This window comes from Ochotona curzoniae, unplaced genomic scaffold, assembly GCF_017591425.1.
Source record: "Ochotona curzoniae isolate NIBS_2020 unplaced genomic scaffold, NIBS_Ocur_1.0 contig_2502, whole genome shotgun sequence".
NCBI lineage: Eukaryota > Metazoa > Chordata > Mammalia > Lagomorpha > Ochotonidae > Ochotona > Ochotona curzoniae.
This window is the reverse complement of record NW_024465483.1, coordinates 13,238-85,326: the sequence shown is the minus strand read 5'-3', so window position 1 is coordinate 85,326 and position 72,089 is coordinate 13,238. Positions and strand designations below refer to the sequence as shown.

Below are 72,089 nucleotides of genomic sequence, written 5' to 3'. Positions count from 1 at the left end.
AAATGCAAGTTCTTAACCACATCCTGTGACTACTTCATTAACATTTAAATTTTAGTTTGTATATGTACAACTGGCTTCTATCTACCTTAAACTGAAGATAGGATGCTATTCAGCTGTCTTGTGTCTATTTTCATTTTAGTATTTAGCAGATTATTGTGTTGAAGTATAATTTTTACTGAACTTGGCAGATTTTAGGACAGTCTAAACTGGCTTATAGTTTTAACAAAGCATATGTCACCAGTTGAGGCATAGAACACTGTTGGGAGGGGTGTGCAGAGAAATCCTCCATACCCTAGTTAGGAGTAATTTATTTTCATGTCCTACCTAGTTAGGTATGTGTGAGTCCCCACTGATAATTTCCTGTCTATTTCTAAGCTTTCCTTGTTGTCCTCTGTCTATTCTAATTTTTGGTTGTTATTTGTTTTGCTTTGGTTGGGGGGGCTTTGGGGTGACCCTGATGGTCATTGCAAGAGAGGGTGGGGATCCAGAGTTAAGCTAAGTAAGGACCAGAGAAAGCTCCTCTCCCTAGTCCTGAAGGGAGTTCATTGTTCTTCTTTTTTTTTTTTTTTTTTGAAAAGTAAGAGAGGAGGAGCGACAGAAAGATCATCGGTCCACTGAACCCCAATGGCCAGAGCTAAGCCCATCTGAAGCCAGGAGCCAGAATCTTCTTTTGGATCTCCGTGGATGCAGGGTCCCGAGCCTTTGGGCTGTCTTCAGCTGCCTTTCCAGGCCACAAGCAGGGAGCTGGATGGGAACTGGAACAGCTAGGATTTGAACTGGTGCCCATATGAGATCCCAATGCATTCAAGGTGTGGACTTTAGCCACTAGGCTACTGCACTGCCCCCTTGTCAGATTTTTAATGTCTGTGATTCAGTTTGGTAGGCTCCAGAATTTAACCATTTCTGACAGCTTGTTTGTTTATAATTACTGTTAGCAGTCCCTAGTGATCCATAGCATTTCTTTCAAATCTTGAAAAAAAATTGTTTATTTTTATTGGAAAGGCAGATATACAGAGAGAAGGAGATACAGAAATATATTCCATCCACTGGTTCACTCCCCAATTAGCCACAGTGGCTGGAGCTGAGCTGATCCAAAGCCAGGAGCCAGGATCTTCTTGGTCTTCCATGCAGTTTCAGGGTTCCAAGGCTTTGGGTCATCCTATATGCTTTCTCAGCACACAAGCAGGGAGCTGGAAGAAAAGTGGAGCAGCTGAGATAGAGTCGGCATCTGTATGGGATCCTGGTGTGTGCAAGGAGAGAACTTCAGATACTCGGTTACCACACCAGGCCTAGTGATTGAAAGCTTCAGAGCAATATGATGATAGGCTTGGTTTCTCCTTCTTGGCTAACTCACAGCCTCAATCTTTTTGCACCCTCACATGGTGTTTCCTCTATTCTACAACCTTTTTCAAACAGGGCTTCACAGTTTTCATATTATTTCCAATTTGAGGAATGGCCAGGTCTAGTCCAGGAGCAAGAAATCCCACTGGGGCTCTCATGTAGGTATCAGGGTTCAGTCTCTGACATCAGTCACTGCCATTTCAGGGGTCTCATCAGGAAGTTGATCAGAAAGAGTGGCTGGTAGAAACTGGTGCCCTGTTAACAGGATGACAGCATTATAAGCGGTGGCTCAACCTGTTTTGTCTCTATGACAACCCTGATTAAAAATATTGTAAAGAAATAAAATTCTCACGAAGCTTCTCAAAATGGTGTCAAAGAGAGAGCAAGTAGAGACATATTTGAAGAAAATTCAAGATTCAATAAAGGCAGGGAGACTCATGGTTATTTGAGCTTAGAACTGATTTCTGTGTCTCCAAATATGACCAGGTCAAGGGAAAACTATCATCTCGGCAATTGCAAGTGAGAAACAGGACTCCACCTCCTGCTGACTGCCAGCAGAAGATGACATCACTGCTTTTTCTGTCCTCAGTCCCCTGTGGCCAGAACCACGCTCTGGCTGAGTGGAGTGGAGGTTGGGCCCGGGGCCTGTAAGGGTGATGAGGCTCTATATGAGCGTGAGGACACGTGGATTCCATCTTGTCCATCTGCAGTTCCGCTGTGGATGACTGTATGGAAGCAGCACATTTGCAGTGACTTTGCATGGAAGTATTAAAGGTATTAGGGAGAAGTCCACAGAGGACTGGGCTTGTTATGTTTTGTTTTGTTTGTTTTGTTTTGAATAAACATTCTTTCAAAATTTATTTTTTGTAAGTCAGCATTACAAGAAAAAACACAAAGACAGAGAGGGATCTGCCATCTGCTGGTTCACTCACAAATGTCCTCATTAGCTGAAGGAGGGCTGGCCCTAGTTAGGACTGTGGAGCTTCTCCTGGTCCTCCCACATGGGTAGAGTGGCCTGAGGACTTAGACCATCCTTTACTGCTTTCCCAGGCCGTTAGGGAGCTGGATTGTAAGTGGAGCAGCTGGGACTCGAACCAGCAACCGTATGGGATGCCAGCATTGCAGATGCTTAGCTACTGGCTGCTGATCCTATCTTTTTGTATGTTTTTGTTTTAGAGGCAAGGACAAAGAGCATGGAGAGAGAGTACTCATAAGCTGGTTCACTACCCAAATTCTTCCAACATAATGGACTAAGTTATCCTGGCAGCTAATGAGGCGGGTATGGTAGCACAGCAGGTTGGCAAGTGATTTAGATACCAGTATTTTGTTTAAAGAGTGCCAAAAATAGGATTTTGCTATTTCTAGTTAGCAGTGTTAGACTCTGGGAGAGTCCAACCCCGTGGAGGGGAGCCGCACCGTCATTGGCAAAACAAGTCAAACGCAGAGGCTGCAATAAGCATGAGGATTTTATTGAGCATTCGCGAATGGGCAACAGAGTCTCTGGAGGTACCCAGGACTCTGCGTGCCTCACATGCATTTTGGAATAGTTTTTATAGGGCAAAATTATAAACTCTGCATAACAGTCAGCATTTCTCAATTGTTGACAGTCTGCATTCCTCGTCTTAGGACTAGGTGACCCGGTACTTTCTCAAAGTTCTTATCTCTCTGTAACTGTCTCACTTTCTTATTTTCCACATTCTTGTATTGGCCTTGTTGCATTGGCCTTGCTTCCTTATCTTCTCTATTCTTGCAGCTGCCTTGTTCATGTCTGGGAAACTGAAACTTTTACTTGCTTCATGAAATGACTTCTCTACATTTATTCTAACATGGCTCTACTCTTGCTCAGCAAAAAGCAATATACAGAAGCAAAATCAAGCGGTTATTCCAAACTCTTACAGCAGCTTCCTACTTATATTTCTGGATAGACAGCAAAAACCTACTTGAGTTTATTTTTTTTAAGATTTATTTATTTTTATTGCAAAGTCAGATAAACAGAGAGCAGGAGATACAGAAAGGAAGATCTTCCATCCGATGATTCACTCCCCAAGTGACTGCAATGGCTGGTGCTGTGCCAATCCGAAGCCAGGAGCTAGGAGGTTCCTCCAGGTCTCCAAGGTGGGTGCAGGGTCCCAAGGCTTTGGGCCATCCTCGACTGCTTTCCCAGGCCACAAGCAGGGAGCTGAATGGGAAATGGAGCTGCCAGGATTAGAACAGGCACCCATATGGAATCCTGGCATGTTCAAGGCGAGGATTTTGGCTACTAGACACCTCACCAGGCCCCTACTTGAATTTTTAACTATCTATATGGAAGCAAGCATGGATGCAATTCCTCATTTCTAGCTTTGGCTTAGCTTAGCTTGGCTCTTGTAAGTGTGTGAGGAGCATGAGCCACTGATATAAGTTCCTTTTGCATTGTAAATAAATGAAATAATTGTTAATAGTTGTAAGCTATGTCAATCTAAGAATCCAACATAGCTGAACATGTCTACTTGAACTTCATATTTCAGGGATGTTCCAAGAGGACTTGTGCCATCAATGATTGCTCTGACCCAGCTTGGCATAGCCCCTCACCTGTCTTGTCCTTTTCCTTAGATGCTGTGGCCTAGCATTCCTGCTTCATGCAGACCAGTAGGTGTAAGAGCCTAGCTTGGCATGACCTGTGCTCCATGCTGATTTTTGTTCTTTCTTGTGAGCTAAGGTTTGCTTGGTCCTGCCTAGTCTGCCCCCTTCCATAACCAACCCACACAATAGCCATCTGTTGGAGTTACCTTTACCCAGCTTTCTTGACCCCTAGGCCTGGGCCATGTGATCATCAGTGAGAGCTGTGACCCAGTAGGGGAGTTTCCCAAGTTCCCCCACTTACTCCCAGCAAATCTCATACATGGCAGTGGGTGTTAGGCCAGTGCTCAACATAGTCTGCCCTTCCGTCTTGGTCTTTCATGGACTGGTTAACCTTGCAGCCCAGCCCACCCTACATCCTATTTTAGGATCCACATTTGGGTGCTGCTGCATTGGTCTGCTCAGACCGTTCAATCCTTTACCTATGAGTGATTGCAAGTTCCATGGTCACACCTAGCTCAGTCCATCATCACCCCAACTCTTGAGCTAACCAGTGGGACTTGTATTTCCACAGGGTTTGGCCAGCATATTCCCCACAGAATCTACCCCTGGACCTGGTTCTCTTGTGTGCTGGTTAGTGTCATGGCCCTGCCAAATGTTACCTGTCCCCTGATCCAACATTGTGTCAGATACTGGGATCTAGTCCTGTTAGGCCTCCAGCCTTAGCTTTCACATGGACTGGCATGTGGTGGTCAACATTGTTTGGTGATAGCAAGTTCTATGCAGGACTCACAAGCAGGCTGGTGTATCAGTCTGACCCAATACAGATTGATCTCTTCCCTCTAAACCACCAGGTCTCAGTACCCTTGCTGACTTTCAAGGAAAAGTTACTTTGTCATTGAGAGTACATTGGGAGTGATTCCTCACCCAGATGCACAGTGGCCTTATTCATGGACGTGCCTAGGCAGCAATTCCACACCCTCAAGACCCCAGAGCTCACCACTGTGCAGCCAGCAGTGTGTGTGAAATGGCACACTAGCTGCCCAGGCCTGGCTTACCACATGGTCGAGGTGACTGTAGTCAGGGCCCCAGGGCCCCAAGCATGGAGTCCAACCCAGCGAGGGTACTCCCAGCAGCCAAATTTCCCTCTACCCAGATCCCAAGGTCATACTCAAAATTTCTTTTTTTTTTTCTTTTTTTTTTTTTAATTGGAAAGTCTAATATGCAGAGAGGAGGAGAGACAGAAAGGAAGATCTGTCTGATGATTCAATCCCCAAGTAGCCACAATGGCCAGAACTGAGCTTATCTGAAACCAGGAGCCTGGAGCCTCTCCTGGGTCTCCCACTCAGTTGCAAGTCCCAAAGGCTTTGGGCCATCCTCAACTGCTTTCCCTGGCCACAAGCACGGAGCTGGATGGGAAGTGGGCCATAGGGATTAGAAACGGTGCTCATATGGGATCCTGGCATGTACAAGACAAGGACTTTAGCCACTAGTCTACCTGGACAAGTACTATGGATATCTTAATGATCTTGATCTTGCAGATCAAGGAAAAGATAAATTTCTTCATATTTTAATGTCTTCCTCTATTTCTTCTTTAAATGTTTTGTAATTTTCATTGTAGAGATCTTCCATATCTTTAGTTAGTTTAAGCAATTCCAAGGTATTTAAGGTTCCTCTCCACTATTTCAAAGGGGACTGTACTTACAAGTTCACTCTCAGCCATGGGTTTTGTATATACTAGGGTAATTCATTTATGTTCATTAATATTGTATCCTGTTACCAAGCCAAACTCTCTCATCAGCTTCAATACTCTTTATATAGTCTTATGTGTCTGCTGTGTACAGACTTCTGTCATCTGTGTACACTGATAATTTGACTTTTTCATTTCCTGTTTGAATTCCTTTAATTTGTTTTTCTTGCCTAATAGTTCTGGCAAGGATTTCTAATACTATATGAAGTAGAAGTAATGAAAATGGCCATCCTGGTCTAGATCCGTATCTTAGCAGAAAAGCTTTCAGCCTTTCTCCATGTAGTGTGATGCTGACATTGGGCTTTCATTGATTGTTTTGATTGTGTTATAGAATGCTCTTTCCAGGTAATATCTTGCTTAAGGTTTTAGCATGAAATTGTGCTGGATTTTATTAGATGCCTTCTCTGCATTGATTGAGATGGCAATATGGTCTTCACTCTTCAATTTGTTGATGTGGTGAGTTGTAAATTAGAACACAGAGTTTTCAACCTTTCAAGGAAAAAAAAATGAGTTTGTTATGGAGCAAGGTGACAACTATTTTGCAGGATAGTGCACCAAGGGGAAGGCAAACAGAGTGTTTATAGTCAAAGTGAATATACAAACAGTCATGTTATGTGAACAACACCAGAGTGGTCACTGGTAGCTATCTGTTAATTCTATTGCCATAACATCTCAAGCAAAGAGAAAGTTACGGAAGTCAGCAGGCCCTCAAACAGACAATTACATTTTATAAGCTGTTCCTGGCATGGTAACCTAGTGGCTAAAGCACTTGCCCTATATATACTGGACGCCTTATGTGCTCTAATTATAATCCTGGTGGCTCCACTTCCAATCCAACTTCCTGTTGTGGACTGGGAAAGCATTTGAGGATGGCTCAAAGTCTTGGGACCTTGTCACCCTTGTGGGTGATTTGGAGGAAGCTCCTGGCTCCTGGCTTCTGGCTTCTGGTCAGTTCAGCTCCGGACATTGTGGCCACTAAGGGAGTGAATCAGTGGATGGAAGATCTTTCCTCTATCTCTCTTTCAAACTGTAAATCTGAGTTTCCAATAAAAATAAATAAATCTTTAAAAACAAACAAAATAGGGCCCGGCAGCATGGCCTAGTGGCTAAAATCCTCGCCTTGAATGTGCCAGGATCCCATATGGGTGCCGGTTCTAATCCCAGCAGCTCCACTTCCCATTCAGCTCCCTGCTTGTGAGTTGGAAAAGCAGTCCAGGATGGCCCAAAGCTCTGGGACCCTGCACCCATGTGGGATACCCGGAAGAGGATCCTGGATCCTGGCTTTGGATCAGCACCGCACCAGCCATTGCAGTCACTTGGGTCGGATGGAAGGTCTTCCTCTCTGTATCTCCTGCTCTCTGTTTATCTGACTTTGCAATAAAAGTAAATAAATCTTTAAAAAAATATCAAAATCTATTAAATAAGCCAGAGGTTCTTCCTAGATCCTTACCTGAACTGGCACCTTTGCAGAGTTCATGGTTGGTCCTGTTCTTATCTCTTCTAGCTAATAATTTGAAGGATAGTATGTTGAACCACTCTGTGATGGTGTGCAGTTAACTTTAAATGTGGAGAAACTTCTCCTGACTACATAAAGATAGCAAAAACATACAAAAAAAGTATAAATGTTTAAAGTAATCCTCTTCCTCAATACCTATGGTTATTAAGAGACTAAGAGTTGAAACATCCTTATCTATATCTTTTAATAACTGACTGCCAGATATGAGACTTAATTAGGTTTGAAAAGCTGTCACAATAGTAGATTGAAGCTCCTTTATTTGAGATGACATATTAGCATGATCAGTCAAATGTCTTTTAACCCATTCCCAGTCAAGGCACAGGAGTCATGCATACAGTGGAATAATTCCAGTCCCATCTTAGGGATAGTTGCTGGTTAATGAATTTTATTTGGTCTCCCAGCCTAACAGTTGATTTCAAACTGGCCGTCTTAGCATATAATTGACTATCAGTTTGTCTCTGAGTAAACCCATAAATCTTCTGAATCATTTTGCCATTTTTGCACAACACATACAGTCTGAACTTCCTGATGCAAGGCTACTCCAGCCACAGCTGCAGCCACAGTGACCGCAATGATCCGCAGTATGGCTGCAATTACCATTCCTATAAACCGAGTAGCCTGTTTTTTCAGCTCGTGAATCAAGGTATGAAGAATGAACACAGATGCTGACTCTTCCCATGTTATTTCTAGTCTAACAAGTATCCTCAACCCCACATGAGCCCTGAGAAAGTATACAGTTTCCCAGGGGGAAATTTGCAGTGTTATTTGTAGATATATATGTATATAAAGAACAATTCATGCATGACAGAATTCACAGATTGATTCCAATGTGCAGACCCCACCATCAACACAAAGCTTGAGTTACAATTTTTGTGACACTGACAGGTTTCCAGTTTTATTGGAGACAGTCTCTATCCGTGTCTTCATGAGTTCCAGAGCATTGATTAATTTCTAAATGTGGTCCTGATGGGAGTATCCAGGAATATAAGGGAAAGGAACAGCCATGCCACCTCCATGCCAAACAATAGAATCAGATGAACTAACATGAATCTCAATGGTTTCATTAATCTGATTCAATCACAATAAACTTCCATTGGACTGTGGGCAGAGCCCACAGGGTTTTGATCTATGATATTTTCATAGGAAATATTAATTGTCTTCCTTATTTCTGGTCCCACACAAGATACCCAAAATAGCCACAATGCAATGGAATCATAAACTGGAGTGTGACAGTTATGCCTGATAGCCCTGTGTATTAACTATGGACTCAAGAAAAGCTACACCAGATAACATAAAAACAATTGTTTCCCTATGATCTTGTTGATTTTATTTTTTAGTACAGTAAGTTAAGCCCTGTGCTCTGATTACAGTCAGCGAGAATGTGACCCTGTGCAAATGGGAGTCCCTTCTGACCCCAACACACAGTTATATTTAACTGCATCACTTCTTCCTTTATTAGAAGTCTCTTTTCATCAAAAGGCTCAGGAATCCAAGTAGAATCATTGACATATACCAGAACACTTGAATCCCACCATGTGACAGAGCAATTTTGTGGGGGATGAGGAATGTAGGTCCAGTAAGTGTGATTACTACCCCAGCTGACAGCTGAAGCAGAGGACAGAGTTGTGATGGCAGCCATGCCTAGAAACAATGTCTCTGGAGACAGACGTTTTCCCGTTAGATTGCACTATGTTGGTAGCTTCGTGTGAGAGCTTCTAAAGTTGACCCCATGTCCGCAGTTTGGCAGTTGTTACTGTGATAAATGGCGCCTTGGCTGTCAGCTACATCCTGTGAAATCCCTGTTTTTAAGGAAGATCCATTTTCTTCAGGGACAGGGATGCTTCCATGAGAACCACTGCACTTCTGAAGCCAGATGAGCAACAGAGAAACCTGCAGTTCCTCAGAGGATCAGTCAAAATCGTGTGGACATAAGAGCAGAACCTCTGCCCAGGAATATTAGTGTTCCAGTCAGTTAGCTGTCTTACCAAGGCAGTGATTTATAAGGCCGTATTAGAGAATATTTGTTAACAGGAGTGTTAAAGTCTTCTTGAGTGAAATTTTTAAAACTAAGTGTTAAAAATGCTAGGCATAAAGTATCTCTGGGAAGTATCACCCCTTTTATTTTTCTTTTTAAGATATTTTTTACCAGTTGACTTTTTTTGGGTGTGATGTGATGTGTACATTTAATAACAGTTTGTTTTTAAAAGTTATAAAGCATGCTTGTGATGTATAGGATGGATTACTGTAAGAGTTTGAAATTTTTGCTTAGTATTTGTATGGTTTTATTGTTTGTATTAATAGTTCAGGGAATTTTTACAATAGGAAAATAGATGAAAAGGAAAGATTTAATAGTTAAAGTTACTCAGAACTCATAGGTTGTGTCTAGAGGAATTTACAGATGCTGTGAGGTAATGTCCATGAGGAGATAACTGTTACCTGTTCTTCTATACGTGTTCAGGCATTACTACAGAAAGAATGATCCATTGTTTCTATAGGATATGGAGATCCTGAGAGGCTTTTGTTTAGAGTTTTAAGAGAGCATAGAGGAAAAATGAAGAAAAAGTGCGAGTCACCAGGTTGTTTCTTCTAAGGAACAATATTAAGTAAAAAGTATTAAACAATAGTTTTAGAAAACATTTACCCAAAGATTTGATGTTTGCTATAAATTTAAGAGTACAAGTTAATAATTAAACTGAATTATACATTATGGACACTAATCAGAAAATAATATGAATAACTTGTTAGATTGGCAAACTTGAGCAAGCATAAATGTATTAATGGCTTAAAGTATTTTAAAATCAGTTTTTATTAAATGTTTAAACTATATGAAGCAGAGGTAATTTGTGTTGACTGTGATTTTTATTTAGGGCAGAGCAATAAATTAATTTTAGAATCAGTTTAAGATCTTTAGTAACATGAGTTTATTAGTATTTTAATTTATGTAAGATGGCTTACAAATATAGGTAGAGTCAGATTTTAAACAGCTGTGGCTAGAACCATAACATTAAATGAGACAGCTGTTAGTTCTCCTTAGCTTTGTCCAATTTATACTTAACAGTACCAAGATGACTTAGGAAACATATAACATCTGTTCTTTAAAATATTTTTTTGTTATAGAAAACTCCAAAAATAGGTTCACAATAGGTGAAAGGTATAATATTTTGGAAAGATATAATATTTTTTGGCCAGTAAGCACATACCGTAATGTGTGTCAACAATTTAAAATATTTCTAAAATAACTCTGACTGGAAAAGAGTAGCACAAAAGTAAAATTTATTATGAAACCATTTTTTACTTAATTTCAAAGAGTGTAGAGGCCAAGTAGTGTTACTGTAAAGCAACAACCTTTTTTGTTGTGTAAAATACACAGTAGAGGACCATAAGAATAGAGTTGGATTAGCAGTTGTTATCTCTCCACCACACCTGTAGAATTCAAGTTTTAACAGCAACATAGACATCAAGATACACAAGTGACCACCACGCTCAAACAATTCAGAAACCTGATGGGCCATAACAGCATCTCCTGTGGAGCCTGAGCTGTGAAGCTGTGTGGCATGTAGCCTTCCTGAGTGCAAGTTGAGTCCTCAGAACAAACAGATGATGTGGTGAGATACATGTTTATGGTTAAAGGTCAGTGCAAATCCTGTGAGCCTGGAAGCTGGAATCAGCTGCCAGGGCTGTGGTAATCATCTCAGTGCCCCGCTCCCCCAACTACTAAGCCTGTTTTGGAGCTCAGGATGACCACTACCCTCTGACTAGGGTCTCCAAAATGCTAGGGCGTGTAAGGGAGATCATGTCAGATGAGTATAGGATGGACTAAGAAGTCTTTATTAGCCAAGCTTAGCAATGGCAATAACCACTAGAAATTAGTAAGTGAAAAGACACCATGATAATTCAGTTTGAATTGACTCTGAGATGAAACAATGGTTATTACTGTGAAATATATCCATTCAACATAGGACCTATAGTTTGTTTCTCAGTAATGTAAATTATCCTAAGAGATATGCATTGAACAACCTACATACATTTACGAAACTGTAGACATTCATCTTTTTCTGACTTTTTGGTCTGCATTTTACTAATAGGCTTCATCTGTTCTGAAACTCTTGAAAATACACAGAATTGAATTAGGCTTCTGTAATTTTTTAGACAAAGGGAATGTTTAAAGTAGATGAGAGAGAAAGTATGCAGTATGGGTTTGATTCAAGCTCAGCCACTGAAGGGTGCTGTTACCTATAAGGCCTTGGTTTATCTCTTTGGTTTCAAAATGTTGGTAAAATAAATCTCCAGATTTCCAGCAAGATCCCTGGATCTTTTGTTTTTCCACTACGGGACAGGTGAATTGGGATGCTATAATGTCCTCTCAGAAAATGAAGTGTTTTTTACATTGCTATGTGGTGTACCTTCTCAGTTTCTTTCTTTAAGCTTACAGAGCTTTATGTAAAACAGTTTATAAGGACTGAGGGGTTTATGATGGCTGTTAGAGTATGGATTAAGATCTTTCTTCCTTCCTTCCTTTTTAAAAATATCTGTATATCTGAAATTCAGAGTTAGAGAGTGTTTGATCTTCTATCAACTGGTTTAATTCCCAAATGGCTATAATATTCAGAGCTGGGTCAGGCCATTGCCAGGTAGTAGAAGTTTCTTCTGCTTCTCCCTCTCCCACTCAGGTGCAGACTCCAAGTATTGGGCTGCTTTCTCACATGCAGTAAGAGGGAGCTGGATTAGAACTGGAGAAGCTAAGGACTTCAGGTGGCACCAATGTTGAATCCTGGCATTACAGGCAGAGCTTTTTTCTGCTTATCCACAGCCATAACACAAATCCTGTTTCCTTCCTAACACAATTATTCATGCCAAAGGAAGCAATAAGCTTTATGAAATGGACTTTAAATGGTGACTCACTGCCCAAACTCTCTAGTGCTTCACAGTTGAGGCAAGGCAAACCTGAAGAGGTGAGGACCCTTCCTTGCATTTCCTGAACAACCTTTTTTTCCTTTTCAGATTGATCAGATTAGAGCAGCACTACATCACCTCATCTGTAGGCTCTAATGAATGGATGATATTAGAAATTTTATAAGAATATATGAGTCAAGAAGACATCTAGTATCAATGAGGGCAGAACAAATTATACAGTGCTCCTGGACCAAGATCTGGGAGGATCAAAACTCTAAGGTGGACTATGTGAGATATCAGACCTTGGAAGGATTTCATCAACCTTGGAACAATGAAGAAAAGGATATTGGAGGAAGTTCTTTCATTTCCTTTCTCTGATTCCATGAACCTCCTCACCCTAATTGGTGGTACGCATGGGCATGCACCCCTCTCAAGTATGCAAATATCATCAAAAGTGAAATCAATCTTAAAAATACATATATATGAGTCCATTGAGCATGATAGACAAGGGCCTAGGAAAATAATTGAAAGCTTCTTGATGATGTTATTCTGAGTGAAGGGATTAGCTTTCATATCGGATTATCTGCATCACTCCCTAACACTTTTCGAATGCTTTATGCTACCCTCATTATTTGCAGAAATGGTTCTCATATTTTATATTTGGATATAATGTTAATGCCTCATGTGTCCTGATAGCTCTGTCAAGGCACAGCAGTTATTAAGATTTTTGTACAAAAAAAAATGCAAAGAAGTATATTTTAAGAGATTTTCTATGGACAAATGTTGAGTGGCAAGTAGATATTATTGTGCATGAATAAACCAAAGTGGACAAACACCATACACTGATAATATGTCAAAATCCCTTATTGTTTTGAGATTAGTTTTTACTTGAAAGGGTAAGAGAAAGAGAAGGAGAGTTAGAGAGATCTTCCATCCACTGGTTCATTAACCAGCTGGTCATAAAAGCCAGAGTTGGGCTATCCAAGGCTTGGAATTTTTTCTAGGTTTCTCACTGGATAAAGGGGCCAGAGAATGTGGTCATTTGCTGCTGCTTTCCCCGGCCATTCGCAGGAAGTAGGCAGGAGTAGAGCTGGAATTTATATGAGATTCCTGTGCCTCAGCTGGAGAATTCGCTTGTACACCACACTGCTGACATTTGAAAGTGCTTTTATCTTTTTCAATTTTTTAGATGGTGGATGATTTTATTTAATATGTTTCTTCTAATTTCTGTATTTTCCAAATACTTTCATATATACATATATATGAATTATATATATATATATAATTTTATTTTTTGTAATGATGACATAGTTAATTACATGGGATTTTTTTCCCACATTTTATTATTATTGCTATCATTTTATGATACAGTTCCATATTCCCTTATCCCCTCCCCAATTCCCTCCCCCCCACCTAGTTCCTTTATATCATTAATAACATATAGTCATTCATACTCAATTATATGTCCATCACTGTGGGCATGGACAATGGCAGAGAGTCCAGAATCCTATTGTCAAGATATAGTCAACAGTTTCACTGTAAGTCCATCCTTGTCTGGAAACAGAAATGCATACCACACTGCATCCTCACATCTGAATGTTAGTCTCCATTATATAACTACTGTACATTCCCTTAAATGAAAAGTCATGATACAAAATCAACAATAGAAAGAAAAATAGAAATTTACAATGCCATGGAGTTAAATGACATGTTACTAGATATGACAGGCTCCATTACACAACTACTATACATCCCCTTAAATGAAGAGCCACAAAACAAACTCAACATCCGGGAGAAAACAGAAAAAGAAATTAACAACACCAAGAAGTTAAACCACATGCTATTAAATGTATAACATGTAGCTGAAGAAGTGAAAATCAAGAACCTTCTTGAAGAAAATGATGTGACTGTATGATCTACGAGTCATTGAATGATTTAATCAGAAGAAAGTGTTTTGAAGAGATGAAACCAACAGAAAACAATAAAACCCATGTGATATAGTTTCCGCTGATCTTTGTTGGAGTGTGTCTCCTCCAGACAATAGACAGATGGGTTTTGTTTCTTAATCCAGTCTACTAATCTATGATGTTTGATTAAGCTTAAGCCATTTACATTCAGAATCATTTTAGGAATGGGTTGTTCATTGGTTTAGTCTTCTGTTGTCCTTTTACTGGGATGTTCTTCTCATTTGCCTTTGGTTTTGGTAGGTGTTATTCCTCTTCTCTGTCAAGAGAACATCTTGAAGTATCATTTGTAGGGCAGGTTTGGAAGAGGCAAATTCTTTTAGCTTTTCTTTACTCTGGAAGAATTTTATAAGAATTTTATTTCATTTTCAAAGATGAAAGAAAACTTTGCTGGATATGTTATCCTAGGCCGACAATTTTTTTCTTTCAGAATCTGGAATATGTCACTCCATTCTCTTCTTGCCTGTAGAGTTTCCTGTGAGAGGTCAGCTGTGAGCTTAATTGGCATTCCTTTATATGTCAATTGATTTTTTTCACGTGCACATTTAAGGATCTTTTCCTTATGTTCAATTGAAGAGAGCTTGATGATCATGTGTCTTGGTGAAGATCACTTTTGATCAAGCCTGTTGGGAGTTCTGTGCCCCTCCTGGATCTTGTTTCCCAAGTCTTTATCCAGATTAGGGAAATTTTCCTTGATTATTACATTAAATACATTTGCAAACTCAGCTTCTCTTTCTGCACCTTCTGGGACTCCCAGAACTCTTATATTTGGCCTCTTCATAGTGTCTTTCAATTCTTGAATACTTTTTTTGGCCTGACCAAGCTCTGCTTCCAGCTTTTTCTTTGTTTCCCCCTGGTGACAGGAGATATCTTCCAATTCTGAGATTTTTTCTTCTGCTTGCTTCATTGTATTTTGGAGACTTTCCACTGTACTTGTAATTTGCTCTACTGTGTTCTTAATTTGATATACCAGCCTTGATTTGCTTTACTGCTTCCTTCAATTCTTTGAACTCTTGCATGAGCTTCTCATTTTTGACCAGAATCTTTAAAATGAGTTTTATGGATTCTGTGTTCCCCATTTTCTCGATGTCTTCCTCAGTTAACTCTGAGGTTGGCATAGGGTTTTGCTCCTTTGCAGGGGAGTTTTCAGTAATATTCATTGTGCCTTTGTCTCTTCTTTTGCTCTTGATCATTGTACTTCTGGTTAGCAGAGTGTTCTTCTTGGGGCAGGTTTCTAAGCTGTGTTAACCACAGGTCCACAATGCGATTTTTCTTATTGTAGTTGGTACACAACTTTTTGCTTGCAGCCACTTGTGCCACAACCTCCAGCGAGTTCCAGGTCTGGATTCTTATGTCAGATCCAGGATTAGAGAGACACCAGGTGTCCTATATAATTAGATTGTTGGTGGCGCTGATCATGTCAGAACCTGTTGGACGTTAGGTCTGGGTGCCACATGGACCTATTTTGACCCGTACAATGCCACAGTCGGTATTATTTTTTCCTGCGGGACCTCAGCGAGTTCTCGCGAGCTCAGCACATGCGCAGTTCACTGTTGTCCCCTGCAGTCCCAAAGCTATTGCGCCTGACGTGCTGCCACTACAGTTCTTGATCTGCTGGCCATCAGATCCGAGGGCAACCCAAACCTGCCCCGGGTGGAACTTGTAGAATGCCACGTCGTTGCAGTTCACTGAGTCAGATATGAGCTCACTCCCAGGTCAGAGCATGCTCCATCCTTTCCCTTGCCCTTTCCTCTTTACGCAAAATGGCGCCCAATTCAGCTCTAGAGGGCTGACTGGGCTATGAAATTAACTCTGTTCTCACACTGTCTGAGATTTACTGCTCTGTCTCTGCTCCTGGTCAAATCAAACAGACTAGCAGGACGGACAGTTCCCCATCTGGGTTCACCTCCCAAGCTCCCAGTGAAAGTCCCTTCCCACCTGGTTGCTGGTGGAGTTCTGGCTGCTGGTGAGGTTCAGAACGCCGAGCTGGAGTATCAGTCACTGCAACACCACACTGCTGTGCCCACTGCTTTCCTGTGTGAGTCAGTCTCCAGGTACCCCTCTGCTGTTGTTCTGTCCTTTCCTATTTCCTGAAATGTGTCCTCTCTGCTTTATCCTGATTAAATGTTTCTCCCACCATTTAAACGTGTCCGTACCCTATTCCGCCATCTTGATTCTCCCAATTACATGGGATTTTAATCTAATACTTTTCATCTAATTTCTGTGTTTTCCAAATACACACACACACACACATATATATATATAAATAAAATTTTATTTCTTAATGCTTACATAGTTCATTATATGGGTGGGGTTGACGATTAGGGGAAAGTGGTTGAAACCATTATTTCCACATTTTGTTTTTTCTTCTTCCTGATTCTGAAAGGGAAAGATAAGGGGAGAAGCCTCGCCCAGTCTCCTAACCATCTCAATGCCTGGGGAAGGAAAACAGCCACCTGACATCATCTCAGGGTCTCTGATGTAGAACATGTTCTGAGGGTTCTGTTGAAATTGTTTCAGTAGTTCTGACATGCTGCCAATCCCATATATTCAAAGATGAAGAAATATTTTCAAGGTGCATTGGCTGACATAGTTTCTCTTAGTCTCAAGTCACCTAGAAATTTGCTGTCAAGCTTCAATGGGGTAGTTAACCAATTTGTTCTACCCTTCTTCCTCTGCTATGGCTTGCAGTTGCCATATATTGCCAGATGTCTTTGCAGGCTGCAATGGACTATCAAATCCTCCATATGCAGAGCTGAGGAAACCCAGTTCTGACAAATGCACTTCATTGTCACACCAGAGGTCCTGCCATTCTTCCCGTAGTTGGAGTTATGAGTCCAATGATGAAGTTCGGGGAATCCTCAAAGAAATCTTATCTAAGGCGATCTCAATTGTGTCCTCCAGTACAGGGTCAAGCTCATTCTGTCATCCACAGCAGCCTACACACACACTCACTGATAGTTGCAACTGCTAGATCAGATCTATTTATAGCCTCTTCTCTCATGCAAACCAATGGATGCTGTGGCCCAGCTCAACCCTGCCCACTACACACTTGTCTGTCATGTACATAATGGGAGCTGTGGCTCAGTCATAACAACCTCCAAATGCCCTGACTGGGCTGTCTCCTAACCCTGGTTCCTGTGCCTGCTAATATGTACAGTGGATTGGTCTAGTCTGTGCCACATCTCATTCAGCTCTCATACACATCATGTGGCATTGAAGCCTGACTTAACCCTGCTGACTCTCCTCCATCCTTCACTAATGCCAGCAAGTGCCACCACCTGTCTAGCCAGGTCCACACCCAGTCTTGGTTGTCATGCTCACCAGTGGGGGTTGCACCCTATCAGAGAATTTTCCACAGTTTCCCTACTGGACCCTCTCCTGACCGTGGATCTTGTACGCTCCAGACGGTTCTGCATTATAGCTTGACAGGGCTTGCCTTCAGTCCCAGCACTTGCCAGTTGATGCGGTGGCAAAGCCAAACACACCTATACTTACTATGCACCAATGGATGCAGTTAGCATAGCCTGGCTCTCTAACCCATTTTACATGCAGGCCAACACTAGTTGTAGCCTTGCATGGCCTTGTCTGCCCTCAGTCTCAGGTCTCACAGGAATACTAACCCAGCATAGCTACCCTAGTAGGCTCACACCTGTCCTCCACTCCCATGTATCTCACATGTGCTGTTGGTACTGTAGCCCCTTCTGGCATGGCCCTTCTAACCTTGCATATGCCAGTGGATGCTATAGCCTGGCCTGGTCTTCCCCCAGTTACAGCTCATGGTGGTTCGTGCTACATATGCCCAACCCAGCCCAGCCAGCCCCCAGTCCTTGTCCTAATGTAAAGTGGCTGGTGCTGTGGTCTGAACTGACCTGTGCTGTACTCTATTCTGATTCTCAAATCTGCTAGTGGGTGTTATAAACTGGCCCAGCCTGGCTCGCCCTCAGACCCAATCTACACATATGCTGGCAGGCAGTGTAAAATGGCCTGGTCTAGACTACTAGAAGTAAGCAATTGAAGGCAACATTTTGCCAGAAGGAAATATTTTTTTTTTGTAGAGATTTCTTATTTTCTTTTATAAAGTATAAATTTTAATAAAATGAAATTAAAAAGTTTATGTATTTTATTAAACTGAAAGATGAAAATAGGAAAATAATTGGCAGTAAGAAAAATATCTTCAAACTTATTCTACATGTTATTCAATCTAATGAATATATTTTTGTTTTTTGTAAATTTAGTCTGTTTTTTCCTCTATTTTATTTTTAAGTATTTGTTACAATTCCATAAACAGATCAGTTGGTCTGGCTGCTGCTCTAGATGCATCAAAAGGGTAAAATGTTTCAATTTTGTTTGTGTTTGGACAACAACATGGAAACAAAAGTTGACATATGCTTATGTAGAGATTTTCCATTTGGTTTTTTTAATAAGGTTTGACATCTTTCCCTCCCCCCGCCCCCCAAGAAAATCAGTTAGGATATTTCTCTCTTCTGTGTAGAAGATTATAAGAGCATAGACTCTGTTTTACATGATGATGGGAACTTCTGTTGCAAAGATTTTTTTTTAAGCCACTTACAATTTAATATCCCCTTTAAAAATCAGCAAATTTAACATTTTCATATTTACCGTCCCTTATTGTATCTGTGTATTTGCATTTGGTTTGAGGGATGAGTTTTTCAAAGTAGCATCCTTAATGTAAACACAGCAAACTTCAAAGCAGATTCTTCCCCAAAAGCACCATGCCAAGTGTGTTCCTGCAGCATGGAAGTCTCCACCCCTCCTTCTGGAAGTCTCTCCCCTTGCACAGCTTGTCGCCAAGTGCCCAGTTTTCCATTTTCTCTCTCACTGTCTGATAATTATAGCCAGGCATCATCTCCTTTCACACGTTTCTCACCCTAAAATTCATAGCTCAGTAGGATCTGTTGCTTATACCATTCTCTATAGTAAGGTGTTACAATTCTTCCTTTAATCTATGAACTCAAAATTCTCAGCAAAACTCAAATTTTCTCAAATCTACCATGCTGAAATTATGCAAAAGTTTATTATTGCTGGGCAGGCAGTAAGCTTGATTTCTTCACTTCTGGAGTAGTAGATCTCACTGGGGAGACAAGAGATAAAGCAACAAGGCTGTGGGAGACGGCTCTGAAGCGTGAAGGGTACAAAACATCTGATTGAATCCAGGAGTGAGTGGAGGCTGTCCTGCAGCAGAGCCATTTCAACAGAGACCTGTCGTCTTGCTCTGTGGTGAGCATCTGGGAGTTTGGATGAGGGAATGACGCAGTGTTCCAGGATGACCAAAGAGGCATGTGGATGAGGATCTGGAAGGCAAGGCAGCATGGCCATTAATTTCTGGAGGTGATTGGTTATTTTTAGCACCTAAGCATGAGTGAAGGTGAATCTGAGAAAACATCTGAGAGACAGATTTTCAAGTTGATGTAAGGGGGCAGTCTCCAAAGGCAGTGGGTAGCAGGGCTGTCGACAGTTCTGGGAGTTTTTTTGTTTTTGTTTTAAAATTTTTATTTCCACATAGTTTCCTTCATGTATCTGAGGTAAAGGGGAATTTTAAGGGAGAAGCTCCACCCAGTCTCCCACCCACCCCAGGTTCTTGTATGTACTAGCAAGTACAGGGCCCGATACAGTCCATCACCCTAATCAGCTGGTGGTTGCAATTGCTGGGTTGGTTCTGTTTCCATTGCTGTCTTTTACATGAACCAATGGGTGTTGCAGTCCAGCCTGGTTCTGCCCAGCACACACTCGGTCCTCACATGAACCAGTGGGAGCTGCATCCTAGTTGGAGCAACCCACAATATCCCCCACCAGGTCTGTCCCCTACCCTGGTTTGCCAGTATGTACTGCAGACTAGTCCAGTCTGTCCCATGTCCCATTCAGCTCTCTTACATGTCAATGGACATTGAAGCCTAGTTCCATCTAACCAGCTCCACTATGCAGCCCACACACATTCTGTTGGGTCCTTTTCTGTCTAGCCATCCCAGCCCTTATCCTGGTTTTCATGCCCTCCAGTGGGGGTGGTAACCCCAGAGGGAGGAGCCCACTATTTCCCTTCTAGGCCACTCCCACTCCTGGATCATGCACTCTCTAGGTGATTCTGCAGTTTAACTTGACAGAGTTAGCCCCCTCTGCCAGCATGTGCCAGTTGATACTGCAGAAAAGCCCAGACAACCCTCACCCACTCTGATTTATGCTTGCACCAGCAGGAACAGTCAGCCCAGCCTGGCTTTTCAGTAGTATATGTGCTGCTGAAGTGACCACCTAGCCTGGCTTTTCCCTGATCTAGCTCACATGAGGTCCACAGGTGTTGTATCCCTGCCTAGTCTGGTCTGCCCCATCGTAGCTCTCCAGTGGGAATAGCCATCCAGCAGGGGAGCATCTCATATTTCCCCTGCCAGCTCCACCCCCTTCTGGGTTCTCACGTATGCTGGTTGGGCGCTGAGGTCACATGGATACAGGTAACCTAACATTGGCATTCGTAATGTGCACTGGTTTTTGTCACGACCGAACCTGGTTCGACCAACACTCTGTTCTGGTGCTTGGATTTGCCAGTGGATGTTGTGAACTGATTCAACCTGGTCTGCCCCAACCCTTGCCAAATATATGCCAGTGGGAAACTTTCCATGGCCTGTTCTGGGCTGTTTCCTTCCATGTTTCTTGTGCTTACCTGCAGGGTCTGTGTCCTGCCAGAGGAGTTGCCCAGGCTCCTCCATCAGAACCCCTCCCAATGTCAGATTTTGTGCATACCAGGGGGTCCATGAGCCAGTCCTACTCAGTCCACCTCCTGTCCTAGCAGGAACAGTGGCTTGTCCTGACTGGCATTCAGCCCAATCTGGGTGTTACTGTTGGATATTTCAGCCCAGCCATGGCTCATCCATTCCCACATACAGATCACACATGGCTCAGTAGGGACAGAGACCTAGCCTAGTCTGTGCAACATCCACCCTGGTCCTGCAGAGCACCAGATGGTGTTGGAGTCCAGCCCAGCTTGGTGCATCCAGTCCCAGGCCACAGTTGTGCTGAGACTATAACCGTATCCTGATCAGAATGCAGCCCCCATTCCAGCCCCGTGCTCCCTGGTGGGAACCTCCACCCAGCTATCATGTTCCCTTAGCTCCCCAACCAGGCCTGTTACCAGCCATAGATCACATGCATGCCAGTGGTTGCTCTGACACAGCTTGGCACAGCCCCTCACCTTTCCCGGCCCTTGCCTTACATACTATGGCTTAGTGTCCCTGGCTCATGCAGACCAGTTGGTGCAAGAGCCTAGCTTGGCATGACCTGTGCTCCATCCTGATTTCTAATTTTGCTTCTGGGCTAGGGTTTGCTAAGTCCTGCCCAGTCCACCCCATTCCATTATCAATCCACACATTAGCCAGTAATTAGAGTTACTTTGCCCAGCTTGCATGACCTCCAGGTCTAGACCATTTGTTCACCAGCGGGAGCTATGACCTGCCAGGGGAGTTTCCCAAGTTTCTCCACTTGACCCACTCCAGGACCCAGTTCTCATACATGCCGTGTGTTTTAGGCCAGTGTCCAGCATAGTCTAGTCTTTTGTTTGGCCTTGTATGAGCTAGTGAATGTTGCAGCCCAGCACAGCCCACACCCTATTCAGGATGCACATTCGGGTGCCACTGCCTTGACTATTTCAAACTGTTGTGGGTTCCTTTACCTGTGAGTGATGGCAGGCTCCTTGGTCACAGTGCATTCAAGGCAAGAACTTTAGCTGCTAGCCCACAGCACCAGGCCCAGACCCCTTCAACTCTTGAGGTAACCAGTGTGTCTAGTATTTCCACGGGGTTTGACCCACACATCCCCCACAGAATCTACCCCCGAATTTGGTTCTCTCATGTGCCACTTAATTTCATGGCCCTAACTAATATGACCAATTTCCTGATCCATCAACATGTCAGGTAATAGGATATGATCCTGCTAGATAAGTCTTGGTTTTTTCATGGACAGGTGCTTAGTGATTACAAGTGCCACACAGTATTTAAAGGAGTTTGGTATATCAGTCTTATCCATAAAGATCATTTGGTCCCTCTCCTCCAACCTAATAATCATTAACCTCTCTAATCATCAAAGGAAAAGTTTTTCTGTCATTGGGAGTCTTTAGCATTGATTGACATCCTAGATGTATAGTGGGCTTGACATGCAGATACCTAAGCAGCAATTCAGAGCCCAAACCCCAGAGCAGGCCACCCCTCCGGCCAGCAGGCAGACCCTGGCGTCAAATGACAGGTCACCACGTGGATGTGGTGGCTGGAATGGGACTCTGACCATGGAGATGATCCTGGCTTGGCACCCACCAGCAGCCCTAAGGCTGCTGGAAGTTTAAATTCCCAGGTCCCAAACTCTCCTCCTCTCCAATCCCATCCACCACACCCTGTTGGTGGTGGGTTGGGCCCTGGACCAGCCCAGCCCTCCAAACTTCCCCCTTCTGTGTACTCACCATGAAGGGACCAGTCTCTGGAGTTTGGGCAGGCCCAGGGACAGGTCACCACATGGACATGGTGGCTGGAATCAGGGCTCCAAGCATGGAGACGATCCTGACCTGGCATCCACCACAAAGATTCCTAGCTTTGGCATTATTAATGCTTTAGAGTTGCTAATCTTTCATTGTGCAGTCTCTTCTGTGGATTATAGTATGTTTGGGACATGGTTGGCCTTCACTCACTAGATACCAGTAGCACCTGCCTATTTGTGACAGCTTAAAATGTTAAAATGTCTCTGAATATTTTGAAAGGGTCTCCTTGTAACAAGATGGCCTGTGGTTAACTTAGGGTGACAGCTTACTAGGTCTTTGTTAGTAGGAAGTCTCTGACTCTTTGAGACTGTGCTGTAGTGATAATCAGATCTGGATATGGAATCAGAGAAAAAAAAATCTGTGTTTGAATCCTGGTTCTACTGCTTATGGAATGTAAGACTTTTGGTAAGATGTATAGTTTGTCTGAGAATGAATTCCTAATTTGTTAAGTAGAAATGATAGTGCATAACTTCTAAGATGAGTAAAAACCAGGGAATCCATATGTATAAAGAATATGGTATGTGATAACATACTCTATAATGTGTAACCTCATCATGTTTACTAATATACAAAATAAAGCTGGAATTTTAAACGGGCAGAGAAATGCAAACTGTCTTGTGGTTCCCTGTTAACATGTGCTATGTAGTTCTGGTTTTACAATTCCTCTCTTCACCTATATTTCCATCCCAGTTCTTATATTCTACAAATGAATTATTTATGACTAAAGGGAAGAGACTGGGAAAGTGGAAAGACACGTAGTGAGAGATCTGGAGAGAGGTTTTCTGGAGGGATCATCTATTGGAGTGCTCCAAGTACAGGCGTTGGCAACTAATTTAGATTCTTGATGTGACCATGTGGAAAGACTATAAAGGACCCTGTCAGCCTTCCATCATTCTGAACTCCATTCTGCACTGACAAGGGCCATATCCACGTTTTGTCTTTTGCTTTGGGAGACAGTGACATTGCTTTTACTATTCAGGAATGAGGTTGGCAAAATGTTAAATTTGTTTTTTTTTTTTAGGAAGCAGCTTAGAAAACAGTCAGAATGACTAGCACAATTTTCTGGCCGGCTCTTCAGTCTGAATCTCTTCTGAGCTGAATCTCAATTTAGAAATAAGACCAGGCTCAGCAAGAAACAGTAGAGATCAAACAGTTGGTAAATGCTACAGTCTCTGACAACCCTTTTCATCCACCACATCTGTAATTCAGACTCCCATGTCTACTACATGCTGGCAGTTAAGAACCTCTTGTCCAATAACAAAGCAGTTACACTTGCAATTTTTTTTTTCTGAAATTGTTTTTTCTGAGTATTGGAGTTTCACTCATTTATGCAAGTCTCTTTTCCTTCTGTTTGTCCTCTTCCTAATTTTTGTCAGTTTCATCATGGAACCCAAGATTAGAGATAGATACAAGAGGCTTTCAAATCCATTAATTGATGTGTATCCAAATCATTTGTGATGTGTTAGATTGTCCTGTCACTGAATGATTTAAGGGATGGAGCTCATTGCTACACAATGCAAGATGCTCAACTGATGAACAGTGGGTTCTAATTGTTTGAAGCACAGTTCCTTGCTCTGTTTTGCAATTAGTGCTCCTTCAACAAATGCCTGTTTGAGGATCTTCTGTGTCAAGTTCCAAATATGAAAAGAAATATTTTAGCCCTTTCCAGTATCATTTCATTCAATATAAGATCCTTTCTGTTTGCTGCCACAAGCCAAAACACCAGATGTAGCAAGCCATGCAGGTTTTATTGCAACAGGGAAAATGGCCATGGGGACAAGTGTAGAGGCAGAAAGAGGGAACTAAGACATCTTCTGCCATAGTGGCAGGAATGGGCTCCAGGGGAAGTAGATTAGAGGGAGAGAGCAAGAAGAAGCATGGCAAGCATGTGGGAGTATGCCATCACGGCTGAGGGCAGGTGTCAGGGAGCCTTGAAGGATTGCTAGAAAGGGATGTAAGTGGGCCAGCCACAAGGGGTTGGTGGATAGAACTGTTGGGGCCAGGGGGAATTGGTATTTACTTTGGTGAGCAAGGACTAGAGAGGAGCTGCAGTGGATTGACAGATAGGGCCTTCAGGAATGGGTGCCATGAGGTTACAGTGGATTGGTGGGAATAAGATTATGAAATTGCAATGAATTGGCAGACAACAAAATTTGAACCCAAAGGGCATATGATTCTGAAGGAAGCTGAGATTTAGAGGAAGCAGATATTTAAAATTGTGTTGATTCCAAAATGGCTGGGGTCTTACGGCCAATGTTCACATCACTTTTCAGAAATAAAGTCTTCCTTCAAGGAGTACATTTTTATAATGGTATGCTAAGTGTGTGTACCTGATTAATTTAGGAAATAAATTCTTTTTTAAAGGTTCGTTGGGCCACAGTAGGCCTCAAGCAGGGAGCTGAATGGGAAGTGGAGCATCTGGGATTAGAACCAGCGCCTAAAAGAAATTCTGCTGTTTGGCTACCATGTCGGGCCATTTGCTGATCTTAAGCAATGAAAAGCTCTTGAAAGGCAGAAACCACAAAGATTACTTTTACATAAAAAGCACTTGGATAGGGCCCAGCGTGGTGGCACAGTGGTTAAAGTCCTCACCTTGCACACCCAGGATCCCATATGGGCACCGGTTCTATCCCAGCAGCCCTGCTTCCCTTCCAGCTCCCTGCCTGTGGCCCAGGAAAGCAGTCGAGGATGGCCCAAGGCTTTGGGACCCTGCACCCGCTTTGGAGACCCGGAGGAAGCTCCTGGCTTTGGCATAGCATCGGCCGTTGCGATCACTTTGGGAGTGAATCATCGGATGGAAGATCTTCCTCTCTGTCTCTCCTCTCTGTATATCCGCCTTTCCAATAAAAAAATAATAAAAATAAATCTTTAAAAAAAAGCACTTGCAGATAAGAGGTAGTACATTCACATGTCTCATATTTTGAGACAATGTATCAGAGCTAGAGTTTACAAGAGCTAGGTGGAAAGTTGTGTTATTAATTAGGTAAAAGCCTTTTAACCATTTAAAAGATGTTACAACAACATGTATTTTAAAACTTGCTTTAACAGAGGATCAGATTTCTATCACATGTATCAATGATAAATGTTTAGAAAATGTTGCAAATGGTAGAAAAAAGTATAATCAATTATATCACAAATTTTTTTTTTACAATCTTCCTCATTAACACATTTCCATGTTTGTAATTATTTTGCATCTTAATATATTAACTAACAGAGAACATGGGTTCATCTCATACATTGAAACAATTTAACAATTGATTGTATTTTAATTCTGTACCAGTTTATCCTTGATATAAACATTGCATTTTTTAAAATATATATGTTTTTATTGTATTTTGACGATCTTTACATAGGTAATTAGGGTAAAAAAGGTTCAAGGGCTACAGGGAAGTAGATAAGACCACCATTTCCATACCGCTTCCTTCATATATCTGAGGTAAAGGGGGATATTGAGGGAAAAGCCCCACCCAGTTTCCCACCCAGCCCAATTCCCGGATGTGGGGCTTGTTCTGAAATTATCGTTCAAGTGGTTTTGATAGTTCACCATTCATGGGTCGCTATCAGTCTTGCCACTCCAAGCACGATGAGGTCATTGAAGAATCCACTGATTGACACAGTCCCTCATAGAGTCTCCATTTGCCCAGTATTTTGCTGCCGACAAATAGCTAAGGTTGCCTATTGACTTGTTCTGTCTTTTCTTGGTTAGAGCTCTGCGTCCAGTATCACGACTGGCGAGATCCCCAAAGGAGTTTTGAGGTATCCCCAGTCCAGATTCCTGCGTGTTCTAGCAAGCATAGGTCCTGGCACAGTCCATTGCCCTGATCAGTTGGTGGTTGCAGTTGCTGGGTTGGTTCTGTCTCCATCCATGCCTTCCACTGGAACCAATAGGTGTTGCAGTCCAACCTGGTTCTGGCCTGCACACACTTGGCCCTCACACATACCAGTGGGAGCTGCAGCCCAGTTGGAGCGACCCACAGTAACCTCAACCAGGCCCACCTCCTACCCTGGCTTGCCAGTATGTATGGCAGACTAGTCCAGTCTGTGTCTCACATTCCCTTCTGCTCACATACATGTCAATGAGTATTGTGACCTAATTCCATCTAACCATCTCATCCAACCAGCCTTCACGGATGTTGTCTATCTAGCCACCCCAGCCCCCATCCTAGTTCCTGTGCCCTTCCATGGGTGGGTGGTAACCCAAGAGGGAGGAGCCCACTATTTCCCTCCCAGGTTGCTCCAACTCCCCAATTATGCCCTCTCCAGGTGGCCCTGTGGTTCAACTTGACATGACTAGCCCCCTGTGCCAGCCAATGCTGTGCCCGAGCCCCCAAAACCCTCATCCACTCTAATTGTAGATTGCACCAGTAGGAATAATCAGCCCAGCCTGGTTTTCCCCCAATCTGATCCACATGAGGTGCGCAGGTGCTGTGGCCCTGCCTGGTCTGGTCTACCCCCTACCCAGCTCATGCTCCCCAGTGGGAGTTGCCTTTCAGCTAGGGAACCACCCCTTATTCCACTGCCAGCTCTGCTCCCTCTCTTTCAGATTCTCACATGTTCTGGTTGGGTGCTGCGGACACATCCGGCTCAGGCAACCCCACCTTGGCATTCCGTGTTGTGTACTGCTTTTGTCACGACTGAACCTGGTTCGGCCCGCACTCTGTTCTGGCGTTCGGATTTACCAGTGGATGAGGTGAACAGATTCAGCCTGGTCTGCCCCCGACCCATGCCAAATGTGTGCCAGTGGAACACTTTCCATGACCTCTTGGCTGTTGCACTTCTTGCACTGACCTGCAGGGTCTGTGTCCTGCCAGAGGAGTTGTCCAGGTTCCTCCACCAGAACCCCTCCAAGTACCAGCTTTCATGCATACCATGTGCCAGTTTGCCCCCTGTCCTTGTAGGAACAGTGGCCTTTCTTAACTGGCCTTCAACCCATTCTGGTTCTTGCTGTAGGAAAACATTGTATTTTTTAGAGAATGCTTTCAGTGCTATATTTAATTATGCACAAATACTGTTCATAGTGTACAAGAGGCTAGGTATTAAGTTTATATTCAGAAGATTTTCCTCTCTGTCTCTCCTTCTCTCTGCGTATCTGAGTTTCCAATAAAAATGAATAAATCTGTTCTTTAAAAAAGAAAATATCTTGCTTAAAATTTAAACTCTGTAAAGACCTTTAGTTGAATATCCATTGTTTTTGGAGGTCTCTCTTACAGCAAGTTACTGAACAAATTTGTAAGTAACAGCTTTTTTATTTTCTTAATTATTTTTAGCCCTGCCCCAGTGAGTGCATGATGGGTGGGGAAGAAATAAAAATAAGAGATGGGGAAGGAGAGTGCAGTGAGGGACAGACAAAGGAAGAGGTGAGTGAAATCATAATGGGAAGGTATAGAGGTGGGCATTGGGAGTGTAGGGCCGCAGGCTTGGCAGATGCAGATGTAAGTGGACAATGGGGCTAAGTACCACAGGGCATTGGTGAATAGAGCTGTCAGGTACCATGTCATAAAGTACAGAGGATTGGCATAGAATTCAATTTAAACCTAAAGGGCATGAAGCTCACAGTTATGACACCCTAAGGTGTTCAAGGCCTAGGAGCAGCAGGTATTTAAGGTGAAACATCTGTCTTAGTGGCCACTGTCCCATTCAGTCCTTACAATAAAGTAATGAATAGATAGAAATTTTTCCAAAAGTATAAAATATCTAAAAATACTGCTTATTGAACAGAGTGAATAATGATTCTTTACAAGCATCTGGTTTATGCTGTAGGCACAAGGACAATTGACTTCAATGATGTGGTTTAAAGGAAAGATTTTTAAAATGGGTAAATGCAAGGATGAATATGGGTCCTAGTCATGTGAGGTGTTCAAACTGTAGATTAATTACAGTGCCATGAGCTAGTTCCGAGATACAGAAAAGCAGGCATAGCCAGAGGCACATAGGGCTGGATACAGAAGGAGATAGACAAGACTTGTTAGTACAGGTTTCTGAAACACAAGAAAGAATACAGAGCATGCCAGATAAACTGGCACAGTAGATGGGATCCTGTGTTAATTTATAGTGAGTTCATCTATAGCCTCAAGTGTTTGAATATACTGAAAATCAGCTATTGTGGCAATCCAATAACAGCTACCCAGGAATGAGGCAAGGCCACCCAGTGTCATCCAAAGAGCTATCTCATCTACTTTCTTCCATTCCTCAACCTCCCCACTGTAATTGGTTGTCTTCATGGGCATGCATCCCTCTCAAGTATGTAAATATCATCAAAAATAAGCTTTACTTATCTTTTAATTTATTTTTATTGGAAATTCAGATATACAGAGAGGAGAAAAGACAGAGAGGAAGATCTACCACCCACTGATTACTCGCCAACTGGCTGCAATGGCCAGAATTGAACCAATCTGAAGCCAGGATCCAGGAGCTTCTTGTGGGTCTCCCACACAGGTGTAGGATCACAAGGTCCTGGGCCATCCTGGACCTGCTTTCTCAGGACACAAGCAGGGAGCTGGGTGGGAAGCAGGGCTGCCAGGACATGGGCTAGCACCAATATTGGATCCTGGCATGTGCAAGATGAGGACTTTAGCCACTAGGTTACTGAAACAGGCCCATAAAAGTTACTTATTTCTAAGAAAGAATATGAGTCAGGTTCAAAGAGCCAGACCAGGAGACTTGGCATGCACTGGATCCCATGCCCCAGGGGCTCACATGAGCAGCATCCACCATGCAGGCGGGTCCCAAGAGATGAGTCATGTGATCTGAGCCGCACTGGACCCCCTGCCTCCAAGACCCAAGACCCGGCAGCCAGTGTACAAGCAGATTCAAGGACCTAGAACACAGTCCTGCCCTCCACCTGACCCTGCACACATTTTGCAAGAAGGCCCAAGGACCTAGGCTATGCAACACTGACAGCACTGGAACCCTGTCCCTGGAGCTCACAGACCCGGCACTCACCATGCAGGTGGGTCCAAGGTGATCCAGATCTCACTGGACCTCCCCTCCCCAGTACTCATGAACCCAGCATTTCCCACATGTGGGCTCAAGAAGGATTGGTCTAGACTACCTCGACCTCACTAACCTCCTGTCCCTGAGGCTCAAGGACCCAGCACCCACTGTGCATGCAGGCTCAAGGACCTGACCAGGTTACTTGAACACCACTCAACCAGGTACCCACCATGCAGGTGAGCTCAAGGACACTGATGCTGGTCCCACCTAAACTGCAGGCCCCTAGGGTTTCACAGACCCAGCACCCAACACACAAATGGGTCCAAGGACCCAGGCCAGTTGACCCAGGTCCTGTCAGCCCACCGTTCCCAAGCCTCATAGTCACTGCCTTTCCACCCCAGAATGGCATAACTTGCCTTGCCTCGGCATCAACCAATGGATGCTTCAGCCTGGGACATTCAGCCTGCCCGCAGTTCCAGCTCCTGTTGGTTGGTGCTGCAGCATAGTTGGTTGCAGATAGCCCCGGCTCCTGGTGCAAGTTGGAGGAGCTGCCAGTGGAGTTCTAGTGGGCCTGGTGCTGTAGCCTAGTGGCTAAACCCTTGGATATACCTGAATCACATATGGGTACTGATTAATGTCCCAGATGCTCCACTTCCCATCCAGCTCCCTGCTTGTGAGCTGGGAAAGTAGTAGAGAATGGCCCAAAGCCTTGGGAACGTGCACCTGCGTGAGAGACCAGAAAGAAGCTTCTGGCTTCAGATCAGTTCAGCTCCAGCCATTTCAGCCACTTGGAGAGTGAATCAGCGGAGATCGGGACCTTTGTCTTTGTCTCTTCTCTGCAAATCCTTTTTAAATACTTTGGATTGTGTGAATACAATTAATTTATAATGCTTTTTTTTTTTTTTTTTACTTAGGATGTTATCCATTACTGACAGGTAAAAGTGCCTCAGATTTTAGCATGAATCAGTTTTCAAGTATTTAAAACTTTAATTTTATTGGAAAGCCAGATATAAAGAGAAGAGGAGAGACATAGAGGAAGACTTTCCATGCATTAGTTCACTCCCCAAGTGGCCTCAATGGTAGGAGCTGAGCCCATCCAAAGGTACAGGAGTTTCTTCTGATTCTCCCATGCAGGTACAGGGTCCTGAGGCTTTAGGCCATCCTCGACTACTTTCTGAGGCCACAAGCAGGAAGCTGGATGGGACAAGAACTGGCTGGATGGTACACAAACCAGCTGTGGTATGGGATCCCAGCACATGTAAGGCGAGGACTTTAGCCACACCAGTCCCATTTTCAAGTGTTTAAAAATATAGAAACCATTTTACTACTACTAGTAAAATCCTTATTATGAATAAATCAAACTAGATTACCCAAATACCTGAAAAAACGAGTTATAGAAATGTCTTTGTGAAGTTCTATTTAATGGAACTTGAAATTTAATTCCTTATTCCTCACAAATCAACCTAAAATATGTAGTTTTAGATACAGTATATTTCTTTTTAATCACTTTTATTAATACAATATTTATTTGAAAGGTAGATTGCAGAGAGGAGAGAGATATTCCATCAGATGGTTGAGGGCTATGCAATGCTTATTCCAGCAACAGGAATCATTTAGGTATGCAAATAACCCATTTAGTATGCCACCCACTGTGTTCCAGGCACAATAGCAGGATACTGTGTGGAATAGCCAGTAGACTTAAACAATGCAATTGGGTATCAGATGTGATCTATCCCAAACAGCAGCCCAACCTCCTGTATCATGACATCAATCCTCTGAGTCTGATGGTTTTCTTTGGCTGTTGCTACAATGTAACTATTTAATGAGGTAAAGTAAAAATACATTTCAAACTATGTTGCTGTCATATTTATGAATGTCCTGTGGGATAAGGCAAATAAAATGGCAAAGTCAAGTGTCATTGAAGGTTTAAGAGCTGGGAAATGTCATTGAAGTCTTAGGAAGTTTCAGTTGGAGCACTTACTAGAAAGCTGTATAGAATAAATATGTATTATATCAATTTTTCCTGTATAAGTGCAAATACAATTACTCTAATTAAAAATGTCTGCCTTCCACAGAGTTTTAAGTATTAACAACAATAAATGTTCTAACGGAAGTCCTCATATGGAGTCCTATGCAGCTCATCTGTAGAAATGGACAAATGCTTAATACCCCCAATCATTTTTGAGTAGCATCAATTTTAGTGACAATATTTTTTTTATGGTATGTTGTAATTTGAACAGTAGTTGTTGAAAAAAAAATAACTTAGTGCTTGGCAGTAACATATTTTTTAAAATTTTTAAGTAAATATAGGACATTTGCTTTAACCTAGAAATAACTTGAGTTTAATCACTGCCAATTATTGAACTTGTTTATGCTGTTTCTAGGAAGCCTTCGTGGCAGTTGTCATCTGTAATGCACTATTCATGCCTAGGAAAGTTGATTGTCTTTGTTTTTCTAGCGGTTGTGTCTGGTTCTTGTTTTGACATTACTTACACAACAGGAAGTAATAAGGAAACTTGGGAAAGCAAAACCAATTGGTAACTCCCTCTATCCACCTTTTCTTCCAGGTGTATCCCTGAAACCCACTACATGCTTCCAAGTCTAGAGAACAGAAACACACTTTCAGTAAGTTATATGTTTATGTCTCTGTTTTACATTGTGTTGTAGGAGCTTAATGATGGTTTTCTTAAACTGAAACAAAGGAATAAATATTGGAGAAAGAAGGTAAGATTGGCATAACTATACATTGGAGAGCTAAATCTGATTCAAACTTTCCCTCCAAGTTTTCTGATGATAAAACTAAGACATATTTATTACATGATTCAAATTGAAACTAAGAATTTATTAATTATTGTGGGATGTCAAGTTTGAAATGGTGTTTATTGATCTTACAGATGATATAATGAAAATCAATCAATACCAACCTTAAAATAAGCACTCAACATTTGGGAGTAGTAAGAGTTTCCAAATATAAAAATAGTTATCAAGTTTTCAATTTTGCTTTTTTGGAATTGCTGAATTGGTATGGTGCCTAGTAGCATTTGGAGGTTTTTATTTATTTTAAAAACTGATTTAAGACATGTCTGCTATCTGCTGATTGATTTTCCAAATGTTCATAGTGGTCAGGGCTGGACTGTGTCAAAGAGAAGAACCAGGAGGTCGTACTGTGTCTCTAGATGAATCTAGTGCTTGAGCCATCTTCTGCTGTTTCCACTGCACATTAGCTTAAAGCTAAATTGGAAATGGGGAAGGTGGTAGCTTAACCTGATATGCCACAATGCTGTTTCCTTTTGCAGGGTGTTCTCCTTCCTTCCTTCCTTCCTTCCTTCCTTCCTTCCTTCCTTCCTTCCTTCCTTCCTTCCTTCTTTCTTTCTTTCTTTCTTTCTTTCTTTCTTTCTTTCTTTCTTTCTTTCTTTCTTTCTTTCTTTTCTTTCTTTCTTTCTTTCTTTCTTTCTTTCTTTCTTTCTTTCTTTCTTTCTTTCTTTCTTTCTTTCTTTCTTTCTTTCTTTCTTTCTTTCTTTCTTCCTTCCTTCCTTCCTTCCTTCCTTCCTTCTTTTCTTTTTTCTTTCTTTCTTTCTTTCTTTCTTTCTTTCTTTCTTTCTTTCTTTCTTTCTTTCTTTCTTTCCTTCCTTCCTTCCTTCCTTCCTTCCTTCCTCCCTTCCTTTCTTCCTTCTTCCTTCTTTCTTTTCCTTTTCCTTCTCCTTTTCCTTTCTTTCAGATTTATTAGTTTGAAAAGCAGAGTTACCAAGAAAGAGAGAGAGGTGGAGAGAGATCTCCCATCTGTTTGTTCACTCCTCAAATAAACAGAATGTCCAGACATGAGCAAGTCTTAAATCATGAGCCAGGAATTTTGTCCAGGTCTACAACTTGGTTACAGGAACCCAAGTGTTTGAGCCATCCTCCACTTCCTTTCTAGGCCTGCTATCGGGGAGTTGGGTCAGAAGTGGAGCAACCAGGATATGAACCAATGCCCATGTAGTATGTCAGTTTCTTTATCTGCTAAAGCAAAGGGCTGGCTCCTGCTTCATATGCTTTGGTTTTTATTTAAAATGTAGATTTACGGAGAAAAGATGAAAGAGAGTGAGTGAGCTAGAGATTTCAGTAGGTAGTTCTTAAAAAGTTACCGTTAGGGAAATGTAAATCAAAATCGCAATGAAATATCACCCCAACCATGACCAAATGATTATTATTACTTAGAAGAAAAGGTTACAAATGCTGGTGAATATATGGAAAATGAAAACTTTTATACAATGTTGATGGGTGATAAATTAATTCAGTCACTGTATAAAATTTCTGAAATGGTTATGCTGTATGCCCTAAAAGTATGAACACATTGTATAAAAGAGATATCTGTAGCCATCTTGTTTACTGTAGCAGTGTTCATAATACAGAATATAAGGAATGATCTGAGGTGTCCATCTTTAGATGAAGGAATAAAGAAATTGCATATGTACAATAGACTATTCAGCTATGAAAATAAAATTTTGTGGATTGCATGAAAATGAGTGTAACTAGAGGGTAAGGTGTTAAGTAAAATATGCTAGTTACAGATATATAAATATCCCATATTCTATTATATAGAGTACCTTGAAGAATCAAGCAACAAAAGCAAAAGGAAGAAACACCTGTGTTTATCAATATTGGTGCAAATGCAGTCTTCTCAAACAAATGGTGAAGCATGATATTAAAATAAACAAATAAATGAATAAATAAATAAATTTTAAAAATAAACAAGTAGCTAGAAAACAAAAGAGATAACTGGTTAATTTTAAGGGGCTTCCAAAGCACAGAAGCATATTGATTTATAGCAGCTTGGTGTTTGCCTTGTATGTATATTTTCTGAACAATTGACAGCCTATGACTGGCTGAGACTAACTTACTTGTTACAAGAAGGTAGTTCTGAATAAGGTTGTAATTTGTTTCCCTACTAAGGTTGAAGTTCACTGCATTTAAAATTTTAGCTGAATTTAAATATTTTTTTTCATAAAACGTAAAACAAATAGAAAGCAGAAAAGATTTTAATATAGACATATTCCAAAGTAAAAAAAAAAAATCACATATGTATTTAAATCCAGAGTAAGCTGTAGGAATTATTCACCCATTTGTGCAAATTTAATGTAAAATTTTTTTCCAATATTTCATTTTTCAAGTTAAAATAAGAAAATATCCCATCCAGCAGGACAGTCAACTGGATTGCAGCCAACTTAGGAGAGAATGGGGGACAAGAGACACAAGAAACGGACAGCAAGACAGTATGTCTGATCAAGCTGACCAATTTTATTTTTCACACACAAGCCTTTATACTCTGCAAAACAGGACCTATGGGTGAGGGGAAAGAGGAAGTAGGGTCCAGGGTATGGTTTCACAGCTCTTTCTGGGTCGCTATCTCTAAAAGCCACTTATGCTCGCAAGAGGTGGGCATTGTTTCACAACTCTTTTCTGGGTAGCTATTTTCCAAAGCCCCTTATGCTCATAGGAGGATGCTAGCAGGTAGGGCATAAGCCAACATCCTGTCATGAGCACCAAGAATGGTCAGAGCAGGGTAGGTTGCTAGAAGACTCGTAAACCACAGGGTGTCTTAAGACCTGGTTTCTCTTGCACTTTGTTAGCTGGGGCTTTCCACTGACCTAGATCTATATTCAAAATGGCTTCAGTATGGCTATAATATATAGCTCCCAACAAGAAAATTGAATTTTATTAATGTCACTTTATATTTTTTAAGTATCAGCTTGTTTGAGAAAAATATCATGAATTATTCAAAAATGTTCTCACTATCCTATCCAGTATTAAACATGTGTCTTTCTTATCTCATCTAGTATGTTATTTAGCTCGATGCTCATATTTATATCTACAGATTACACAGTGAACTCATTTTATAATTATTAGAGGAAATAATCGTACAGAATGATAAAGGAATTCCATTGTAACTTCAGAATTTCAAGTACACTGTAGGACAAGATATTTTGTGTTTACTTTATGTTGCCAAATAGACTGTAATTTAATCTGTGTCTTTAGAAGATGCAAATTAAACATGCAAAGAATAGTAATCCTGAGCTGAAGTTTTAGTCATTTCCCTCAGAAGACTGAATGTGAGACATCCATGGATACAGATTCTGTTCTTAATATATGGCTTTCCACAGAGAACGGACTTACTTCCTAAGCCTCTGCCTTAAGTGAATGATCCAGAAAACTTTCCCCTGCTTCGTAGATGAGAAATCAGTAGAGAAGCCCCCAGTATACCATTCTGATAAGACGAAATTCTACAGAAAGAAAATATGGCGGAACATGCCAGTTAGAAAACACTCAGCTTACTATTACAGACACTGAGTTTATATTTTTGCTCAATGTTAAAATGCTTATTTATTTTAATTGAATTGAAAAAGCAGAGTGGCAATAACAGGGACAAACTGAGAGTGATATCTTCTACTTGCAGTTTATTCTAACTATGCATTCAACATTTAATCAAACTCAGAGTCATTAGAGGAAAGAATTTGCTACAGAATAATAAGAAATAGTCTATTGTAGTTTTAGAATTGCAAAATTAATGCAGAATGAGTATTTTCATTTTCCTTTTACCCTATAATGCCATATAGATTATAAATTAAGCTGCATGAATAGAGGCTGCAAATCAAACATACTTAGAAGAATGTACTGTCAGTCTTTCTATTGAGTGATCCAGAACTGAGGAGACATGTGCGTTCCAGGTGTTGGTGTCATTTGAAGATGTGGCTGTGGACATTACCCAGGAGGAATGGCAGAACATGGACAATACTCAGAGGACCCTGTACAGGGATGTAATGATTGAGACATATAGCAATCTGCTGTCTGTGGGTGAGTGAAATTTTGTCATGCCCAACCAGAATAATTTCTTTATACTTGACAAATTAAGAATTTATGAAGTTTAGTACCTAGTAGGACTAGTATTTGAGGCTTTAAGGAATCTTAATATGGGAGAATCAAGATGGTGGAATAGAGTAAGGACATGCTTAAATGAACAGAGAAGCATTTAATCAGGATGAAGTAGAGAGGACATATTTCAGGAAATAGGAAAAGAACAGAACAACAGCAGAGCGGTGCCTGGAGACTGAAAGACACAGGAAAGCAGCGGGCACAGCAGTGTGGTATTGCAGTTACTGATACTCCAGCACAGCAATTGGAACTCCACCAGCAACCAAGTGGGAAGGGACTTGCACTGTGAGCTTGGAAGGTGAATCCAGACAAAGAACTATCCATCCTGCTGATCCGTTTGATTTGACCAGGAGCAGAGACAGAGCAGAAAATCTCAGAGGGGCAGTGCGAGAACAGAGTAGATTTCATAGCCCAGTCAGCCCCCTAGAGCTGAATTGGGTGCCATTTTGCGTAAGGAGGAAAGGGAAACGGAAAGGATGTAGCATACTCTGAGCAGGGAGTGAGCTCATTTCTGACTCCATGAACTGAAACAATCTGGCATTCTACAGGTTACACCTGGGGCAAGTCTGGGTAGCCCTCGGATCTGACAGCCAGCAGATGAAGGACTGCAGTGGTGGTATGAGAGGCGCCATTTGCGCACTGTGGCAATAGCTTTGGGACTGCAGGAGACAACAGTGAACTGTGCATATTCTGGAGTTGCAAGAACTTGCTGAGGTCCGGCAGGAAAATAATACTGACTGTGGCATCTTTTGGGTCAAAATAGTTCTGTGTGGCAACCAGACCTATTCCTACAAGATCAGCACCACCAACAACCTAACTAGATAAGACACCTGGTGTCTCTTTAATCCTGGGACCTGCTCCAACCAGAAGTGGGAGAAAGGTTGCAGAGAGAACAGTGCAGCCTCAGCATAGTATCACAGGAGGTGGAGAGTGGTGAGCCAGGAGCTGGGGCTGTGAAGACCACAGTGGAAATCTGACATAAGAACCCAGACCTGGAACTTGCTGGAGGTTGTGGCATAAGTGGCTGTAAGCAAAAAGTTGTGTACCAACTGCAATAAGTAAAATCGCATTATAGACCCCTGAGTGACACAGCTTAGAAACCTGCCCCAAGAAGAAGACTCTGCTAGCCAAAAGTACAATGATCAAGAGCAAAAGAAGATACAAAGGCACAATGAATATTACCGAAAACTCCCCTGCAAAGGAGCAAAACCCTTTGCCAACCTCAGTGTTAACTGAGGAAGACATCGAGAAAATGGGGACACAGAATCCATGACTCATTTTAAAGATTCTGGTCAAAAATGAGAAGCTCATGCAAGAGTTCAAAGAATTGAAGGAAGCAGTAAAGCAAATCAAGGCTGGTATAACAGAAGCTAAGAACACTGTAGAGCAAATTACAAGTACAGTGGAAAGTCTCCAAAATAGAATGAAGCTAGCATAAGAAAGAATCTCAGAATTGGAAGATATCTCCTGTCACCAGGGGGAAACAAAGAAAAAGCTGGAAGCAGAGCTTGGTCAGGCCAAAAAAAGTATTCAAGAATTGAAAGACACTATGAAGAGGCCAAATATAAGAGTTCTGGGAGTCCCAGAAGGTGCAGAAAGAGAAGCTGAGTTTGCAAATGTATTTAATGTAATAATCAAGAAAAGTTCCCTAATCTGGATAAAGACTTGGGAAACAAGATCCAAGAGGGGCACAGAACTCCCAACAGGTTTGATCAAAAGTGATCTTCACCAAGACATATGATTATCAAGCTCTCTTCAATTGAACATAAGGAAAAGATCCTTAAATGTGCACGTGAAAAAAACCAATTGATACGTAAAGGAATGCCAATTAAGCTCACAGGAGGTCTCTCACAGGAAACTCTACAGGCAAGAAGAGAATGGAGTGACATATTCCAGATTCTGAAAGAAAAAGATTGTCAGCCTAGGAAAACATACCCTGCAAAGCTTTCTTTCATCTTTGAAAAGGAAATAAAATTCTTCCAGAGTAAAGAAAAGCTAAAAGAATTTGCCTCTTTCACACCTGCCCTACAAATGATACTTCAAGATGTTCTTTTGACAGAGAAGAGGAGTTCACCTACCAAAACCAAAGGCAATCGGGAAGAACATTCCAGTAAAATGACAACAGAAGACTGAATCAACGAACAACCCATTCCTAAAAAGACAGGACCAAAGTACCACCCGTATATATTTAACTCTGAATGTAAATGGCTTAAGCTTAATCAAACATCACAGATTAGTAGACTGGATTAAAAACAAAGCCCATCTATTTATTATCTGTAGGAAACACACTTCAACAAAGATTAGCAGAAACTATATTACATGGCTTTTGTTGTTTTGTGTTAGTTTCATCTCTTCAAAGCACTTTCTTCTGATTAAATCATTCAATGAGTCTTAGATCATGCAGTGGCATCATTTTCTTTAAGAAGGTTCTTGATTTTCATTTCTTCAGTTACATGTTACTCATTTCATAGCATGTTGTTTAACTTCTTGGTGTTGTTAATTTCTTTTGTCTCCCTGATGTTGATTTTTTTTTTTTTTTGTGGCTCTTCATTTAAGGGGATGTATAACAGCTTTGTAATGGAGACGGTCATATCTAGTAACATGTCATTTAACTTCATGGCATTGTAAATTTCTATTTTTCTTTCTATTGTTGATGTTATTATGACTTTTCATTTGAGGGGATGTATAGTAGTTATGAAATGGAGACTAACATCCAGATGTGAGGATGCAGTTGATATGCATTTCTGTTTCCAGACAAAGATGGACTTAGAATGAAACTGTTTACTATATCTTGACAATAAGATTCTGACTCTCTACCATTGTCCATGACCGCAATGATGGACATATGACTGAGTATAAAAAACTATATGTTAGGTATGATATAAAGGAACTAGATGGGAGAAAGAGGCTTGGGGAGGGGATAAGGGAATATGGAATTGTATTATAAAATGATAGCAATAATAATAAAATGCAAAACAAAACAAAAAGAATCTCGATATTTACTCTTCAGATAATGATTTGTATTAGCCATTTTGTGACACAGATTCTAGATCCAATCTTTTCTTCTTTAAGCTCCAAGATAGTGATTTCACAAAATGTCTATTATTTCCAATTAACAGGGTATCACATAACAAAACCTGATGTGATCTTCAAATTGGAACAAGAATCAGTACCATGGACTGTGGAAAAATCTATACACCAGCAGGTTCCAGGTAGGGCAATACATACTGGGAAGGGAAGTTGATATGTATCTCAGTAAATATTCACTGGAATTCATGCTGATTTTTTTTAATGTTTCTTTCAAAATCAGTATTTTATGTCATGCATGAGACAAAGGCACTCTACAGTCTCCATACACAGTTCTATTCTAACAATGCCTTTAAATGTTAAAAATTATCGACCTGAAACACAAAATGTAGAAATAAATATTGATCTTTTACATGATCCCTTCAAGACAAGAAAAACTGGAACCGTTATGTGATGTAATACATCACAAGCATTAATTTGAATTTCTGTACCAAATTTTCTGTTCTACCCCATGAACTTAAAATACAAACCCCAAGTAGTTGAAAATGGAAAAAGAAACCCTATTTATTGTATTAATGTATTAACTGAAAAAGTGTAAGACTCATTTATGTGTGTACTTCTTGAATATTAAAATCTGTTATATCTAGAATGGCAAGAAACATCATTATCTTACTTGAGCATTTGAAAAGAAATACTTAGATGTAATTCATGGATATGGTTACTCTTTTTGCTCATTTCAGATCTTTCCAGAAAGAATGAGCTGCTTGGAACTATTCAGGAAAATCAAGAAACCACTTTCAGGCAAGTTGTAATCACAAAAGTTGTGTAACTTCAAAAAGAGTTACATTGCCAAAGATGGTTAATTTAAGCTCTGGCCATAATTGAAACATGCTATGAAAGGAGATTGTATAAAAAAGAAACTAGAAATACACTTTCTTCTTTTTATTTTTTAATTTGCAGAGAAGTTTTATTTGCAGAGTTATTAGGTGAATGTAGAAAGTAGATGGAATGGAAAAGGACCAGCTTGGAATGAGCAGGAAATGGGATACCTGTTGAGTGGAAAGAAGGAGATACATGAACACTTTTCAGAAGGGTCTTGGGTTTTTAAGTGTTCCATGACTCTTCCTTGTCTGAGCAAGAACCTATGGGAAGACATTTCCCATTGGTTGTCTCTCAATCAATAGCTCCTACTGTGTAGTTTCAAATGTACCCCTCCCATTCTATGGCTGATCAGGTCTCTGATGTTGAAAGCCACATGGCTTATAGAATTGAGACAAAACAAAACAAAGGAACTGGTCTTTACTCACTTCATCTCAGGAGTGTAGAGGTGGTCATCAAAAGTCCACATGAGTTATTTCAAATGATCAAAACCAAGCAGAATACTTGTGGGGCTGCCATGAGTCAGCCCTCCTTCATTAAGGATAAACCAACATGAAACATAAGAAAGGAGCTTGGCACTTGGGTACCATGCCAGGTGGTCAGCATTCAGAATCCACCTAGGGAGTTTCCAGTCATGCAAAAAGTAGCCTCTGACAGGGACTGTCACTCCTCCACCAGATTTCTTTCAAACATGCACCAGATCCTTACTCCCAAAGGGGTAATTGAGATGATAGGAAAAGAGCAATTCATCCCCCTTGAAAAAACAACCTATTTGGAGTTTCAAACAGAGCTAGGTGGTGGACGGTGGATAAGATGGAGGGATCCATATTTATGCAGAGCCAAGTGGTATCGAGTCATTTTAAAGGCCCAGTCACACTTAAAGGAAAGCATACCAACATGGTAAATTCTTCTGCCTGCTGAGTGAAGCCACATGACTGGTATAAGAAGCCTTTTTCATGCCCTGTTTCAGGCACCAGAGAAAATGTTACCAGGAGATCTCAGTGGCTCTTTCCTCAGCTTAGTATAGGAACAGAAACTGGAACTCAGTTGCTTAGAGAAGGTTTGCTTCCAAAGTAACCAGGTGAACTTAGAAAGAAGAAGGGAAGTGGAAAGTGTGTCCCAGGAAAGATCTCAAAGATGGGGTACCTTTTGAAAAGAGAAGAAAGGACATCATAATTTATTTCAAAATGTGTTTTTTCCTAGGAAGCCTGATGAAATGTCATTTGGGAAAAAGCAAACCTCTAATGTTCCTGAGAACCAACTCCAATGTGGGGAAAATCTCAGTCAGCATGACAAGATGTACACTTGTAAGCAATCTTTTGAACACAATAGGAAAGAAAAAACTTTCAGCAGGAAGATATTCCTTAAGTGTGAGAAAATTTGTATCAATCACCCATGCAATTGCCCTATGATTGTAGGAGAAACAATTCAAATCGTCAAGAAAATGTTCCATAGCAATCCTTATGTTGGCAAGCATCAACAAACACACTCAGGAAAGAAACTCCATGAACTTTTCAAGAGTGAGAAATGTCCTATTTATAAAAGAGATTGCAAAATTAATCACATAATACAAACAGCGAAAAGTCACTATATATGTGGCTGCTGCAAACAGTCTTTTAGCTGTAATTCTAGATTTACCACCAAACAGAGAAGTGATATAGCAGAAAATTTCCATGTGTGCAATAAATGTCAAAAAAACATTTATGAGAAGTCGGAATGCACTAGAGATAAGATTCTTCCCAATGAGGAGAAACCACATGAATGTAATGACCTTGTAAAAGCCTTTAGTGCTCAATCAGGTCTCCTTACACATCAGAGAATTCACACTGGGAGAAAACCGTATAAGTGTAGTGAGTGTGGAAAAGCCTTTTGCAAACCATCAGTTCTCATTAAACATCGGAGAATCCACACAGGGGAAAAACCTTATAAGTGTAGTGAGTGTGGAAAAGCTTTTGGTCGGAAGTCACACCTAATCAGGCATCAGAGAATTCACACAGGGGAAAAACCTTATAAATGTAGTGAGTGTGGAAAAGCTTTTGGTCGGAAGTCACACCTAATCAGGCATCAGAGAATTCACACAGGGGAAAAACCTTATGAATGTATTGAGTGTGGGAAAGCATTTTGCCAGCAGTCTGATCTCATTAAACATCAGAGAATTCACACAGGGGAAAAACCTTATAAATGTAGTGAGTGTGGAAAAGCTTTTTGCCAGCAGTCTGTTCTCATTAAACATAAGAGAATTCACACAGGGGAAAAACCTTATAAGTGTAGTGAGTGTGGAAAAGCCTTTTGCTGGAATTATGGTCTCATTGTGCATCAGAGAATTCACACATGGGAAAAACCTTATAAATGTAGTGAGTGTGGAAAAGCTTTTTGCCAGCAGTCTGGTCTCATTAAACATAAGAGAATTCACACAGGGGAAAAACCTTATAAATGTAGTGAGTGTGGGAAAGCTTTTTGTCGAAAGTCATCCCAAATTACACATCAGAGAATTCACACAGGGGAAAAACCTTATAAATGTATTGAGTGTGGAAAAACTTTTTGTCAGAAGTCATACCTAATCATTCATCAGAGAATTCACACAGGGGAAAAACCTTATAAGTGTAGTGAGTGTGGAAAAGCCTTTTTCCAGCAGTCTGATCTCATTAAACATAAGAGAATTCACACAGGGGAAAAACCTTATAAATGTAGTCAGTGTGGAAAAGCTTTTTGCCAGCAGACTGGTCTCATTAAACATCAGAGAATTCACACAGGGGAAAAACCTTATAAATGTAGTGAGTGTGGAAAAGCTTTTTGCCAGCAGTCTGGTCTCATTAAACATAAGAGAATTCACACAGGGGAAAAACCTTATAAATGTAGTGAGTGTGGGAAAGCTTTTTGTCGAAAGTCATCCCAAATTACACATCAGAGAATCCACACAGGGGAAAAACTTTATAAATGTATTGAGTGTGGAAAAACTTTTTGTCAGAAGTCACACCTAATCATTCATCAGAGAATTCACACAGGGGAAAAACCTTATAAGTGTAGTGAGTGTGGAAAAGCCTTTTTCCAGCAGTCTGATCTCATTAAACATAAGAGAATTCACACAGGGGAAAAACCTTATAAATGTAGTGAGTGTGGAAAAGCTTTTTGTCGAAAGTCATCCCAAATTACACATCAGAGAATTCACACAGGGGAAAAACCTTATAAATGTATTGAGTGTGGAAAAACTTTTTGTCAGAAGTCTGATCTCATTAATCATAAGAGAATTCACACAGGGGAAAAACCTTATAAATGTAGTGAGTGTGGGAAAGCTTTTTGTAAGAAGTCATCCCAAATTAGACATCAGAGAATCCACACAGGGGAAAAACCGTATGAATGTATTGAGTGTGGGAAAGCATTTTGCCATAAAAAAGACCTAAACAATCATCACAGAGTTCACACAAGGGAAAAACTTTTTTCAGTATGATGAGTATGGAAAATCTTTTTGCTAGCAGACAGTTATTGTATAATCTAAGTCACATGACTGACGAAGTGTTGAAAAACTCATAGAAAAAAACAATGATTGCAATAGAAATCAAAAAACTGACATGGGTTTGCAGTTCTGTAACATATCCACAGGAAGGCGTAAAAAATATCCTATTGACTAAAAGAAAAATTATTATCCTGAAGTCAATCCTCTGCAGATCTTGTGAAGTGCAGAAAAACAATGGCATGTAAACAAAAACAGTAGCTTCAACAAAGCTGCTGTCACAGTCAAATCTTATAAAATCCAAAACAGGTATTAGTAAGATTACAGATAGAACCCATTATTAAATTGCAGTAAGATGTGGAAAACACTTTGAAAATCTCAGCAATTGCCAAATAATAAACATGAGGTGTGTCACATTTTAGAACAAGGCTATGTTTTGCTAAAATATTTGAGATGGAATCTGTGCTTGATCTCATTTTGTTGTAAATAAGTTCTGCTTTCACATTTTAATTTTGAAAATAAATATTCTCCATATAACACTTGTTTTGAGTTTCATATAGAATTTATGCAGTTATCTAGAATAGCTTTTTTTATAGTGTTAATTTGCCAATATTCTATTGCAGATTAATATGAACTCAAAAATATCAATTGATGCATGTGGGAATTGTAATGCTAATCACCCTGTTTTGCAGGACTGATGTTTTGTTCAGAGCGAGGAGGGAGTCATTTGTGACTTCTGGCAAATTGGATCACTTTTCGCCCTTGTCTAATCATTATATACTTTTAGAGTTATATGCAAATGTCATAAAAATTGTTTGGCATCAAGTTTGGGGATGTGGTAATTGCCACTGGATTTTAAATATCAGCTGCCATAACTACTGCTCATGGTCACACTGATTTCATGCACAATGGCTTCCCAAAGCAAATTTCTTGCCAATGGATGCCAGCCTATGCCTAAAGTCTTTCAACTATGTCGATGAACATCAGATGCAGCCCTATGGCATAGTAGGGTAAGTTTCTGGTTACCCTACTGTGGTAACCTAGGGCACCACTGGTTCATGTCCTAGCTGATTCACTTCTGATCTAACTCCTGTCTTCTGGCTTCACACCAGCTCAACTACTGTTGTTGCAATCACTTGGGATTTGAATCATTGGAATAAAGATGCCTCTCTGCTTCGGTCTTTATTATAATTCCATGTACAAATGAATTAAAAATGTTAATTTAAGTGTGGGCATCGTGACTTATGTTGAGGTAAATCAAATATTTAGTATTAAGCACATTGGCATGGTCCCATCTATGACAGCCTTGATTGTTTTTATTGCTTACTATTTTGAGGCATGACCCTATCAGGTTCCAAAATGCTGAACATCGAGTACAAGAGAGGCATCTTTTTCTGTAGAATGTATCATGTAACATATTATCAATGCCTTAAATTAGATAATGAGGTTTGTGTACTTCTGAGTGATTTCCACCAGCCTTCTTATATGAGTCCCTAGCTGTGATCCCTCTGATATTGATACTGACCGGATACTGGCCAAGGTCTTCCCTAGGAACACACTTCAGAAACTACATTGAAGTGAAATTTATTTAATGTTTTGCAGTTCCCTTTTTCAAACATTCCCAATCACTCTGATAGCATTCTAATGTCCTTTGATTTTTTTTTTATTGCCTCCTAGGAAGGTGGAATAGAATATATGAAGGGATTTGTGAGGGTTGAGATAAAATAGTGATTATGTATTCGGGTTATAGATCCTGCTTTAATAACCATGGGTTGGAACAAGTTTCAAAAGTAATGGATCCACTTTCTGTATCTTTCCATCCCCTGTATAGGAGCAACAGAGACTTACTCTAAATCTCCCTATTTTGTCTTTTTTTCATGTGCAATTGCTGTTATCTAATTTTTTCAAACTATTTCTATGTCATAAAACATTATTGGTTTTGTTCTTGAGTGTAATATTTAAGAAGGTATTAAGTAAGTTAAAAGCTAAAAAAAATTTTTTTTTTTTAATTTGGAAAGTCAGATATACAGAGAGAAGGAGAAACAGAGAGAAAGTCTTCCATTTGCTGCTTCACTCCCCACATGGCCACAACATCTGGCCAGGGCTGAGCAATGCAAAGTCCAGAGCCAGGAGCTTCTTTTGGGTCTCCTGTGAGGGTGCAGGATACCAAAGCCTTGGGCCATCCGTGGCTGCTTTTCCTGGACACAAGCAGGGAGCTGGTAGGGAAGTGGAGCAGGAGGGATACAAATTGGAACCCATATGGGATCCCAGTATGAAACACGAGGACTTTAGCCACTTGACTACTGTGCTGGGCCCATAAGATAAAAAAATCTCCCTGTTTTTTCACTTAATTCCTCCAAACATCAATAATTTTTAAAATAATTACAGATAAAACTCAATATTTTTATCTTTTCATCTTAATTTAGATATGTTGGATTATTTTTAATGTTTTATTTGAAAGACAGATTGACAGGAGGGGCAGAGACATCCTCCATCCATCAGTTCACTCTCCAGATGGCTGCCATGGCCATAGCTGATTCAGTTGAAAACAAGAAGCCCCCTCCAGCTTTCCCATGTGTGTACAGTGGCCTAAAAATTGCAGCCATCTCCTTCTTACCTAGGCCATAAGTAGGGAGTTAAACATGAAATGTAGCAGGTTGGATTCCAATTGTCATAAGATGCTGGACTGCAGGCAGAGTATTAGCGTGCTAGACCATCACTGACACTCCCTGTTTTTTTAAATGTAAAATGAAAAATCCAAAAAGAGTGGAGAGAGAAGTGTAAATGATGCCACATGCTTGAGAATGTCATAAGTATTGAATACTGAGGTATGAGAGATGTGTTCTGTCTAAATAGTAATAGGTAGTAATTTGATAAAGGAGATATACTATAGAGTAAATAAAATAGAATCAGTATAGAACAAACAACTGAAAGATTATTAGAGTGCTTTTTCAAGGTTTATGAAAGATGAATCCTACATGGAATTAGATTTACCATGATTAGAAAAAGAACATTCTTGATATTATCTAAAAATCGATTATAACCAACAAAGGCATACATCAATGAAGCTAGAATTTACATACCATAGAGTTAAGCATGTTTTCATGTTAATAGTTTATAAAAAGTTTTGTTTGTTTTCAGAATCTTTTTAAAAATTCTTTAAATGACTTTCCTAATGCATTTTTATTTGTTTTGTGTTGAATTTAATTACACCTGTTCAACATGTAATCAATTCTTACCCAGTTTTTTATCTCTGTTTCTTCTAATATATTTAAATTCTCCCAAGTAAAGAGAAGGTGTCATGTAATAGATATTTTATACAAGGATTTTCTTAGGTTTTTCAACTGTTTTATTGAGCAATGAATTTGTACATTTTTGGTTATGTTTCAAGTATTCTCTTCTATATTGAGTTTTATTTGCTTAGGGAAAGCTGAGCTCTAAAAGAGTTGTAAAATCATTCAATTATTTTACCTTAAATCTGTGATTAAACTGATCCATAGGATAAGCATTTTAAATGAAATAAATTGTTATGCATATTTTGTTGAAAAGTAGCCCAAATGAGGTAACATAGTCAAGTTTATGCCAGAAACTATTTTTAAGGTCAGTGAGTAAATATGTACTAAATGTGTACTGCTCACTCCTATAAGCACTCAGACACATAAAGAATGCTTTAGAACTTGACTAATTTTTTTTCTGCAAGTTTGGTTAAAATTTGATGAGATCAGAGAAATAACATTCAAGGTTACAGTAGGCAGAGAGGAAAATGCACAAGAAAGATGTCTTTACTTTTATCTTGTACCCACAGTGACAGAGAGTGACCCTCTCCATTGCCTGGCTTCTCATGAGCCTGGGAAGGGCAGTGGTTACATGAAACCACTCTCCAATCCCAGATGAGTGTGAGTACCGGAGACCAGCTCCAACTGACTTAAGAGCTTGTAAAGGATGCATGGATCAGTGAGACAATAAAAAGAGATGAGATGTGGACCACTATGGTGTGATGCTCATAATGGACAACTCAGAAAAGTTGCCTTCTTTGTTTATACACAAATCATCACAAGCTTTTGCATAACATGCCATTGTTTTATTTTAACTTTATTGTAAAAGAATGATTATAAAATCAATCCTAAAAGCCTTATCATTATTTTACTTCAGAGAAAATATTTTCAGCAAGCTAGTACTCATTCAAACCCTCACTGACCTGGCTAAAGCCAGGAACTCCACGGTGGCAGCACATACGGTTACATAGTGACAAGTGGTTTACTTATATTCAAAATCAATTTTCACTAAACACAAACTAACTAATATTGCTTAAAATATCAAGAGTACAGAGTTAAAAGATCATAAATGAAAGAAATTTATAAAAGCATATAACATATATTCTTTTTCATTGATGTTGTTAGGCTGCTTCCTGACGTTTTTTTCTTTGCCTTTTTTTTTTTATTGTTTCCTTCGTATATCTGATGTAAAATGGGACTTTAAGGGAGAAGCCCCACCCAATCTTCCACCCTTCCCAGGTCCTGGATATAGGGCATGCTCCGAGGGTCGTGCTCAAGTGGTTTTGATAGTTCAACAGTTCTGAATTGCTGCCAATCTTGCCACTCCAAGCATGATGAGGTCGTGGAAGAATCCATTGACTGACATAGTCCATCATAGAATCTCAATTTGCCCAGTTTTTCATTGCCAACATATAGCTGAGGTGGTTGATTGACTAGTTCTGTCCTCTGTCTTTTCATTGTTATTAAATCCTCTAATCAATCATTTATTAATTGCCACCACTTCACCTAGTGTTGATTCAATTGTTTTTTGTTCTTTTGTTAAAGGACTGTGAAAGGGATCAGAGCAACTCAGACAATCCACAGAGGGCCTTTGCAGGAAACTTTCTTTTACTTTTATATACCGTTTTCTTTCTCTAAATTTGAATGCCAACATAAGTTAGAAGTTTTTATAAACTTTTCCCCCCTAAATATAAGTGCCAGTATAAGGTAGACATTTTAAGCTGTTGGGGGGGGGGAGAGGGTTCACATTTGTCTCCCTTTAGAAGATGCCCCATATAGTTTCTGCTTTCTGCAGTGAGAAACCAAAATGAGAAATCATATCATGTGTTGTAACAGTTCGAGGCAAATGGTAAACAAACTCTTTGTACCTTCATGGTTGCCATCTGTCCCAAGATGTTATCAAGCTGTTTCTTATGGAAAACATTACTTATATCAGGGCAAGTTTAGGACAATGGTGGACACATGACAGGATGTTCGGAGACATTGTGAGATCAATTTTACTATTGTATACTTTTAGCTGTGTGTCATTGTCTTATGTTGGTAAAGATGTTTTTATCATAACATGATTGATCAGTTTGAGGTGTTATACCAGTTACTGGTATCATTTCACATTTGTAGAAAAATAGCAACAACACCCTCAAGAGAATTCTATGAAACTTCAGAGAGGTGATTAAGTGTCCATACAATGGGGTGAGGCAGCAATGAGATGACCAGATACATTCTGCCAGGCCTTGCCACACAGCCAGAAACTCCTCATAGCCTTACTAACCGATGAGGAGTACTCATCACACTCCCATGCCATCTGACCCAATTGCATGGCTCCCCAAATGTGGGTAAAACTTTGGGAAGGGTATATGATTGACCCGTAGGCAAGCTGTATTATATTGGGAGGAAGAGAGATGGCCTCCAATTAGTGTGCCTAAGCTTGCTATCTGCCTGTGTCTTTTCATTCCCTCCTGAGATTTTCAACTGCTGTTCATATAAGTTGTTCAAAGATATGGTTTCATTTAATCTCTTGCAGCTGCTTCTTGCTTATTAGAGATTTAGACCTTACAAGTCCTGGGTTCAGAAATCTCTCCATATATAATGAATTCATGCCACAAACCACATGAAGTGTGGCTGTTATTGGTGGCTATGATCACCATATCATCTTAGTCACTCTAATAAGCTACTGACCTTACTCTGTCATTTAAAGTGGCATCCAAGAACCTCAACTGGTTTGCACAGTGGCACAACCTGTAGTGTGTTTTCCAATGCCAAGACACACACCGAATTCTTTGGTCCTTGAGACTAGAGATTTTCTGTTCCTTCTAGGACATTTCCAGAGGTGCAGTTTGGTGCAAAGTGATGCAGTCTGGCAAGGACCCATAAAGTCCTTGAATTTCCATCTTCAAGACCAGTGCTTCTGCATGCTGCAGTTACAACCTAGTACTTCTGAGGCCTCAGCCTGGCCCCTTCCAGCCTACAAATATAAGTAATCAGTATATGGTTAGCCTAGAACTTCAACGCAAGCATTAAGCCTGCCTGCTCGCAGACTGGTGCTTTGGTGTGCCATGGGTTTGGCCTGGCTAAGCCCCAGCAACAGGCTCTTGCCTACCCACTGTCATCATTTTGGGAAACTGTGTACACCACCTCCCTATTACTTCTGAGGCCTCTTGATATACCCACTCTAAGATTGTTGTCTCAGTACAGATCCAGCCATTTTCTAGAGTGCCAGCATTAAGCCCCTGGCTGGCAGCTCTCAGACTGACATGGTATCAACCATAAGTGCAGCCTGCCTAGAACACAAGAGTCAGACCCCTGGCTATCCACTATGGTGGAAAGATATTATTAAGCCTGTCAATTATCCATGATTATTTTAGACAGAGTATCTACATACTTGGACACTTGCAGTAGAGGCTGTTGTTAAGTGTAGGAAAAATTATCTAAATCCATGGTACACTTTTTTTGTTTGATTGTTTAAGATTAGTGTCAGCTTCCAGAGAACAGCAACTTCCAGATAGAATCATGAAGTTAGTGAAACTTGTCTGCCTTAAGGTGCCACAGCCTTAACATAGAAAAAGTGATGGTTATAGTTGACTTTTTGCCTTTTGAGGAGGAATTTGAGATCTTCAACTGACTTGCTTGAATAGGCACAACTCCAGCCCCAGGCCCTTCACTGTAGATTGGGACAACTACTTTAGCTTGTAGATTTCTGGCCTTAAGCACCTCCTGGGATGCTGGGCAGATTCAGGCTCTAGGTCATCATAAAGGCTCTGCCAGGTAAAGGAGAGAAAGGAAAAGGGAAAAGGAAGAAAGGAGAAAGTAAAAAAAAAAAAAAAAAAAAAGAAAAGCCTTAGGTTTTTCTTTTCTTTGTTTCTTTTTTTTTTTTTTTTTTTTTGATGTGGCATAGTTTTCTTTTTTTTTTTTATTGTTGCTAACATTGTATTATGTGATACAGTTTTATAGGCACTGGGGATTCCCCCCACCCCTCCCATACCCCTCCCCCCATGGTGGATTCCTCCACCTTGCTGCATAACCACAGTTCAAGTTCAGTTGAGATTCGTTCCTTGCAAACACATATTTAGCATAAAGTCCAGCGTCTTATTGTCCAGATAAGTTCAGTGGCCTCTTGGGGAGACCTTCTCTGGTCTGAAGATAGGGCTAACAGAGTAAAGATCCGATCAGTTAAAAGCCCCATCAAAACCTCAGTATCAATATACAACATTATGGAATTAATTGACATAGTATTGGGTAAACAATATGTTAAAAATAATGCAAGTTCCATTCTTCGAAACATCTGGGTTGAGACAGTGTCAATGACAGGTTCAAAAAAGCACCAACAACCAAACAAAAATTACAAGTTAAATCAAGGCAAACATGTGGTATCTAACCTTTTGGGATTCGCTCATTTCCCTTAGCATTATAGTTTCCAGTTGGGCCCATTTAGCCACAAAGAACTGCATTTTGTTTTTTTTTAATAGCTGAGTAGTATTCCATGGAGTAGATGAACCAAAGCTTTCTTATCCAATCTTCTGCTGATGGGCATTTCGGTTGCTTCCATGTTTTTGCAATTACTGATTGTGCTGCAATGAACATAGGGATGCATGTTGGTTTGTCGTAAAACAGGTGTTTTGGATATATTCCTAGGAGTGCTATTGCTGGGTCATATGGTATGCAGATTTTGAGTTGTTTGAGTGTTCTCCAGACTGATTTCCATAAAGGCTGTACCAATTTGCAGCTCCACCAGCAGTGGAGTAGGGTTCCCTTTTCCCTGCATCCTCGCCAGCAAGCGTCGTTGGTGTTCTTCTTTATGTGGGCCAATCTAACTGGTGTTAGGTGGTACCTCATTGATGTTTTAATTTGGATTTCCCTTATTGCCAGGGAGCTGGAACATTTTTTCATATGTTTGTTTGCCATTTGGACTTGTTCCTTTGTGAAATGCTTGCCCATTTCCCGTGCCCATTTCTTGAGTGGCTTGTTTGTTTTGGTTTTTTGGTTGTTTTGAAGTTCTTTGTATATCCTGGAAATTAGCCCCCTATCGCCTATATAGTGTGCAAAGATCTTCTCCCACTCTGTGGGTTGCTTTTTTACTTTGTTGATTGTTTCCCTTGCTGTGCAGAAACTTCTTAGTTTGATGAGGTCCCATTTGTTTATTCTGTCCTCAACTGCTATTGCTTTTGGTGTCCTTCTTAGAAAGTCGGTACCTACTCCTAGGTCTTGCAGGGTATTTCCTACATTTTCTTGCAAGAGTTTGAAGGTTTCTGGATGTAGGTTTAGGTCTTTTATCCATGTAGATTGGATCTTAGTGTATGGTGATAGATGTGGGTCTATCTTGTTGTTTCTACAGGCTATCAGCCAGTTGTCCCAACAACATTTACTAAAGAGGCCTTCCCACTTGCTTGGACTGTCATTGGTCTTTTTGTCGAAGATTAATTGGCTGTATCTGTGTGGGTTCCCTTTTGGTGCTTCTATTCTATTCCATTGATCTTCCTTCCTGTCTTTGTGCCAGTACCAGGCTGTTTTGATAACCACTGCTCTATAGTATGTCCAGAGGTCCGGGATTGTGATTCCCCCTGCTAACTTCTTGTTTTTTTTAGGATGGTTCTAGCTATTCGTGGTTTTTTGTGTTTCCAGATGAACTTTTGAATCATTGTATCCAGTTCCATGAAGAATGTTTTGGGCAATTTGATTGGAATTGCGTTGAAAATGTATATAGCTTGTGGTAGTATAGACATTTTAATGATATTGATTTTGCCTATCCAGGAGCATGGGATATTATTTCATCTTTTGAGGTCTTGTTCAATTTCCTTTTTAAATAGTTTGTAGTTTTCTTCGAATAGGTGTCCTACGCTTTTGGTTAGATTTATTCCCAAATACTTCATACTTCTCTCTGCTGTTTTGAATGGTATCCTGTTGGTTAGATCTTCTTCCATCTTGGTGTTATTTGCGTACACTATGGCTGTTGATTTTCGTTCATTAATTTTGTACCCTGCCACTCTGCCAAACTCTCGTATAAGTTCTAGTAGTTTCTGTATTGAGTCTCCTGGTTTTTCTATGTATAGGATTATGTCATCTGCATATAGTGAAAGCTTGACTTCTTCGTTTCCTATACGTATGCCTTTGATTTCTTTTTCTTGTCTTATGGCCTCTGCAAGTACCTCTAGGACTATGTTGAATAGCAGTGGTGATAGCGGGCATCCTTGTCTTGTTCCAGATCTCAATGGGAAGGGTTCTAGCTTTTCTCCATTCAGTATGATACTGGCGTTGGGTTTTTCATAAATTGCTTTGATTATGTTGTGGATTTTCCCATCTATGCCTACTTTGGCTAGAGTTTTTAGCATGAAGAGGTGTTGGATTTTGTCGAAAGCTTTTTCTGCATCTATTGAAACTATTATGTGGTTCTTGTTTTGCAGTTTTTGGATGTGGTTTATAACATTTATGGATTTCCAAATGTTGAATCATCCCTGCATTCCAGGGATGAATCCTACTTGATCCGGATGAATGATCTGTCTGATGATTTTTTGAATTCTATTGGCTAGGATTTTGTTGAGAATTTTAGCATCAATGTTCATCAGAGAAATAGGTCTGTAGTTTTCCTTCTCTGACGGTTCTCTGTCCGGTTTTGGGATTAAGGTGATGTTGGCTTCATAGAGTGAGTTTGGAAGGGTTGCTTCCTTCTCTATTGTTTTGAAGAGCTTGTAGAGGATTGGGGTTAGTTCTGTTCGGAATGTTTTGTAGAATTCTGTGGTGAAGCCATCTGGGCCTGGGCTTTTTTTCGTTGGGAGATCCTTGATGACTGTTTCAATCTCTACCTCGGTTATAGGTTTATTTAATTCTGCAGTTGCCTCCGGACTGAGTTTTGGTAAGTGGTGGGAGTCCAAGAACTTTTCTATTTCTTGGTGGTCCTCAAATTTGTGGGAGTACAGTTCTTTGTAGTAATTTCTAATTATTTTCTTAATGATTGCAGTGTCTGTTGTTATGTTGCCTTTGTCATCTTTAATGCTATTGATTCTCACTTTTTCTTGTTTTTTTTTTTGGTCAATCGGGCCAGTGGAGTGTCTATTTTGTTTATTTTCTCAAAAAACCAACTTTTTGATTTGTTGATTTTATGTATAGTTTTTTTGATTTCTATTTGGTTTATCTCCTCCCTTGTTTTGATGATTTCTTGTTTCCTATTGTGCGTGGGACTCTTCTGCTGCTGTTTTTCCAGATCCTGGAGGTGTGTGGTTAGTTCCTGTATTTGGCGTCTTTCTTGGGCCTTGACATGGGCTCCGATTGCGATGAATCTACCTCGTAGCACTGCTTTGGCGGTGTCCCACAAGTTTTGGAATGTTGTATCAGAGTTTTCATTGATTTCCATAAATTTTTTGATCTCATCTTTAATTTCTTCTCTGACCCATTGTTCGTTTAATAGCATATTGTTCAATTTCCAAGAGTGCCTATACTTCCTGGGGAGTTTTGAGTTGTTGATTTCCAGTTTCATCCCATGGTGGTCTGAGAGGGTACATGGTATGATACTAATGTTTTGGAAGTTATTTAGATTCGCTTTATGTCCTATCATGTGGTCGATTCTGGAGAAGGTTCCATGCACCGCTGAGAAGAATGTATAGTCTGTGGCCTTAGGATAAAAAGTTCTATATATGTCTACTAAGTCCAGTTGTTCTATTGTTTGTGTGAGCTCTGTTGTTTCTTTGTTGAGTTTTTGTTTCGTAGACCGGTCCATTGGTGTTAAAGGCGTGTTGAGATCGCCTACAAGAATTGTGCGGGTATCTATGTCTTCCCTTAAGTCTGTAAGTAATTGCTTTACGTAACTAGGTGCATTAAGATTTGTTGCATAAACATTAATGATGGTGATTGCTTCTTGATGGATCATTCCTTTCACCAGTATAAAATGGCCTTCCCTGTCTCTTTTGATGTTAGTTAGATTGAAATCTATCTCGTCTGAAATTAGGATAGCTACCCCAGCATTTTTTTCTCGTCTATTGGCGTGAAATATCTTTTTCCATCCCTTCACTTTCAGTTTCTTTGCATCCTTTCTGGTTAGATGTGTTTCTTGTAGGCAACAGATGGTTGGGTCTTGTTTGATGATCCATTCTATTAATCTCTGTCTTTTGATTGGTGAATTTAGACTATTTGTGTGAGAGTTAGAATTGAGAGGTTGCAATTTTGCCCTGCCATGCGATTGTGTTTTGTGTGTGTTGTTGTCTGTGTAATTGCCTTGTTTGTGCGGGCTTTAGTTTGGAGACCTTCTTATTTGCCAACTTTGTTTGTGGTTTGCCTCCTTTTTATCCGGGACTAGCGCATTTCTAAGGAGGCTTTGCAGAGCTGGTTTTGTGTAAACATATTCTTCTAGTTTTTCTTTGCTATTGAAGTATCTGATTTCATTCTCATGTACAAATGAGATCTTTGCTGGGTAGATTATTCTTGGTTGACAGTTGTTTTGTTTCAGGACTTGGAAGATCTTTGTCCATTCTTTCCTTGCTTGTAGGGTCTCTTCGGAGAAGTCAGCAGTGATTCTGATGGGTTTTCCCCTGTATGTGATCTTTTCTCTACTTCGTACTTGTCTCAGGATTCCTTCTTTGTCTTCATTGGAGTAGAACTTGAGCACCGTGTGTCTGGGTGAAGATCTCTTTGGATCATGTCTGTTGGGAGTTCTCTGTCCATCCTGTATGCGGGGTGGATTCGTGTTCCAAGTGTTTTGGAAGTTTTCCTGTATAATTTCGTCAAGCACTGCTTGCATTCCTGATTCTTTTTCTACTCCCTCGGGGAGGCCAATGATCCGAATATTCAATTTTCTAAGGTAATCCTTTATTTCTTGCATCATTTTATTAGTTTCGCTGAGGCTTGTCTCCAGCTGTTTAATTCACTGGGCACCTTCATTTTGTATGTCTTCTGTTTCAGAGATCCTTTCCTCTGCCGCATTTATTCTGTTGATCAGGCTTTCAATTATATGATCTTTGGCATCCAGTTTTGTTTTGATTTGTTGTATTTCAGCGATTATGCGGTTCCTGAAGTCTTCCCGCTTCGTGTCCACGTCTCTGATAAATTTTAGCACTATTTTTTAAAATTCCTTGTCTGGTAACACTTCCATGTCTTCACCTCACATCTCCGATATTAATAATGGCTTTTGGCCCTTGTTTGGTGGGGTGCTGGCTCTTTCATCTGGAGCACAACTTTTTCTGGTGGTTTTTCCCATTGCGTTGGTGTATTTTGGTGAGGCCAATGGACCCGTTTGTTGAGGGGTCGTTAGGTGCTTTCCTGTAGAGGTTGGAGCCTGCAGGTATGGTGTTGCAGGGCGTGGTAATTTTCACGGCACCGTTGGTGCGTTCTCAAGGCCCGGGACTGTAGGGCACCACCTTGGGGGCCCTGTGGATTCCAGGCACACTCTGGGCACCTCTTCTACAGGTGTGACACCCCAGGGCGTGGAGGGATGGAGGCGCTCTCTGGGCGTGCCCCCTGCATGGGAATTCACAGGACGTAGAAGGTTTTATGTGCTTTCTCCCTGTGTTCTCCGTGTCAGGGACTGCAGGGTTTTTCAGAGCCCGCCTGGTGTGTCTCCCACACACGGGACTGTGGGTGAGGCACTTTCTGGGCGTGGCTCTTGTGCAGTGATTCCACCATTCGTGGTGTGTGGGTGTTCAGAGCCACCCCGGTGTGGCTCCCCCACACAGGCCCTTAGTGGAGGAGTGACCCAGGCTCCCTGTTAAAATGACTTCTCGGCGGTTTCGCACAGTGCCAGTGTGGCGCAGGAGTTTTCAGAGCTCTCCTGGTGGGTCGCCCACACTCAGAACTGCGGGGTGGGAGGCGAGGAGTGGGCAATTCACACTATGGGAGTGGCACCTGCGTGTCAGGGACACACAGCGCTACACTTCCCAGCTCAGAGCCCTCCTGACTCCTGCGCTGCGGAGGCGGTTGCTGCAGGCCGGACCGCCCAGCCCGCCCAGAGCGGCGTTCAGAGTCCTCCTGGTGCTGTCGCCCACCCACAGGGTATCAGGGTGTGGGGGATTCCAGACCCTCACCGGCAGCCTCTGCGCACTGAGATGCACTGGCCCACTCAGCGCAGGAATATCTGGGGCGCTTTCCCCCGTGTCTTCTCAGCCCCCAAGACCACTGTGCGCTGCTCCCAAGGCACAGACCTGGCAGTTTCAAGGCGCTTGCCCTGTATTCTCAGAGGCTGGAGCTTCTGCAGCCCCTGCAGGGGGAAGGGCAGAAGGAGCACCCCAGGGGGTTGGGATTTGCGCCCAGTCCCCGGAATGCAGAGGCTGTTAACCCTTCCCTGGCTCACCGAACCTCCGGGTGTTGCAGTCTGCTTCTGCTGCTGTTGAAGACCTCTGCCGGTGATGATCCCTCCCGGTTTCCTTGTCTCTGGGTCGGCTGCGTCTCCTGTCGGCCACTTTCAAAGGTGACTCAGCAGGTCTAGAGCGGGATGTCGGCTTCTCTACCTTTTGTTTTGTCTCGTTCTCGTTGTTCTTCCGAGTTGTGTGGATGTTTTTGGCTCCACACTGTCCAGGGAACTTCACGCACCTCTCCCTGTGGTTTTTTGCTGTTCCTCTTTGCTGCTTCTGTAGCGCTCTATCCCTCTCTCACTGGACGCTCCCTCACAGCCTTCCTCCTATGTGGAGGTCAGCCGTGTGGCCTACGTCTCCTTTGGGCCTCATGCCGGGAAGCTGGTCGCGATTGTAGATGTCATTGATCAGAACAGGGCTTTGGTGGATGGGCCCTGCACGCGGGTCAGAAGGCAGGCCATGCCTTTCAAATGCATGAAGCTGATGGATTTTATCCTCAAGTTCCCATACAGTGCCCACCAGAAGTATGTCCGGAAGGCCTGGGAGAAGGCTGATATCAATGCAAAATGGGCAGCCACGAGATGGCCAAGAAGATTGAAGCCAGAGAAAGGAAAGCAAAGATGACTGATTTTGACCGCTTTAAAGTCATGAAGGCAAAGAAGATGAGAAACAGAATAATCAAGAATGAAGTTAAGAAGCTTCAAAGGGCAGCTCTGCTGAAAGCTTCTCCTAAAAAAGCACCTGTTGCTAAGGGGGCTGTGGCGGCCGCTGCTAAGGCTCCAGCAAAGAAGGTGGCCACTGCAGGCAAGAAGGCGGCGGCCCCGAAGGCCCTGCCCCATAAGGTGGTGGCCCCGAAAACAGCTGCACCTGCCAAGGCCCAGAAGGGCCAGAAGGCGTCTGCTCCAAAGGCATCAGGCAAGAAAGTGTGAGAGCTGTTGGAAAGTAATAAAGCACCTCTTTGACCAAAAAAAAAAAAAAAAAGAATTTGTTTATTTGAAAGTCAGGTTTACAGAGAGGAGAGACAGAGAAAGATCTTCCATCCACTGGTTCACTCCCCAAGTGACCACAATGGCTGGAGCTGAGCCAATTCATAGCCACGATCCAGGAGCTTCTGGGTATCTTCTGCAGGTGCAGCGTCCTAATGACTGTCTTTGACTGTTTCTCCAGGCCACAAACAGGGAGATGGAAGGGAAATGGAGCAATTGGGTTAGGAACAAGCACTGATATGGGATTGTCATGCAAGTGGGGTACTTAAGCCACTAAGCTACTGTGCCAGGCCCAAGCAGTAGTTTTCATTTCGAAAATTGTAGAGAGAAGAATTAAAAATGATGAATTCCATATGTCAAGTTGATGTAGTAATTCCCAATGTCAGTGTTTCTCCCAACTTCATTGAGCCACATATAAAGTGAAGATTGGAATATAATTAAACAATCATATGTAATAGTGCAGACACAGTAACTTCTATTAAGTTTAGAAAGGACGTGAGATGTGGAAATACAGATAAGGCATACAGGAAATAAAAGTAATAAATGGATATGGAAACTTTCCACTATCAGTTGTTAGTACTCAAAACAGAATGCTCTCAACACTGGTTTCACTGATTTTTTTTTTCTTGTAAGCCTGGGCACAGGTCTGAAAGCATAGCAATTATGTCCCTGTATAGACAATTAATTTTGTACTAGAGAAATGCATAATGGCTTGCTGGGAACCTGACTATGGCTGTCCAGTGGAAAAATTGTAGAGTCATATAGCTTGATGTTCTATTTATGATTTTTGCAGCAGACACATTTTTTTTCAGGCTGTATAACATTTTTATTAACCATACAGCCTTATTCCTGAGCTCCAAGGAAAATCATTAATTGATAGGAACATTTGGGTGTAGCCAGGCTCATGTTACTGGAATGGATGTCACTGCACATCTGAGTGTTTTCAAGGGTGGAATCTTCAGAAATAAGATGAGAATGGGTGAATCACTCACTGGGAATGATAGGAGACACTGTGCAGGATGCTTCAATTATGTATCAGGTGGTAGGATTTTTTTTTTTCTCAGAATTTGAGATCCATGTCTATTACATGGGTCAGTAATACCTATTTGGGACATAGTGCAAAATCAAGTAAGCACAGGGTTTTATGCCCATACTACATTCCAGTGTATACACATACTGAAAAGGAAGTATTCGGAGTTACAGCATGAAATTTGAAAATACAGCCAATCTTGTGCTGTTATAAATGCTAGTGATTCACTGGAGTGTCATACTGTTCATCAATAACAATGAGATGCTTATGGTGTGACAAACATCACTATGTGGCCTAAGATATGCAGGAGGCATTTCCTTAATAAGACCCCCAAAATTTATTCTTGTAGATTGTGGTCCCCAAAGCTGCCAGGGCAGGGGGAATAGCTTGTGAGAGATTATCCCTGGATCTCTGCCTGCTACCTGCTGGGAGTGATTCATGGCTTACCTTCCCATGACCTGATGCACAGCTTCCAAGTGTGCATGAAGAACATAATTTGTGACATGATTTGGAGGGTTTAAGGGATAGACATGCCTTTTAGCCAACTACAGTGTCATTGTTGGGTGGGAGGACTGCCAGAGACAACCCTTTTGCCTAATCTATATTACTTGTACTAGCTTTACAGTAAACAGACTGCTCACCAGACTGTCCCCAGTGGTTCTTTGGCTAAGGACCACTATCACCTCAGCCCTATGTGATCTTGGGGCCTGCTGGCAGGAAATTCATTCAAAAATATCTGGTTTCAGAGAGTTGTGAGGTGCTATTTAGAGCCAGATGCCTGATCCTGTGTTTAGTGTCATCACTCAGAAACAAATACTAATAGGCAGCACCTGAGATATAATTGGTGTCCACAGAAGGAAAAAAGCCTCCTGGATGAAGTGTCTTGTATTTTGTCTGGTTGGTGGGGGAGGGTGGTAAATGCAGAGGTAAGAATGTTCACAACCCCTGCAGTTACATCTCCAAGCCAGCACTAATCACTGAGAGCTGGCAAGCTGACTGTAGCAGTTACATTATGTAAACCAGCAGGTGGTTACATTATGTAAGCCAGCAGGTGGCATGCATGCATGAACGTCTGTGTCTGTGCACACAAGGGTGCCTGTTTGAATGTGTCCATGCACTTGTGCATATGTGTGCTTGAAACTTGAGCTATGAACATTTGTCAGGGTTGGCCTAAAGAAAAAAAGTGAGCAGTATTGAGGGAATGGGGTTGTGTGCAGCTCCACTGCATTACTATGTGAAATCACAGCCACTGAGAAACTAGAGGTGGGGAAATGTTGTGACATCATGATTAAAATTCCAAAACAGTGCCATAGAGCAGAGCAAATCTTGCTTGCAATCTCCTCCCCCAAGTAGACCCAGGACTTTGGGATAGGCATGTAGGTGAGTGGCCTCTAAGGTTCTCATACACAGCTCTACCCCACTGCCTCATCCACTGCATGATACATGAACATGTGAGTTCCTCTCCACACTGAACTCTGCTACTGTTCCCTGATGACATCTAGTTAGAGCTAACTTATGATACTGTGGTTATGTGTCAGTCTATCTTTGCTTCTTTGTGGGGTATGTGTTTTTACAGGGTTAGGTTGTTCCAGGGTTGAACTGGGACCCCAGGGCTAGAGTGTGGACCTGTCTGGTTGTGTGCTTTTCTAGCTAGCATAGGCTGCTCAGAGCTGCTGAGAACATAAACCTTTCTAGGCAGTCAATCCAGAATCCATGTTGTTTGCTTCAGTTCTTTGGGAGATCTGAAATCACTCAGCATGACATTATGCTGCAGAGATGCCACATTCTTTCACCTCTCTAGCCTTTTCTCTCATCTCCTTGGCCCTGCCCCAGTTCCTCCAGTAGCACTACTGGAGCCTAGAATTGGAGGACTGAGGGCTGGCACCTGAGTGGCCTGGAGAAGAGGAGCTTGGAGATTGGATCCTCTTGCATGGTAAGACTTTTAAAGACTTTATCAGGTCCTTTTGAATTATAGAGCCCAGGGCTAAGTTAGTGGTATGTCAGATAGGGCTGAGAACTTCTTGGAGGACATGTGGATAAGCTGTGTGCTCCCATTCCCTGCTGCTGACTGCTCCACAAAGGTCCTATGGGCAGGAGGTGATGACAGTAGTGATCAGAAAGATAGGTACAGATTCTGCTTCTCTCAAAAGACAGGTAGTCAAGGAGTACTGGCTCTGACCAGCAGCAAGTGAGATGGAGAGCAGAAGTTGTTAGCTAGCTCCAATCTAAAGGAAATAAAGGAGTTTGTTTATTTGGCTTATCCTACACTGGGCTCACAAATCTGCCATGTGTTTTGTGAAAATAGAAACCCAGCAGCTGGGTCTTACTCTCTTACACTTCTCTGCACTGTTAGCTATTTGCCTGACTTTTACTAGCAAACTATGCTCTGTGGACACCTCTCTCACTCTTTCTCTTCCCTCACCCCATGCCTTGCTTCTCTCTACAATTAACCTTGAGTGCTAAGCACATTTCTAGCCTTGTTTTGGATGAAAATCCATGTTAGAGCAGTTTACGGCTGAGTTGTAGAAAGGGGGCCTTGTAAGGAAGAAGGGCTAAGGATGTCTCCCAGAGTATCTACATGGCAGAAGAGTGACACTGGTCAGGTCATTACTAGAAAGCAAGTACCCATAGGTGGTAAGAGTGGGTGGGGAGTGGCATGTCTGCTGGTCTGATGAACTTCTTAGGCATTTCAGCAACTTTGAAATCATCACTGGGGATCAAGGGCAAGAGCTTTTATCCTCATGTCTAGAAGAAACCTCTCCTCCTTTCCTGGCTTTTCAGACTTTCTCTGCTAACAGGAGCAAGCCTGTTACTTGTTCCTTCAGTGAATAGTTCATGGGAATTCAAGTTTCCTTTGACCGACCTACATGAAAGACTTCTGCAAGATCAAACTTTGTGAGACCAGGGGTTGCCAGGTGCTGTGACTGGCCAGATAGTACATTTTGTATGCTCTGTGGGCCATGCTGCCGGAGACCAGCTCCAGCTGACTGAGAGCTTGCAAAGGATGCGTGGATCAGCGAGATGATAGGAAGAGATAAGACACGGACCACTATGACTTGATGCTCATAATGGACAACTCAGAAAAGTTGCCTTCTTCATTTATACATAAATCATCACAAGTTTTTGCACAATGTCAAATTGTTTCATTTTTCATTACATCATGGTTATGAAAATGCAAGAAGCAATCCTAAAAAATATTTTTCTATTTCAAAGAAAACATTCTTAACAAACCATTACTCATTGAAACCTGCGATCACTTGGCTAAAGCCAGGAACTCCACGGTTGGCAGCACATGCAGTTACATAGTGACAAGTAGTTTACTTATACCCAAAATCAATTTTTACTAAACACAAACTAGTATTGATTAAAATATTAAGAATACAGAATTAAAAGATCATAAATGAAAGGATTTTATAAAAGCATATAACATAGATTCTTCGCTAAATCTTATAATCAAATCATGCATTAATTACGGTCACCTTCATCTAGTGCTGATTCAATTGTTTTTTATTCTTTTGTTAAAGGGCAGTGAAAGGGATCAAGGCAGCTCAGCCAATCTACAAACAGAGGGCCTTTACAAGAAAGTTTCTTTCATCTATATAAACTGTTTTCTTTCCCTAAATATAAGTGCCAATATAAGATAAAGATTTTAAACCATTTTGAGGGGGTTCACATTTATTTCCTTATAAAAGATGCCCCATACACTTTTGCTTTCTGTGGTAAGAAACTACAATGCGTCATATCATGTGTTGTAAGAGTTCGAGGTACATGGTAAAAAAACTCTTTGTACCTCCATGATTGCCATCTGTTGCAAGATATTATCAAGCCATTTCTTAAGGAAAACATTACTTATACTAGGGCAAAATTCAGGACAAAAGTGGGCACATAACAGGATGTTTGGAAACATAGTGGGCTCAATTGTACTATTGTATACTTTTAACTGCTGTGTCATAGCCTTACGTTACTATAGGTGTTTTTATCATAACATGATAGATCAATTTGAGGTGTCATACTAGTTACAGGAATCACTTCGCATTAGCAGAAAAACAACAACAACCTCAGAAGAATTTTATGAAACATCAGAGAGGTGATTGAGTTCCATACAATGGGTGAGGCAGCAATGAGGTGACCAGAGACATTCTGCCGGGCCTTGCCTCGCAGCTAGAAACTCCTCGCAGCCTTGATACTGAGGAGCAGTGCTCATTACACACCCATGCCATCCAACCCAACTGCATGGCTCCCCGCACCATGCTGTGTCTTGCCACTGGGAGTCAGCTTTGCTTTGTACAGCATAAGGGACCATGAAGAATTCATGAGTCGATGAACATGGCTATACTTACTATAAGACTTTACTTATGGACTCTGAATTGTGGACTTCATATAAATTGCATCTGTTACAAAGGATTCTTTGGCTTTTCTAACCACTTGAAAATCTAAAAAATGTTTTTTCGCTGTTGTGTCTAAGAAAATTTCTTGAGGTCTCTGGTGGTTTTGCATCTAGCGCAGAGTGAATTATGTAATGGTATTGACTTCAAGTCCCTTGAAATGTAAGAGCTCATTTAATTGGAGATGTTACATAATGACTTTGGCTTCTGACTAGGTTTAAGAAATTAGCTTTATACCATCTGAAGAAGGAATAGAGGCAGAGGAGAGTGTTGTGGCTCATGAACTGACCTCAAGCCTGGCACAGCTGGAAAAGAATGGTGCTAACTGTGATGTAGCCTTTAAAAGCAAATAAAGCAAAACAAAAGCAATGAAGCAAAGCCTCACAGCAGTTGCAGGAACAATTAAAAAGATCAAAAAAGAAAATATGAAATTTGAACCTCATATCTATTTTAAATTAGATAAATCAAACGCACAACAGTCTGAAGCTCAGGACTTGCCCAACTACAGTCCTGTTCATTGTAGAGTTGGGTTGTTATGAAACTGAGAGCCAGGAGCTTCTTCCAGGCCTCCAACATGAGCACCGGGACCTAAGGCTGTGGGCCATCCTGCCCTATTTTTCCAGGACATAAGCAAAGAGCTGGATCAGTAGTGGAGCAACTGGACTCAAGCCACCACCCATATGGGATTCTATCACTATCAGGAAGAGGTTTAATTTGGTACACTACTATGTAAGCACCTCCATGGGCTTTTTTTCAAGACCTCTTTTAGCAGAGTAAGGGTTCACTGAATTCTTTTAATTTTGTACCTTGTATCTCTTGATCTGGCTCTAGCTAAGTTCTCTCATCTGTTAGTACTATAACAGCCACTAGTGCCTGAGAAGATGTGTCCCTGAGCAGCAGGAAAGCTAGTGATGCTGAATTAACTCTGGGTCCAGATTACCTGGATCTTGTTTCTGGAATGTTTGCTAAACTCAAAACTGAGCTCTTCTGTTTCAGAGATGCTTCTGCACTTAATGCTTCATAGCAAATATTATTTAAAAATTTTTTTGAAAATGTTTTTCTTTAATATACTTTAGAGGCAGAGTGACAGGGAGAACAATCTCCATTTTTCTCTTTTCACTAATTCTCCAAATACTTACAACAGCCAGGGCCAGTGCAAAGTTAGGAAGCATGGGCTCAACCCAGATCCCCCACATGGGTGAGAGAAGCTCAGTATTGTTTTCTTCTCAAGTTCTTGTGTGGGTTAGGTAACACCTGTGCTCCTTCTTGCATAAAATAAGCTGAAGCTGAGAAAGGAGTGATTTGCTTCTAGATCCTATATAAGAAAGGAGACTCAGTCACAAAGGCAGTCTAATTCTGGGATATGAAGCCTTGTTCCTCAGCTTACCTCCCTGGCCAGTTGGTGGCAGGGGGTGATTTTATTAAAGCCAAGTAGCTCCTGTTACCCACCATTAATCCCATGCTCATTTCTTCCATTGGTTCCTTAAGCTGAGACAAGATCCCCTAATGTCTACAATGTTATCTGGTATGGAATCAAGTCTTCATCAGCTGTTTGATGGATGGATGAAGGATGGATGCCTTTTAGTTTCAGTCACAATGTGTGTCTTCCTGAGGATGGGTGAGGGCCCTTGGGAAGGAAACCTTTGTGGAACTGGAGGTTATATTTATCTGAATTCCATACCTTGTTCTGCAGGCTCATGGCCTTCCAACCAATCAGATATTTCATCCCAGCTCAGGGCTTCCCGGGCTAGTTTAATATCTTTTCTGCCTTAACGAGAGTTTTATTCCCCTGAACACTAAGGCTTCTAAAATACTTGGGGCGGGATTGTACTTAGATTTGGTTGAGTCCTGTTGACAAGTAATGGGTCCCTACTGTGTGCCCAATATAATGTTGGTATTGTGTAGCACAGAGGATAGTGGTTGTTCAGTTGGACCCTAAGGGAGAAAGTATAACAAAACTGAAGTTGATAAAAAAAAAGTGCTGGTTAATAACATTGAATCATGTTTAGCTAATATCTAATAGTTGTTAAATTCAGAATGTACTGGACAGATGGTGGTCACTGAGAATCAAGGAGAAGAAGGACTGTGGCATTTAAATATCCCTTTTAGAATTGTGTAGACAGGCATTCAACCACCCAGTGAGTTGCCATGCCAGCAGAAACCTGAAGGCATGAGGCTGCTGTGAGGGTGGCCTCAGAGGGAATTACCATGTCCAATGCTATGAGTCCTTGATGCCCACAAAGCTCTTTCGTAATTGCAAAATGTTGTGCATCAGCTCAGTTACCACCCTGCCTGTGAGCCCATCAAGAATGTCTCCCACAGTTGTTCATGTGTTGTGAAAAACTACAGGAAATAAAAATTCTTTTTTTAAGATTTATTTTTATTGGAAAGTCACATATATAGAGGAGGAGAGACAAAGATCTTCCATCCTCTGATTCACTCCCAAAGTGGCTGAAATGGCTGGAGTTGAGTCATTTTGAAGAAGCTCAGGCACTTCTTCCAGGTCTCCCACACATGTGCCATGTCCCAACGCTTTGGGCCATCCTCTACTCTTTTCCTAGGCCACAACCAGGCAGCTAGATGGGAAGTGGGCCACTGGGATCATTTGTCCCACATCCCATTCAGCTCTTATACATGTCAATGGGCCTTGAAGCCTAGTTCAACCAAACCAGCCCTACTATCCAGGCTACACATGTGCTGGTGGGTGCCACTCTCTGTTTAGCCATGCCTGTCCCTAGTTTTGGTTCTCATGCTTGCCAGTCAGAGTAGCAATCCAAGATGGAAGTGTCCATTTTTTCCTAACTGGGCCCACTCCCTCTCCCAGATCTGCACTCTGAGGTGATTCTGCTCTTTAGCCTGACAGAATTTTCCCCCTGTGTCAGCATCTGCCAGCTGATACTGTGGCAAAGCCCAATAAACCCACACCCACTCTGGCTTATGAATGAACCAATAGGAACAGCCAACCCAACCTGACTTTCCCTTGATCCAGGTCACATGAGACCCACAGTTGCTATAACTCTGCCCAGCCAGGTCTGCCCCCATCCCAACATTCATGCTCAACAGTGGAGTGGTGGTCCAGCAGGAGAGTCCCATGCAGACCTTATACTGGGTTCATCATTTCTTCCTGGGTCTCATGTGCACTGGTTAGGTGGTACAGTTCAGTCTGGCATGGCCTGCCTCACCTTGGCATTTGCAGTGGGTGTTGTGACCTTGCATTGCCGAGCCTAATCCCATTTCCAGCTCATGTTGGTTGGTGCTACAGCCTTAGCCAAACCTAGCTAGCTCCCAGTCCCAGCTCCCATGTGAATTGGCTTGTGTTGAAGCCTAAGCTAGCCTGACGCACACTCCATGCTAATGCTCAGACTTGGTATTGGGTAATATGAGCTGGCCCAGCCTGGTTCACCCCACACCTCACCAAATGTATGTCTGTGGGTACTATTATCTGGCCTAGTCTTTCGTGGTTCTTGCTCTCAGCAGCAGGGAGTGTGTCCAGAGGAATTCTCCAAGCTCCTCCATCAGAACCTTTTCCAATGCAAGATATCACATCCATCAGTGAGTCCATGGGCCAACCCTTTTTAGTCCATCTCTTGGCCCAGCAGGAACAGTGTCTTTTCCTGACTGGACTTCAATCCATTCCATTTTTTACTGTTGGGTATTACAGCCCACCTAAACCTGGTATACACCCAGACACAGTTCACACATGGCTCAGCAGGGCCAGAAACCTAGCCAAGCCCATCCTACAATTACCCTGGTTCTCACAAGCACCTGTGGGTGCTGGAGTCTAGCCCAGTCTGGTGCACCCAGATCCAGTCCACACTTGTGCTGAAGGACAATACAGCCATGTCCAAACAAGACAGCAATCCCCACTATGGCCCTCATACTCACCAGCTGGAACCATAACTCAGCCAGTGCATTCCATCAGCTTCCCAATCAGGCCTATTCCCAGCCATGGATCTTGTGCATGCCAGTGGTTGCTCTGACCCGGCTAGGCATAGTCCCTCCCCTGTCTTTTCCTTTGCCTTTGGATGCTATAGCCTGGCCTAACCAGGCTTGCTCCCAGTCCCAGCTCTCACTGGTGGGTGCTGCAACCTGGCCATGCTCAGTCTGCTCTCATCCCTGACCCATGCAAAATGATAGGTATGACAGTCTAGCCTGTCATGATCTGCGCTTCAGCCTGGTTCAAGGTTTGGGCCATGCTATACTGCTTTCCCAGGCCACATGCATGGGGCTGTAAGGGATGTGGAACAGCTAGAATGTGAAACAGCACCCACATGGGTTCTCAGATTATTGAAGGTGATGAATTTAGCTACTAGGATACCATGCTGGGCCCTGGTTGTAAGTTCCAAATCTTAAAATGTAATTGCTTATGAAGTGTCATCCCTTATTATTTTATTAAATCTTGTCTGTATGCATTATTGCAAGCAATTCTACACAATATTCACTTGATGCTCACAAAAGTTGACAGAAAAAACAGCATGTATTGAGGTATTAATCATTACCTGAGAGCTACTAACCAAGCTTTAAAAACACCAAAATGTACTAAAAGATTCTCTTTTAGTTCCCCAACCAGCCGGCGGTTGTTTCACTCATGCAGAATAATACTTTACTAAGGGTGGAGGAAGTAACCTAGTATTGAATTTTATTAAATAGAATATTTTATTGACCTCTTTATTTGACATGTCACTAGAGAAGGGCATACAGAAGCCGAATATATTACCTAATGAATAGCAGATCTTATTTTCAGTTAAACATGTATTTTGAAGTGTAGTCTCATGCAATTATTTTTGGGTTTGTTTTGGTTTCTATTTAATGAAATGTTTTATTGACAGATAATAATTGCATATATTTGTATAGCACAATGTATTTCATTTCAAAATTGCTGTCGTTGGGCTGCCACAGGTTAAACTACCATGTGCAAAGCCAATATCTCTTCTTGAAGTTATGGTTAGAGTTCTGATCCAGTTCCTGATTACTGCACCTTGGAGAGCAGCAGAAGATGGCCCAAGGACTTGGGACTCTGCAGCACATGTGGGAAACCCAAATAGATTTCTGGGCTCCTCTGGGTTTGTCCCAGCTTCTGTCGTTTGGGTAGTGAACGAGCACAGGGAAATCTCTTTCTCTGTCATTGTGTTCATAATCACCATCAAGTCCCTTTTGTGACTTACATAATCATCTCAAGCCTTGATGGACAAATTCACAAAGACAGTATACCCTAATTTTTCTGTTTCCTGCAATATATTTTATGAATATTAATTTTTCTCAAAAGAGACCAGAGCAATTCTAATTATGTACAGCCTTCCATATCTTCATATTAGTATAAAGAGAATTCTGTTCTCTTTTTAATAATAAAACTTGAGAAAGAATAAAGATAGAAATTTGAAATTTTATTCTGCTTTATAGAGAAAGTATTTACCTTTGTTATAACCAGTCAAGGCTATGATTCTATTCATAATTCTTTAATAAATTACAGACTGTTTATTACTGATTTTGTTGATCTCTTCAGAATACTGTTTAGTTTGCAATTATCTATGATACAAGATGTTGAGCTCTTAAGATGTGTATGTCTACTTGTCATTTGTGTATATAGTCATTAGTGAGATCTTTTATCCAGTTTCAAATCAGAGCTTTTTCTTTGTTATTGTTGATTTGTGGGACTTATGTGTGCTTTTTTTGGGGGGGGGTAAAAATTCTTTTATCTTTGCACCTTTCTCCTCTGGAAGTCATTGAAAGGTAGTTCACATTGAAAGATCTGGAGATTTTTGGAAGGGCTTCTTGCTACCTGTGCTCATTATTCATGGATTGAAACACCAAATGGCTTGGATATCCTATGCAATCTTCAGTCTTTTACAGGTAAAATCAAAGATCCCTCTAATGTTTCCCATTCTTCACTGCCTCCTTCCTTACATGGAGTGCTTCAACAATAGAGGTTTTGCATGCTGTAGGCAGCTGCCTCACAACCCTGCTTTGTACTGTGTGTGTGTGTGTGTATGTGTGTGTGTGTGTGAAGAGAGAGAGAGAGAGAGAGAGAGAGAGAGAGAGAGAGAGAGAACAGCTGTCACAGCATTCCCTAACTGACAGTGGTTAGTGAGTGCAACTTGACTTCAGAGTGAAGTAGCTTGTACAAACTTTAAGAAAACTAAGGAAGGGTGACTTTCAACTCAGCACGTTTTCATGACATTTTTCAACAATTAATAGAACAAGACAGAGAAGAGTGTCCTGAAACCCTGTATAAATAGCAATGCTCCAAAATGCAGGGAACAAATAAATGTTCACAGGTTTCTTCAGCTTATGTACTTCTACAGTGAGTACTTGGAACACTATACTTTCATATTAGAATCAATAACAATTTATAGTATTTTTATTTATTCCTGTGGACCTCTGCATTATATCATCTTAGTATTTTATGTGGTGTACTTTTTTAAACTAGCAAGATCTAATGCAAGGCCAGGCTTTCTTATAGTACATCATCCATGCTCCTTCATCTGCTGGAAATGGCCTCTAATGATTGAGGTGGCTGCACATTGTCCACTTTGCCATTTTTCCCCATTGGTAGATTTCTTCCCAAATCTCTGAAGTGTGACAATGTGGACACAATGAGCTGCAGATACATGGTGATGTATAGTGTAAAATAATGATCTCTAAATGATTCTAGGTTTCTTCATAAATTAAAAGTATAATACACACACCAAATCACAACAACAATGTGAAGAAAGGTGCATAAATTGGTGGTTATGTACTTCATTGGTGATATGTATTCCAGATGCAGTGTCTTGCAGAATGTCAGCAGCTTGCCCGCCCCCTCTCCCACCTAATGGAGACCCAAAGAACATGCTAAAACTGTGAGAAGTAACTTTATCAGGGCTCCCAAGCACAGGAAGCAGCAAGCAAAAGGCAACTTCACTATGGGAAGAATTCTTGGGAAATCTTTATTCATGCATGTCCCATCTCCTGTGCAGCCCAGTGATCATTTTCAATCTGCATTACCCTGTAAATCCTGATGTTCACTTGTGAGCAAGCAGAACATGGCTTGTTCACAAAACATTGTTCATGGTGTTCATTTTAGTTTTAACTAGTTAGCAGTTCATAAATACACTTGTCTATGTGTGTGTGTGTGTGTACACACACATTTCCTTATTCACAAGAGGTGTATTTCCAGACACCCTGTAGATATTTGAAATCATAGATACTAATGAATATCCATCTGTGAATATATCTATCTGATGTTTTTACTGATGTGCATACAGATTTATAGCAGAGTTTAATTTATATGATTTATGACAGTATTATTAACTCTTGCTTGACAAAAAAACAGCTTTAATTTATTTCAAGAGATCAAGGTTATGTATTGCATATTATTTGATAATAACAAACATAAATTATAAAGCAATAGCAATATGGTATTTGGAAAATACTCAAACATTAGGGATTTAAACAATGCACTTCTTGATAAACAAATGATGAGAAAAGGAAAATCCAAACAAAATTAGAAAATATTTTAAAATTATGAAAGCTAAAATGGATATTATTTTTGGAGAAATGCAAGCAAAGTAATTGTTCAGAGTAAATATAGAAGTTTAAACACATGTATTTGGAATGAGAAGCATTTAAAATCCAAGAACAAAATTTCTACTGCAAAAAACTTAATCCAAAAACTAAATTAGATAAGCAATAAGTGGAAACATATGATAATGACAGAGAAAGGGGAATTAAATGCAGCACAAGCACAACTAGCAGAGCTAAAATTTGATTCATTTACTAAATAACTTTTTTTTTAATCTAGGAAAGTGATCAGAAAAAAAAAGTTTGGATGATAATTACCAAAATTCAGTTACAAGACAGCAGGAACTACTCAGAGTTCTATGGCAGAGTGGACTGGTTCTAGCTCACAAGAACATATATGGTTTACAAAGAGCACTAATATGTAATAATAAAATGCAACTATATAATGATACACAAGAGTAAAATTTTATGACTATGCTTCCATCTCTGAAAGTACTATATTATGTTGCAATCATCCTTCTTGTGATGTAGGAAGATGATATGACATCTGCATGATGAGAAGAAGTGAGGTGTGGGTGACAGAGGTGTGTGACACAATTTTAGGTGAACATGTAAGGATTACATGAACACAAGTAGTGCAGTAATAAAACAGTCACTATGGAAATACAAAAGGTACTAAGAGGCAAATGGGTATGGACAATGTATAGGGTAGATAGGCTGGGGAAAGACATACTTCACAGCATAAATCAAAGTGGAGCAAGGCAGCAAGAAATTCCATCACACTACTACGAACATGTACAACTTATTTTGTAGGTTTTAAATTTTCCTTTTCGTTTTATTGGACCATATTTGCACGTCAATTTGTGTGGGTGAAAACACAGATCAATGTA

At 41.1% G+C, this 72,089-nt stretch overlaps 1 long non-coding RNA gene and 1 pseudogene across 1 annotated transcript; one reads left to right on the top strand and one right to left on the bottom strand.

The window, feature by feature from the left end:
* Positions 1-42,848: 42,848 nt before the first annotated feature.
* On the bottom strand, positions 42,849-43,449 carry LOC121152597. The gene is made up of 2 exons (XR_005883287.1): positions 43,403-43,449; positions 42,849-42,898 (listed from the first exon to the last, which is right to left on the bottom strand). It is a non-coding gene; the product is annotated as an uncharacterized LOC121152597 (long non-coding RNA).
* A 1,242-nt stretch (positions 43,450-44,691) lies between these two features.
* Positions 44,692-58,261, top strand: LOC121152596 (annotated as a pseudogene).
* Positions 58,262-72,089: the final 13,828 nt, after the last annotated feature.